Source organism: Lactuca virosa, chromosome 2 (assembly GCF_052849685.1).
Source record: "Lactuca virosa cultivar CGN04683 chromosome 2, Lactuca_virosa_CGN04683_v6, whole genome shotgun sequence".
NCBI classification, from domain to species: Eukaryota; Viridiplantae; Streptophyta; class Magnoliopsida; order Asterales; family Asteraceae; genus Lactuca; species Lactuca virosa.
Window position 1 is genome coordinate 83680682 of NC_136427.1, and position 72089 is coordinate 83752770.

Here is a 72089-nt window from a genome sequence, read left to right on the forward strand (position 1 = left end):
CCCTTTTCATAGTTCTAAAAATTGTTTAGACACACATGTGAGCTATCTAAGGAAAGGTGTATGATTTTTTATAAAGTCTTATCAAAGCATCTCGTATCAAAAATCTGAACTTTGGTAAGAAAGTCAATAAAGTATTGATTTCTAGAAGTCCAGCTGATTTATGAGTACATGTCAAAGCTAGTGGGAGCATAAGTGTTATGCTAGTAATTATTATGCTAGTGGGAGCATAATCAATTATGATAAGTGTTGCAAGTTAGCAATGTTATTTATAGAAAACATAAGTTTCAATTGGGAAAAGTTGTTTTTCTATAATTAAAGGAGAGGAAATTATACTTCATTCCAATTCTAAAAGATTAGATTGTGAGTTTTCAATCAAATTTAGTCATAATTACATTATTTGCATTCTAAAATTCGATTATGATTACGACATCCCTTTTCATAATTTGAATTATGAAAACATGGCAAATAAAATATATTGTAGCAAAAGATTGGTCTAGGATCACGTATTTATGTGAGACATCATGAATCATTTCCCATATGCTTCGGGTATAGGATCGATTACATGTGGTATAATATTTATCCTTTCTAAATGCCTTGGTCATTAAGAGGGGAAAATGTCTAGAATTGGATATGACTAAAATGATTAAGCAATTGTCGAGGACAATCTGAGGTTTACCAAAGATTGGTTGCTCATGGACAGTTGGAAGTATGGTGTAAATTTTTGGAAAGGACCATATTGACATATTCTGAAAAGAGGCAACTCTTTTTAGAAGTGATAGTCAGAATGGAAATATGAAAATGTTTCATAGGTGCAAGTTATTCATTAAATATGTGTAAGATTAGAAAACTTAATGCAAGAAGGATGTTCAAAGGAATGTACTTTGAATTTGAGACTTCGTTTCCATGGAATTGATCTCCATTGGAATACTCTGTAATGTCTGTTGACAAGTGTTTGTGACTTTGTGCATAGTCATTACAAGAGGATCAATGCATATAAGTTTAGAATCTAATAGATTTTAGTAAATGGCAAAGAATATTGTATTCTTACATTTGCGGTAAGGATTTGGGATTGTAAAATGAGCAACGTTGGAATCATGTTCAATTGGTCTATTTCAAAAAGTAAGGATCATAGACAAACATAGTGTGCATACTTGGTGTATGGCATAACTATTGTTTGGACAAACATAGTGTGCATGCATGGAGCATGTCATGACTATTGTTTTAATTCAAGTATTAAGTTGATTATTTGAAACATTATGCAATGAATAATTTGTAATCAATATGTTGATAAACATAGTGTGCATGCTTGGAGCATTGCATGACTATTGTTTTAATTCAAGTATTAGGTTGATAAATTTGAAACATTATCCAATGAATAATGTGTAATCAATATGGTGATAAATAAAAGGTATTTTATTTATATTCATAAGTTATGAGACCATATAGGATTCAATTATTCTTGTGTTTCACTTTGCATGTTTTGACTTCCCGAATAACCAAGTTATTCAAACTCTCCACAGTCAATCATACTTTGGAAGTAGGTATGAATCAAGACTGACATGAATTGGGCTTGTAGATGTCTAAAGTGTTTAGACATAGCAAAAGTTGGTGCAACATTCATGAGTGCTCCTGGAATGAGATTCGAGCATTGGATTAGACCCACGCTCATTTGAGTCAGTTCATGGATTTTATCACGAGTGATCATGAGACGATAATATCTTATATTCTTCAAACCTAGAGATATGATTTGTTGACTATGAATTGGTTATACATTGATTGTACGAAAACCCATCAGTAACTTGATGTTATAAAACGTGCCTTTGTGTGTGATTCAACAAGTAGTTAGTACAAACATATGAGTTGAACTTTATCCATTCCTTTTACCCTTGGAGGGATAAAAGCGATATCTATGGGCCCCTCGATGATTTAGTGATGACAAACATAAGTGCTCGGCCGGGCCTGGACTGATTTAAAATTTTTCAATTAGTCGGTTGTCATAAATCGGAAATCGGGAAACAACAAATGGACAGAGAGAATGGTTATATTCCATGTCTCAGTCCATATGATATCTAGAATGGAGGAATATATGATCCCTTATCTAATGGACAAGTCACTGACTAGGTCAGAGTTCGACAGTGGCTTTTAAGAGCTACGATTATTAGTCGGGTTCCGGAGTCATACTTGCAATAATAGTTTTAGACTTATCCAAGTGGGCGACTGTTGGATTAGATGTCTAAGCCCATAACTATTATTGGTATGTACTTGACCCGAGAGTAGCATGGTCCATTTGGGTTGCATATCATTAGGACAATTTGTTAGGATAGACTCTTGAGAGAAGGTTATGTATGATTTATTAATATATTATAAGTTCTAGTATATTAATATGAAATAATATGTTTTAATTAGTATTGATCAAGAATTAATTTGTAATTAGTTTAGTGATCAAAAGACACTAATTAAATCTATGCGGACTAATTATGGTAATTAGTTATATTTATATGTGTTGGGCTTATGATCCATGTTGGACCAAGTTTATGTATGGATACATAAAGTTGGGCCACATGAACCATGGATCATAAACCCATGGGTATGGGTTTGGGTTAACTCATGACTTTTGGAATTCCACATATAAATATGTTACTTCATAGCCAAAATCACGACTAATGTATTCTTAGAGTATATGGACGGTTTTGGTGTGTATGAATTCTCTCTCAAGTTTCATCCTTTGTCCATGATGTGTTGTGACATCATTTGAGGCTTCCACACTATTGGGGCTAAGCTCTTAAATCCAAATACATCAAGACTTCAAGCTACATAAAAGGTATGTTACTCTAACTAGTATCTTATTTGGTTAATGACAATTTCTTGCTAGTTATAGGATTAATGCCTTGGAAACCATTTGCATGTATAATTTGTGCCAACATAGATCCAAGGTATTTAGGGTTGTATGTGCACCATAGGATGTTGTAGTATATAAAACCCATCACGTATATGCTTGTGCTTAGAAGTTCTCGGCCCAAATAACCCTAGGCCGAAAACCTTTTTTTCTTGGGACCTTATTGAAACCGAAAACCTTCCTTATTGGGCCATATAAAAACCTGAGAACCCACATCCTCAAAACCGAAAACCATGAATGTGTGGAGGGTGTTTTCGGCCACCCTAGAACCGAGAACCCCACCCTTTGAGCTAGAGGGTTCGATTTTTGGATAAGACAAAAGGCTTGACTTTATAAGTACCACCTGAGTGCTTTACTCCTCTTGGACCATCAAACAACCAAGCAAGACATATAACAACGTACCTTGCCTCCATGCACACCATAAAACGGACCAACATGCAAAGGTAAAAGGTGGTACCCCTCCCCCCTTAAATACTTGCAGCCGCAAGTGAGTTTAAGCCACTCTTGCCACTTCTTGCTCCACACAAATTCTAATTCTCTATCAAAATTGATCCAAGTTCTCCAAGTTAGACACCAACATGCCAAATTCTAGGACCCTTGGTAAGCAATACACGACTTTTCTTAGTAGTTTGCCACATTTAGTTGTTAAGTTCTTGAAGTTTACACACCCTTTTTGTGTGTTGGATCCTTCGAACACTAGCATTTTCGAAAAGCTCTTAAAGCTTGTTCACAAGGCTAGGCTCGAATCCACTCACCTCTTCCTCCCTACAACCCATGAAAATCATCAAGGTGAGCTTCATACCCCCCCAAGTTTTCATGTTTTTCATGCTTTTAGGGGGGGGGGGGGGTTACCCTATGGATATTTGCATGCATCAACTTGTTTATGGAATAATTTGCGCATATGATGTTGAAAACCTCATACATACACACATGAAAATCGTGATTTATAAGCTTGTTATAAGTTAAAATGAGTTTGTCCATTGGAAATTTGCATGCACTATGATTACTTGTTGAATATGGAACAATTTCTTGTATAAAAGGTTGATATCATTTGGTAACTACATAGAAACGTGACATATGTGATTGTTAACACTTTTATTACAAAATCGGGTCTAAAGGTCGATATACTCAAATATAACAAGAATATATGTTTATTGAAGCCCAAATATGATTTGATCTTTGGATGTTTACATGACTTACTTTTACAAATTAAAAATTGTATAAGTATAAAAGTGTTGAGGTCATCATATGGTTTTTATAAAAATCGTGACCTACTAAAGTTGACCCAAATAAACTATTTGGTGTTGCAAAATTTCAACCAGAAAAATATGAGATGCAAAAACTACAAATTCTTGTAAATTTTTACTAAAAATAACCTTTCTAGTAAAAATTGTCGAATTTTTAGTCGTACCATTTGGTCGGGTTAAAACCCAAGAATATTATGTTATTTTTACAACATATATTATTCCTAGACACAATTACTATTGACTATTTATATAAAGTTTTATGAACAGTTTACACAAAAGAGTATACAAAACAAACGGTTCACAGAATAGTTTGCATGTCATAAAACACATGTGATAAAGTGTATGTCAGGAATCTTATAAAACGCATGTCATAAACCGCATGTCATGAAACTCGTAAAACGCGTGTCATAAAACACATGTCACAACTTATCATGTGTAACATCATTTCGTTATACAATAACAAGGGAGTACTAGTTCACGTAAATCCGTTAATGCTCTAGGGAGACATTCACTTCACCGAGCTACCTAGCGTACATTTTAAGTCCTGCATTATAACAAGAGTCTCCTGGAGGGAGAGTGAGATAGTTGTGTGATATGTGCATATTTATACACATATTTATACAACATACATTAATATTTTTATTACTTTTATGCCCTTATATGAACAAAAGATACTTAATTTGCTATGAATTATGTTGTAGGGACTAAAAGAAATGCTTGGAGCAAACATCAAGTTGGAAGTCGGATTAAAGAAGTTGGAAGATGGAAGTTTGAACCAAAGCTAAAAAAAATGAAGAAAAATATACCTACCACGTCGTGGTAATCCCACCACGACGTAGCGACTTGAAGAATCCCGATCAGCTTCGAAGACTTGGAGAATATGGGATAAATATGACCACCACGACGTGGTGCCCTGATTTCGGGAAAAGTATAAATAGAACACATAAACCTCTGAATGGGGACTTTTGGCTACGGAGAATTCGATACTTTTTGAGGCAAAACACTAGAATTTAAGCTTGGAAGCAAGGATTTCAATCACAACCATTGGAAGGAAGAGCATTAAGGCAATTGAACTTACACTTTGATTTTTCTTTGATTTAGCCATGTCTAACACTTTGAATTTAGTATTTGTGATTTTATTTGCTGAAATCATGAGCTAAACACTCATGACTTGCGTTTAGTTTAGGATGTGTTGAATATTGTTAGTTGATTTTATGGTTTGGATTTAGATATTTTGTTATTTTTTGATATAGCTTATTAAAAAACCTCAAGTACTTTTGATAACTGCTTTCCTCCACTTATTGCTGAATTTTATTAAGTTAGTATGACTACCTCTCTTAATTAGATTTGAATCTTATGATAATATATGACGAAAAATCATATATGAAATTGAATCAACAAACTAAATTGGTAAATTAATTATAAGTCTAATCAATTCGAACTGAACACTAGTAAACTAGTAAGTTTGTTTGCCTGATCACCGAATAAATAAGCTAGTTTGCTAAAGGATTAAATTAGTGAATACTATTTTGGTCATCTTAGGAATCGGTAACTAAAGAAACTAAATCCATTCCACTTCCATAAATCAACTACAATAACAATGAATCTGAAGCTAAACGAAACTCTCTTTCTCACCTTGGTACATGCATACTTTTCTACTTTCTTAGTTTTATTGTTAGTTTAATTAAGTGAATTTTGAGTTAGTTGGTAATTAAGTACCTAGTCTTGCAAAACTAGGAAAACATATACCTTTTCTTATTTGATTAATAGTTAGTTAGATAGTAAAATAAAGCAATTTAAACACCGTTCCTTGTGTTCGACACTCATTCTTACCATTGCTATACTATTGCACGATTAGGTACATTGCCTAGTGTGTTTAATAGTCTAGCGAAGGGAATAACTTTTATAAATTAACTTGGATAAAATATAAGCACATTAAACTCACGTCAAGTTTTTGGCGCCGTTGTCGGGGATCGGTTCAGTTTTAGTTACTTTATATTGCTATTTTTAGGAATATTTTATGTTAGACTTTAGTTTTTAATTTTGATTTTTAGGATTTTCGTATTTTAGATTCACCACGTCGTGGTATTTTCTACCATGCCATGGTATCGCTACAGTAGGAATTTAATTTTTCGTTTTTATTCTTTTACGTGTTTCCTTTGTTTATTTGCAGATCGTTTATGACCCGTGAATCGAGGTCATCTTTGATTCCACCACTTGAAGACCCGGAATCCGCGTTTCGCAAAAATAAGGACAAAGTCATAGGAGGATCTGCAACACCAAAGAATTCGCCGTTGAAGAACCTCAAATCTGTTTTCAACAAGGAAAAGGGCAAGAAAGAAGGAGAATCCAGCATCTCTTCATTGACGGACGAAGACCCAAAGAAGGAGGAGACCGAGTACAAAACCGAAAAGGAAGAAAGCGAATTTGAAGAAGGAATCGACATAGAAACTGAACACGATAATGTCATGGCTAACATCGATGATATACATGGGAGAATGGAAGAAACGGATGCGTGACGATACCGGCCCAGGACTCGTGTAACCCGCGATTCCGGCAACTGCAAAGTTTGAACTGGAAGGTCATATACTTTCACAACTCTGGGACATCACTTTGATGGGAAAGATAACGAAGATGCATACAAGCATCTTGACGAGGTCAACGACATAGCAGACTACTTCAACACACCTAATGTGCCTCGCGAGACTGTTCTACTTCGCATTCTACCTGTCACGTTCAAAGGAGCTGCGAAACAATGGCTAAAGTCACTCCCTCCAGGATCTATCACCACATGGGCTAAATACGTGAGGAATTCATTGATCAATTTTTCCCTCCCTCAAAAATATCAAAATTGAAGAAGGCCATCACAAACTTTGAGCAACAACCAGACGAGTCCCTTTATGAGGCATGGGAGAGATACAAAAGTTTATTGAGGAATTGCCCTCATAATGATCTAAACAGTCAACAAGAAGTCTCCATCTTCTATGATGGAGTGAATGTGACAACCAGGCAGCTCCTTGACTCTCAAGGACCACTCATAAAGAAGGCACCCACAGCAGTAAAAGAGCTCATTGAAGAATTCTCGAAGCACTCTAGAGAATACCATAACCCAAGGAATAATGTGACTAGGGGATTGGCTAATGCAGCTTCAGAGGACATGTGTGCAGTACTAGCAATGTTGCACAACATGGATACGAGAATGACTAAGATGGATCAAACAATCCATGCTATCCGAGTTGGGTGTGAAAACTGTAATGGGCCTCATTTGACTAAAGATTGTGACCTTGATGATAATGGAAACCGGAAGGTTCAAGCTTTTTACTCGAGTGGTGATCGTTTTGATGAAGATTGGAGAAAGCCCAAGAAAAAGTGGTTGCCTTATGATGAGTATAAAAAGGCAAAAGAAGAGAAGTATGAACAAAAAGGAAGAGGCCTCTACCAAAGAGAAGAACACCTGGAGGAAAAGAAATCTGATTTGGAGACTATGCTTACCCGATTTGTAGCCGCTTCCGAAAAAAGGCATAAAGGAACTGAAGCAACAATTAAAGAGAAACAAGAGTTAATGAAAGGCCAACAACTGATGATGAAAGAACAACAAGAGATGATGAGAAACACTCAAGCTCTCGTAAGGAATCAATAAGCATCAATCCTTACAGTAGAAAAACAACTCGGGCAACTAGCAAGCAAATTGAATGAAAGATCGCCGGGAGGACTTCCAGGAAATACCAAACAAAACCCGAGCGGAGCTCACATTCAAGCCATCACCACAAGAAGCGGAAAAATAATTAGTCATTTAACTCCTATTGACAGAAACAAACCAGAAGCGGAGTAGGAAATTCAAGAGGAAAGTAAAGAAAACGAGTCTGGGCAATCACCACGACGTAGTGATAATACCACGGCGTGTCAAGAAGCTGAAAAGAAAATTGTTGAACCTGTAAGCCATATCGTCCACCGCTGCCTTTTCCCAGTAGGGTTATTCAAGAGAAGCAGGTTGAAGATTACCAGAGGTTTCTAGAACACATAAAATCTCTTGAAATCAACATTCCTTTCCTTGAAGCTTTAGTTGGAATGCCAAAATATGCCAAGTTTCTCAAGGACTTGTTAACAAACTTCAAGAAGATGGAGGGGTTATCAAATTTAGTATTTAATGAAACTTGTTCTGCTGCAATGCTAAACATGCTACCAAAGAAGATGGGAGATCCAGGAAGCATAACCTTGACATGCCAATTCGAGAATCTAGCAATAAGTCATGCTCTAGCTAACTCGGGAGCAAGTGTCAACTTAATGCCTTATTCGTTCTTCAAGAAGCTCGACCTTTCCGAACCAAGACCGGTCCGCATGGTTATCCATTTAGCCAATAAAATTATGACGTTTCCAAGGGGTATTTGTAAAGATATGGAGGAAGACGAGCAAGTCCCAATCATACTTGGAAGGCCATTCTTGAGTACCGCCCAAGCTTTAGTTGATATAAGAGAGTACAAGCTTACTCTACGAGTTAGACAAGAAGCGGTTACTTTTGGAGTTAATCGGGCAATCAAACATTCAAGGATGAGTGATGATATGACATTTTCAGTTGATGTGTTGGATGAAGTACTTGAAAAAGAGCTAGCGGGTTGGAAAGAAAAAGAAGCTGAGGGATTTATGGTGCTTGAGGAAGGAAATTTTGATCCCGAACTCGACCTACAAGAATTGGAGAAACTGTTGGAAGAAGGTGAGTATAATGAAGCAATGAAAGAGATAGAAGAGGCAACACGACGTGGTGAGGATACCACGGCGTGGCAAAGTTTTTTTTCGCGATCCGGAATTAAAAGTTGCGACACCACGACGTGGCAAAATGCCCACGTCATGGTAACTGATGAACAGCCAAAAATTAAGCTCAAAGCCCTCCCCGAACACCTGGAGTATGCATTCTTGGAAGAAGAAGAACAAAAGCCAGTAATCATTGTTCCGATCTAGCAAAACACGAGAAAGAAAACCTAGTCAAAGTTCTAAAGAAAAGACAAAGTGCCATAGCATGGAAGATCACTGACATCAAGGGAATTGGTCCAACCTATTGTTCTCATAAGATCAATCTAGAAGAAGGAGCTAAACCCATAGTGCAACGACAAAGAAGACTCAACCAAAATATGCAAGAAGTAGTTAAAAAAGAGGTGATTAAACTATTAGATGATGGTATCATTTATTCAATATCTGATAGCACATGGGTGAATCCAGTACATGTTGTGCCAAAGAAAGGAGGAATGACAGTAGTGACCAATGAAGCTAACGAGTTGATCCCAACAAGAACAGTGACCGGGTGGCGCTTTTGTATTGACTATCGAAAACATAATGATGCTACATGCAAGGATCATTTCCCGCTACCATTCATCGATCAAATGCTCGAGAGGTTATCCGGTCATCTATATTATTGTTTCCTTGATGGCTTCTCGAGGTACTTTCAAATCCCAATTGACCCACAAGATCAAGAGAAAACCACTTTTACATGCCCAAGTGGAACATTCGCATATAGACACATGCCTTTTTGGGTTATGCAATGCACCAACTACTTTTCAAAGGTGCATGATGGCTATCTTTCAAGACATGATCGAGAAATTTATGGAGGTTTTAATGAATGACTTCTCAGTTTTTGGGTCATCTTTTGAAGATTGTTTGTATAACTTGGATCTAATGCTAGCAAGATGTGAGAAGACTAACCTTGTTCTTAATTAGGAGAAGTGTCATTTCATGGTGAAGGAAGGAATTGTGCTAGGACACAAGGTCTCAAGGATGGGGATTGAGGTAGATAGAGCAAAAGTTGACACTATAGCAAAATTACCACCTCCAACTAATGTAAAAGGAGTGAGAAACTTTCAAGGCCATGCGGGATTTTACCGGCATTTTATTAAAGACTTTTTGAAGATCACAAGGCCCTTGACTCAACTACTTGTGAAAGATGCCCCATTCAACTTTTCTAAAGAATGTCTTGATGCATTTCACTTGTTGAAGGAAAAGTTGACTACTACACTTATTATGATAGCCCCAAATTGGAGTCTTCCTTTTGAGCTTATGTGTGATGCTAGTGACTATGCGGTGGGAGCTGTTTTGGGACAAAGAGTTGACAAGCATTTTCAGCCGATCTACTATGCAAGCAAGACCTTGAACCCAACACAAGAGAACTACACTACTACCGAGAAGGAGCTACTAGCGGTGGTTTATGCATTCGATAAATTCCGTCCATATTTGGTTTTGTCAAAGTCAATAGTTTTTACCGACCATTCTGCCCTTAACTATATTTTTTCTAAACAAGATGCTAAACCAAGGTTGATACGTTGGGTGTTGCTGCTACAAGAATTTGACATTAAATAAGAGATAAAAAGGGGATGGAAAACGTGGCTGTCGATCATTTATCAAGGTTGGAAAACCCGCACTTGGAAGAGTTAGAAGAAAACAAGATTGGAGATGAATTTCCCAAAGAATATCTATTGGTTATAGCATGAGAGGTTCCATGGTATGCAGATATAGCTAACTATTTAGCAAGTGAGTATATTCCAAAAGACTTGACCCGCCAACAAAAGAAGAAATTCTTTTCAGAAATTAAGTATTACTTTTGGGATGAGCCATACCTTTTTCAGAGCTGTACTGATGGTATGATAAGAAGATGTGTGTTCGGGAAGGAAAGTCGGGAAATCATGAAGCATTGTCATAGTGGGCCCATCAGAGGACATCATGGAACGCAATATACGGCTAAGAAGGTTTTTGATACGGGTTTTTAGTGGCCTACTATTTTTAAAGACGCTACTCAATTTGTCAAGGAATGCGATTCATGTCAAAGATCTGGAAACATTTCATCACGAAACGAGATGCCCTAAAATAGCATTCAAGTTTGTGAAATATTTGAAGTTTGGGGGATTGACTTCATGGGACCTTTTCCAATGTCAAAGGGTAATAAATACATATTGGTCGCAGTCGATTATGTATCCAAGTGGGCAGAAGCACAAGCATTGCCTACTAATGATGCTCGAGTGGTGGTACATTTCCTTAAGAAGTTATATTCAAGGTTTGGAGTTCCTAAGGCTCTAATTAGTGAGCGAGGCACCCACTTCGCAAATGAGCAATTAGCTAAGGTGTTGAAAAAATATGGTGTCCACCATATATTCTCAACATCCTATCATCCTTAAACGAGTGGCCAAACTGAAGTTACAAATCGGGCATTGAAGAGAATATTAGAAAGATCGGTTGGAAGCAATAGAAAGGAGTGGTCGGATAAGTTTGATGATGCACTTTGGGTATTTCGAACAGCTTTCAAGACACCTGTTGGTACTACACCGTATAGGTTGGTTTATGGGAAGAGTTGTCACTTACCAGTTGAAATAGAGCATAAAGCATTTTGGGCTTTGAAGATATGTAATTTTGAGCTAGCTGAACTTCGTGCTAACCGGTTGATGCAAATGAATGCCCTTGAAGAACTTAGAAACGAAGCATACATAAGTTCCTTGATTTATAAAGACAAGACTAAGAAATGGCATGATATGAGGCTTAAAGGTAATAAAGACTTTCATGAAGGACAAAAGGTGTTGCTTTTCAATTCAAGGTTGAAACTTTTTCTGGGTAAATTGCAAACAAGATGGGACGGGCCATTTGTTGTTAAACAAGTTTTCCCACATGGAGCTATTGAGCTTATATCGAGAGATGGAACCCCTTTCAAAGTTAATGGTCATCGAGTGAAGCATTATGAGGAAGGAATGTCTAGTGAAGAAAAAGAGGGTGAAATCGTCAAATTCACACGAGCTGAAACAACGTAAAGCGGGAAGGAGTCCGGCTCATGACTCCTCAAAAAGAAGCGCTTGCAGGAGGCAACCTGTGGTTTGGAGTTTGCATTTTCTTTCCTTTTCTTTTATTTTCCTTTTATTTCTTGTAGTTTTATTTAGGTGGTTATTCTCTCATTCTTCTGATTTGTCTATGAATTCGACATGGGGTATGACATAAAACGAGTGTGGGGTGAGTTTTTTTTAAGAATTTTCAAAATAAGGAAAAATTTTAACCCACCACGAGGTGGTAATTTTGAAAAAACGAATTCATAGCGTGAAAAACCTCGACACCACGAGGTGGTGGGTTTGCCACCTCATGGCAATGAAAATAATTGTTGTCAATTATAGGGTTTTTAAACTTAAGCCAAATTATTTTCACTTTTCCATGCATTTCTTCTCCAAAAGGTATGTTTTTCTATTGATTTTTGTACTCTTATCATCTATTAGGGTAGTATAGAGCATCTATTTCTTGATTTAAACACTATTAGGGCCGATTATAGAACCTAGGGTTCCAATTTTTGCAAAAAAAGTCGGACCAATTTATGGATGTTTTAAGACCCGATTTTGTTACCATTCTACTCCATTTCATACATAGAACAAACCCTGAACTTGGATTGAGTTAATTTTGTGTTGAACTTGGAACGATTTGGACCAGTTACCGCAATATTGCGTCGCCACGACGACCTCGTCGTGGTGGTCTTTTTTGCAGCTTAACTGATGTATTCTAATTGTAATAATGAACATGGGTTCTTTGGTTGTTATTTTGTGGTTGTTTTGCAGAAATGGCTAGCAGCTCAAGGAGAAACTAACTTGGAACTCATCCCGAGTTTCCATGGTACTCTTTCCCACGAGATGTTGCACCCGCGATACACGCACGTTGGACTGCAAAGCTAGAGTTACTGAGGAAACGACGAGTGTATATTCCATCCGTAGTTGATTGGTTTTGGATTGGTCAAACGGGTTTGATGGAAGCCGTGGAACCTTATTTTGACAAGTTGTTTAATGGAGTTGATGGCCAATTCATGTGCTTAGGGTGGAGACAGATCTTTGAAATCCAAGAGGTGGTTTATACAGAATTGGTCCATGAGTTTCTAGCCACGGTTTCTTTTGCAAGAAAGGATGGGATATATGCCGATGATAACCTTACTTTTTGCCTTGGTGGTGAAAGGCGATCTCTTAGCCTTGCCGACTTTGCACTCTGGACCGACATTTACCTTCCATCTGAGGTCCATACACAATTATATCAGCAGTTCATAGCAGCTTCAATAAGAAACATTGATGGGCTCAAGGAGGAAGAACATTGGCATGCTATAGCTAATGGAGTTTATCACAAAGGGACTGCGCAAGAAAGCGAAATCCGGTCGCCAATTCACCGCTTGTTACACCGCTTGATCACAAATACCATCAATGAGCGTCAGGAGGGGGATAAATGCCCCACTGTTGATGTTTTCTTTTGGTGGGTCCTTACTCCCAATGACGTTTATGCTGAAGTACCCTTTCATTTGGCCGAGTTCCTTGCATTCCGGTCAGCCAAGGATAGGTGCGGGTCCCCGCTCTATGGTGGAATGTTGATTACCATACTTGCACGTTCTTTCGGTGTTTTTGAGAAGCGGGAAGCTTCCATGCTAACCATGGAGCCCCAGAAGCCCTTTACCACTCTTCTCTATAAGAGGGCTCGTATTGTAGTTGATCATGGCGCAGGAGGTTTTAGCATTCCAGAGGACACTCCACGGCAACGGGTTCCAAGCCATGGACGGCAAATGGGTAATGAAGCTGGAGCGGATGAGCCACCGGTGGTACCAGAAGTGGATGTGATGCCAATGGACCCATATAATGTTGCAAGGATGCAATATGAGGATTACATGTGAAGAGCTGCAAACTATACCAATTTGAGCCTTGATCATTTGATGAGCCAGATGTGTGTGACTCGCCCGGAGTATTTCCCTTCGTCGTACCCGCCTGTTCCAACTTGGGAGGAGCTGTGGAGAGAGCAATTGGGTGGTTCTGGAGGCAGTGGTGTTGGAGATGATGATGATGAGGAATGAGTTTTATCCTTTTGTTTGGTGTTTTTAGAATAAGTTTTTTTATGGTTTTCTTTGGTTTGTTTTGTGGTTTTTGAACAATTTGGTGGATGTTAGGTTGTTTACAATGTGTTTCCTACTTTTATTACCTTTTTCTTTGTCTTAGTTCAAGGTTATATTATCGAGTGCGAGTAAGGGTAAATTTGGCAAAAGAGTGTTCGTTTTAGTGAAGGCTTAGAGTATGTCAAGAGGAGCACGATTTGAGAACGTTTTCACGGGTGTTGAATTGAGTCATAGAGTGAAGGGTCATGTCCTATAGCTTTATGAACGAGTTGGTGTCACATTTAGTTCGCGTATCAGTTCAAATCGACAGCAGAATATCAGTTTTTGGCACCACCACGACGTGGTAATCTCCACCACGACGTGTTGTCGCAGTATTAAATCCAAAAAAAAGTGTTATGTTACCTTTACCACGTCGTGGTGATATCTACCACGACGTGGTGCCTTTCGAGTCAGTTTTCGATCCCGATCACATACTTCCAGTAGTCTTCGTGTTACGAGTAGCGTTATATTCATTCTCATGGTATGGATGAGTTGTTCCCATGCCATAGAATTTTATTTTCACGCATTAATGAGGAACTATCCCGGCTGCCACGACATGGTTCACACTTTCCCTTGACGTGGGGGAGTTTTTCAAAGCATAAGGAGGCTGCCATGTTTTTTTTCCACTTTCGTGTCCACACATTCGAGCAAGCTACAAGTCCTTTCCATCAGTCGAGTTTCATCTTCTATCCCAGGGGAGTTTGTTCCTTTTTCTCCCTCTTTTTAATTTTATGTTTTTCATACCATGCAATGAGGGCATTGCATGAAATAAGTGTGGGCTAGGGGGTTGGTTATATTAGTTGAATTAGTATCTTAATTTCAGGCATATTTTTTTAAAAAAATTTTGCTTGGATTTAATGTAGACAATATGGGTAAAGTAATTAGGATCCATGCTAGTATTTTATTTGATGATTTTATGAGGACCCAAATGTTTAGTTGAGCTTATATATGTTCTAGTGCATTTGTGGCCCCCTTTATTCTAGTGAAATCATGGGACAAAAACACAACCTCGCTTAGATTGAGGGATGCAATATGTTTAGCAGCCTAAACCTGAAATGTATTCAGGAAAACTAATAACTTTAACCAATAAAGGTTGAAGTTGAGCGCCCCTGCTTAAGCATGTAGGATTTGAGTGAAAAAAAAGTGAGTTACATGTAAAAAAAGAGAGAGAATTACAAGAAAAGTTTTAAGAATTTTTGGAGCAGCTAAAGTGGAGATCAAAAGATCAAAATCAAAAAGTGAAGATACCAAAAATTATAAAGGTGGTGAATTCAAAGAAATCGAAGTTCCAATATCAAAAAAGTGGAGAATTCCAAATAAGCTCTATAGTGGTATCAAAAAGTTGTAATTGTCTAGATTATGTATGCTTGGGTTGCTCAACCAAAAATACCTTGAGGTTAGGAAGTTTTCTGCGGATAGATTCGGAGGGATGCATAAAATGAGCATTGTTCAATAGAAGTGGGCGAGTGTTTATGAGGATTGTGAGTATTTAGGATTAGGGGGGTCCTTAGGAAAAATTTTAGACACAAATGCATGCGTTGCGGTCTTGGCATAATGGTTGGGTTTGATTAGGATTGTCTTATATAATATTGGTGCTAAAATTCATTTTTGCTTGAGGGCAAGCAAAAGTCAAGTGTGGGGTATTTTGATATGTGCATATTTATGCACATATTTATACAACATTCATTAATATTTTTATTACTTTTATCCCCTTATATGAACAAAAGATACTTAATTTGCTATGAATTATGTTGTATGGGACTAAAAGACATGCTTGGAGCAAAAAGGAAGCTGGAAGTCGGATTAAAGAAGTTGGAAGATGGAAGTTTGAACCAAAGTTAAAAAAATGAAGAAAAATATACCTACCACGTCGTGGTAATCCCACCACGACATGGCGACTTGAAGAATCCCGATCAGCTTCGAAGACTTGGAGAATACAGGATAAATATGGCCACCACGACGTGGTGCCCTGATTTCGGGAAAAGTATAAATAGAACACATAAACCTCTGAATGGGGACTTTTGGCTCTGGAGAGTTCGATACTTTTTGAGGCAAAACACTAGAATTTAGGCTTGGAAGCAAAGATTTCAATCACAACCATTGGAAGGAAGAGCATTAAGGCAATTGAACTTACACTTCGATTTTCTTTGATTTAGCCATGTCTAACACTTTGAATTTAGTATTTGTGATTTTATTTGCTGAAATCATGAGCTAAACACTCATTACTTTCGTTTAGTTTAGGATGAGTTGAATATTATTAGTTGATTTTATGGTTTGGATTTAGATCTTTTGTTATTTATTGATTTAGCTTATTAAAGAACCTCAAGTACTTTTGATAACTTGTTTCCTCTACTTATTGTTGAATTTGATTAAGTTAGTATGACTATCTCTCTTAATTAGATTTGAATCTTATGATCTTGTGATTTGCAAAATTATAGGACTAGAGTTTTGAATAAAACCTAGGGTTAAGTAGAAAAGTGGGTAAAATAGTATATGAGCTAATATATGACGAAAAATCATATATGAAATTGAATCAACAAACTAAATTGGTCAATTAATTATAAGTCTAATCAATTCAAACTGAACACTAGTAAACTGGTAAGTTTGTCCGCCTGATCACCGAATAAATAAGCTAGTTTGCTAAAGGATTAAATTAGTGAATACCATTTTGGTCATCTTAGGAATCGGTAACTAAAGAAACTAAATCCATTGCACTTCCATAAATCAACTTCAATAACAATGAATCCGAAGCTAAACGAAAGTCTCTTTCTCACCTTGGTACATTCATACTTGTCTACTTGCTTAGTTTTAGTGTTAGTTTAAATAATTGAATTTTGAGTTAGTTGGTAATTAAGTACCTAGTCTTGCAAAACTAGGAAAACATATTCCTTTTCTTATTTGATTAATAGTTAGTTAAATAGTAAAATAAAGTAATTTAAACACCATTCCTTGTGTTCGACACTTATTCTTACCATTGCTATACTATTGCACGATTAGGTACACTGCCTAGTGTGTTTAGTATTCTAGCGAAGGGAATAACTTTTATAAATTAACTTGGATAAAATATAAGCACATTAAACAAACATCATTGTGTATAGATCTATACGGGGATTGACAACCCCACACCTGAGCTGTTCGCTATAGCTACACGGTCCAGTCTAGGGTGACATATATCTTACCTATTCTGACGCCTGAAGAACGTCGTACAAGCATAACAGTCACACTAAGCATGGATATAATAACTTACTTAGGGATTAACAACACTATCTTGGTTTACGGGAAACTTACACTTCACCGGTTTTATTAAAATATAAAACTGCATACTACTTTTTGGTACACTACTGCTTACATTTCTGGTCTTAGGATTTAAGACTACAGTTTACATACATCAGAAAATATTGGATTTTCTGAGAACATACATTTACAAGATACAAAGAACCATGCATACATACAATTTTAGTCTTTGGCATAAAACATACAACTCGTTTTTATAGAAAATATCGGATTTTCTGGAAACGTACAAAACTTTTTAAACAAAGCAGATGCAAATCGTTTTCATACAAAAATGCTTATGAACTCACCAACATTCTATGTTGACGCTTTTCAAAATGACTTGTATTCTTGTGGAACCAGTAGGCAGGTACCTAAGTCCTTGAGAACTGGATTGCTGGATTTTGGAAACTTTTACTTTTCAGTCACTTTTGTGTAACTTTTTAACAGAATCAATATGTAAATTATGTAAGTTTGTATTCTCAATGTATGTCGTTTGGGTGCTATGTTTCATTATTACTCAATTGTTATCATATTATACAAGGACGTCATCCACCCCCGGATGTTTCCGCCATCCTGGTTCGGGGTATGACACTGTCTAATGCTGCTAAAGTTTCCACGGCTCAGAGCTGGTATTCTTTGTGACTATATTAGGTTAAAAACTTTTCTACTTACTCTCTAAATGAAAAAATAACTATGTTTAAATATTTGTGTCTTGAGCTTCTTAGATCTAATGAAGAGAAACTTCAACTGAAAAATAAAATTGAATCTCTTAATGTTGACCTTTTATTCATTGGAAATTCCATCCCACTAATGAGTTCAAAGTTTAGATGTGTATCTTTCACAAATCATGAACTTACCAGTGAAAAGAACATTGCTCAAAGGATTTCTGAAAAATGTCAAAAATAATCAACAATTAGGGTCATTCTTATGTTAGGACAAATAAAACATTAAATGACTATAATCCTCATCAATGTGAAAATATTATTTGTGGAAAAATTCAAGATGCCATTGAAATTTTTAAACAAATTTAAACTGAACTCTATTTTCCAACCACTAATGAGCATTTTCATGAATATAAAACTAAGTTTGTAAGCAGTGGCTTTATAAATTGTCAAAAACAAATTTTCAAATATTATGTTACTAATCCTAATGGTCTCACTTCTTGTATCACACCCTCAAATACTATCCATCCTTCTGTTCAATCTCCTGATCATGAGTTTGTTAGACCAAGTATTGTGATAACGTCTATTTTATGCATATATTTATGATGTTTTCTTACTATTTTATACTATGGTTTTACGTTATTCTGAACTAAAAGATACTTAATATGCTTTGAAATGTTCAATTACCGTTAAAATGGGAGCCGGAATGCAAAAAGAGGAGAAATGAGCTAAAAAGACGCAAAAAGGATATTGCTGGCAGATTGACCCCTCCTCAGTTTTTCTGGTATGTCTGATGACTCGTAAGCCCGATTGACGAGATTCAAAATATTCTGAAAACTAGATGAAATTTCCTACGACTTATTGGATAGGACCTTTTTCATAACTCAACATTTATCTTATCCAAACTCGGCCTTGAAGATGAAGCATAAAAGCTAGACGGAAATTCCCTCCAAGTTACTTATTCCCCAAGCACCACTTATCTTATTTTATTTTCTTAATCCCTAAGCTGCCATTAGTTTCCTTATTCCAGTCCAACTCTAATATTCCATATTAATTCAATCTCCATTCAACTATAAATACCCCATATCATTCCACCATTTTCATCATCTATAATATTCCACTTCGACTTGTGCAACAAGAAAACTTCATAGCTGCTGTTTTGAGGGTCTAGAAGGCGGCCGGAGGGCCGTTAAGATGATATGGAGCGAAGATCTGAAGGATTGGAGAGTTGATTCATGTTGGTAATCATGTAGTTTTATAAACGTGAACATTTTTAGCATTCCATTATGATTCTATATGTAATTACTTTCTGATTTGGGTGTTAAAACCCTTTGCTTTGCGTTTATGATTAGATAAACTTTGATCTATGGATTAATTTACCTTGTTGAGCTTGTTAAAGACCCTTATGTGTTAATGATAATTATTTTCTATTAATTATCAAGTTTATTGAGTTGTATGAAGATCATCTTAATTGCTTGAATCATATAGTTTTGTGAAAACGAAATTGTATGCCTAGTATTACTGAACATGAACCTAGGGTTAACTAGAAAATAAGTAAGTTAATGTGTGAGCATGTGTGATGACCAATCACATATGACTTAATAAAATTAACAAATTTGATTAACTATTATTACAAGTATTGCTTGATACGAACTGAACACTAGGAAACATGTTAGTTTAATCAACTGATCACTGGTTGAATTGACTTGTTTGCTAAAGGATTATTAATAATGAATATGAACCTAATATTTTTAGAAATCGGTGAACATGAATAAACAAATCCGTGTGTGCAATTCTCTATGATTTTAAGATGTAATCTGTCTAAACCAAGGTACCTAAAGAGATTTGTCTTTTGTCAGTTTATCGAGATTTGCTATCTAGTTGTTTGTTTGAGATTTAATTTAATAAAACTCTTTCTTTACTACTTCTGTGTGTTTTGTGTAACCTATAATCAAACATTTTAAATTAATTCACTACGGGTACCCTTGTGTTCGACGCCCTTTCTTATCAAAGCTATAATATACCCGATCAGGTTAACTGCTTGTAAGGTGCGGTTTAGATGCGATAAATTAGGAATTATAAATAAATAACTGGTGCATTAGATATACACATCAAGTTTTTGGCGTCGTTGCCGGGGAACGGTTTTCATTTAATTTAGTTTGTTTGATTATTCGTTATATGTTTTTATTTTTATTTTCGTTGATATCATGTCACTTGTCCGGAAGGTTTTTGTTGTTATTTGCAGGAATTTGTGATCATACGCATTGTTTGGTTTTACTTTTTGCATGGGTTTCGATATTGCAAGCGATTAGGGAATTCTTGACTTGTTTAGTATACTCCTTTGGTGATTTGTCCAACTCAATCGACGAGGCGTAGTATAGCGAGGCGTATCGTGGTGGTTAAGTGGAAGACCGAACTCTTGCTACTCTTGACTAATTGGGTCAACTCCTGTTCTACTTATTAGTTAATGGTGCAAAGAAAACAAAAGAAATAGTCTGACAGGTCCCGAAAGTTTTTTTTTCACAAACCACCTCTTGCATGCAAGGGATTTAATCAACAATTGTTGCCTGATTTCGAAGAAGACAAGTGATCATGATATCCTTTTTAGTTATTTTGATCTTTGCAGAATTTTCGCCCTTCGGATGCTTTTAGAAATTTCAACAAATGGGGTCAAATGTCGATTTGTCACGAGAGTGAAAGTCGTGTGAGAGTTTGAAGTTTATAGTAAAGACCCACTACTTCTAATAAGTGTGGGGTGCGTGTCGATATTGTGAGAGTTTATTATTTAGAAGAGTGGCATTTCTACCATACATTAATTCCTATGGTATGGATGAGTTGTTCCCACACCATGTAGTTTTATTTTTACGCGAAGCAGAAGTATTATCCTGGCTGCCACGACATGGTTGACACTTTCCTATGTCGTGGGGGAGCTTTCCGTCGCGAGAGGAGGCTGCCATTCTCGATACCATGACGAGGCCACCAATTACCACGTCGTGGATATGTTATTATTCGTTATATAGATTTTTCCTCACTTGATGACACGACGTGGTCGACACTTTCCTACGTCGTAGACACTACACATTGCATTAGTTTGCAATCTTTTGCACCACATTTTAGAAGTCAGTGTTCTTGATTTTATTTTCTGGCACATTCAGAGCAGTAGTTCCCATTTCCTATCTTCCAACAAATTTATGGAGCAACTTTTAGCAGCCCCATTCGATCTGGCCACTACTACCCCACGGGAGTCTGTTCCTTTTTCTCCTTTTTTTTACTGTTTTTATGTGGTTAATTAGTTGTATACATACAATGAGGGCATTGTATGAAATAAGTGTGGGGTAGGGGCGGAAAAAGGAATTTAAATTGGAAAATTTAAAATTTTGTAAACTTAAAATAATAGTATAATTTAGGAAAATCTAGTCGATTAAATTTGTTTGCTAATATTTTATGGGATGATCCGATGAGAACCCAAATGTTTACCTGAGACAACACATGTTATAGTGTATTTGTGGCTTCCCATTCTTAGTGAATAGTCATGAGATATGAAAGGTAATCTGGTAGTTTATATGGCATAATACGTTTTGCAGCCTAAACCTAAAATCTATCTAGGAGAGCTTATGTAGTCATTGCACTTAGACTAATACCTTAACCAATAAAGGATTAAGTTAAGCTCCTTGCTTAAGCATGTAGGTTATGAGCGAAAAAGTGAGATATATATAAAAAAGAAGAGAGAAAATTAATGTTAGGCGTGTCAAAGCCAACAAATAAAGGGGGTAAAATAACTCCTTAAACACTATTACTTTGTACTAAAAATGTAATATAAGGTAAGTAGGGTCGATCCACAGAGACATGAGATAAGCGCTTATACCCTTTTTGCGTAAGGTACAAATGAGATCACATAAGAGGGGGGGGGGTTAATTCAAATAAAGACTGAAGCTATGAGTAAACAATTTTTCAAATAAAATAAACTCAAGATTTGTAAAATACTCCAACTGTATGCAAGACGAATTAGCAATGTGATTCAAAATATGAAATGATATTTGTTAAATTCTATCTAAGTTGGTATTAGGAATGCTAACAAGCTCTAGCAATTCACATTCACCATTTTAATTAATTAAAATAAGCTCTTTAATTAATTATAATCTAATCAATCTAATCTAAACAAGTTCTTAGAGTTAGGTGGAAAAATTGCATTATGCTTTATGTGAATCTACCAACAACATTCAATACTCCTCATAAGCTTGGGAGTGTAAGAATGTGTGAATTTGATTTACACCATAATTATTCTAAGAAAATTCAATCTAGTGTTTGTTAATGGTTCTATATGACAAAACAATTATGGATTTTGCATATTAGATAACTTGAATGAATCAAACCTAACTCAATTGGCCAAAAAGAATTAGAATTGAAATCAAACCTTCAATTAAAACCTAATCAAATTCACTAGATAGCATTTAAAACAAACACCAAGTCAAATGATTGAATTCACACACATAATTGTCAATACATGAAGTTGGAGAATTAGGTTTCTAGCCACTCATGACTAGAACAAAGCACAAACCTAGAAATTGAAATTAAAGTCATACAAATTGAAATCCAAGTGTTTTCAAGCAACAAATGTCTTCAAAATGCTCCCCAAAATCGCCTCTAGAACTCACAAAATCGACCCCCTTTCTTCTGGAACCGGTTGCATAATTTTAGAAAGGAGAAAAACTGATTTAAACTGACGACCTCGTTTAAACGGCCCGTGTAAGCTAACACTACCTATTTACACGGCCTTGTAAACACAAAAAGTATACTGCTCAATTTGGCCAGGTCTTCGAAGTACACTGCTCATGAGTATGCGTTTACACGGCCCGTGTAAACAAAAGTCTTTCATTTACACGCCCGTGTAAATCTCTTTAAAGCTAAAATCTTCATTTTCCTGATATCTTCCTCCTCGATGCTCCACAAGTCCTGAAACTTCATCCATATCTCTTATTCAGCACCTCAACTAAGATCCTACCTCCAAAAGTCCCTGAAATATCAGAAAAGCGTGTGAATGGAATTGCATCATGAAAAATCCCAAAAAATATGCAACATGCATGAGTTTAAACCTAAATGCAATGCACTTTTATGGAGTAAAACTACAAAATAGATGCATGAGATGCATCTAACAAATCTCCCCAAGCTTGAACCTTTCTTGTCCTCAAGAAAGAACAAGAAAAATTTAAACTAGAGAAAATAAAATAAAGGAGAAGAAAAAAAAATCAAAGTCAAAACTTTTTGAAACTTAATGCAAGAAATCAAAACAAACATGAAAAAGAATCTGACCCAATTAACCTTGTTTTTGTACCATAGTTGAAAATCTACCTGTCGTGCCTTGAGTCAACTTGGCTTTAGTCTCAAATTATATAACAATAGAAATAAGACTTTAGCCACTCCCTAATGCAACTCAACAGAATCAAAGATCACAACACTTGTTCCTTCGTAATATCATCAAGTCAATTTATGGAGCAAATTATGGTCTTACTCTCGTGAAATTGTATGTGACAAAACATGCTCAATCATCTTTATTTCACAAAATATAACAATGACCGACTCCAGCTATTTGTTGATTAACAACAATCTTTTTCTAAAAAAATATCTTCTAAAAATTCCCTAATATTTACCCTGATTGGTTACAAATTTCAAACCACTTACACCAGTCAAAGTAATTAACATTCAGTCCCAATGTCATAAGTTCAAATCCAAGTCCAAAGGAATCTTTTGGCAGCCAAGCATTTTTCCTAAACATATTATTCAATTAAACTACAAACATAAATATATACAAACTTTCTAATTACATTTCTCTACACATAAAGCTCATGGCTTTCTTTGAAATCCGTGTAATAGGCTTCCAACCAGCACATCCAAATCAAATGACCTTAGTGTGCTAGATTTAAAGAGATCCCTCGGGTTTACTTTCCCGAACCTCAAAGGCCACATATTAGCTTTATTTGTTATTATTAAGTTCATAACTTTCTATGGAACCCGTGTAGAGAACTTTCAACCCAATCAGTCCCAAAAAATTTAGCTTTAAGCGATTAGGTGTAGAACACCCCTCAGAGTTTACTTGTTCGAGTCCCAAAGGTCACAAATTAACTTAATAATTTATTTATTTATTTATTTATTTTTTTACATATATATATATACAAAACAAAATAAAGATAACATATGACACTCTTATAAATTTATTTGCTAGGCCTATTTCTTTATATTTTCATCCTTGACTTTTCTATTACGGGACATCTCACGGTCTATTACCGTGAGGGCTTCTAGACATTTTTTGTGGGACTGAAGTTAACATGCAAAGACCCGTAGGTATAGTTGGAAATATGTCCCCACGCAGGGTATATAAAATGGAATGAGTAGAAAAGACTTTTTATAGCGCTGGAAGGCTCGACACATTGAAATTTTGTATACTTTTTATGAATTTTTGAATTTTGCATTTTGTGTTCAATTGAGCATTTACTACTCATAAGACCAGTCATGCGTCCCAAAGAATTGACTCATACCTGCTGTTATGCTCCAATGTTGACAATCTTCTCACTTTCTGTTTTGCACAAGTAGCTTCGAGAGGTGTGTTCATGTGCGAATAACTTGCTTTTAGATTTTCAATAAAAAGAGCAAGCCTAAACTCAAGGCATATGACTCACTTACCAGCTCAACTGTTTTGAGAAGATTCGGTTGCTTGGGATTGGATCAATTTTTTTTAACAAATGAATGCAATGCAAAAATTTAGATGCAAAATGCAAAGAATAATAAAAATTAGAAAGAAAATCTTTTTGGCTTTTGAAAAATATTCTATGTAGAAAAATGAAAAAGAAAATGAAAATTAATGCAATATGTACAAAATTACATGCAACGGGATTTATACATGGATGGATGCCCCTCCCCAAGCTTAAAATAAGCATCGTCCTCGATGCTTAGAGAGAGGCATAGCCGGCCTATTGAGGGCCGGGTGGTGGTAGATTTCGAGGGAACTGTGAAGGATAATCAGTAGGATAATATGGAGGCCACTGGGGTTGGGGTAATGATGGTTGCTGCTGCGTGGGAAGGACAAGCACTCGGTGAAGGTCACTTATCAAATAGTGGACATTACGGTTGTGTTGCTCTTGAGCTGCCCATCGCTGATCGAACTCAGCCCACCGCAACTCCTGCTAGGCCCAAAGTTCTTGCTGAAGATTACGATAGTCCTGAAATTCCAAAGTGTTGTCAGCAGCGCCCGTGTAAATCTCTCCTACCTCCTACTGTAAGCTCGTGTAATGGTGGTCTATGTGACAACCCGATATTTCGAATCAATATGATGACCTAAAAGTCAAGAATTGTAATCTCTTTGGATATAATGAAATTAGCGTAAAATTAGAATGTTCAAAAGTCTCTTTTGGGTTGCATAAAATGATAGATATCATATCATGGGTTTCAGAAATATAAAGAACACTAAAATCCGAGTTATAATGAAGAAGTTATGCCCAATCTAAGATTTCGCATCAAAACCGGCAATACTGTTAAACGTAAAACGCGAAGTTTCAATACAATAATTTGTAGCCTTAGGTATCTAAATGAGAGTTGTAGATATCATTAAACCATAAACGTACGTAAAAAGAATGTCGAAAACTGACTTCGTATGAGGAAGTTATGATTTTTCCAAGCTCCGGATATAGAAGTAGACAACTAAAAACTCGAAATAGAGATCGAGAGATTTTTGGCCGAAACAACCTAAATGAGAATCGAAGATCTCAACAATAGTAGCGCAACGATAAAAAGTCTGATGAAAACAGACGTCGGATGAAGAAGTTATGGATTTTACAAGTTGGAGGCACACAAACCACGACGATTTACGCCCAGCGTACTCGGGTGCTAGGCCTCGGTTCGTCCACGTCGCCCCTACGCCTCTATGGTCCTGTCCAATCTGAAGTACGCATGCAGTGACGTCCGGAACACCCAGCGTAACTCCGAAGTACGCCCAACGTACGAGCTGCGAAAGCACGACGCCTCGCGTAACTCTGAAGTACGCCCAGCATACGAAGCCACTCACACGCCTATAAATAGGATGCGAGGGTGCCGGCCATTTTTGCTAATTTCTTCCCTTTCTCGTGTCGAAACTCTGCGTTTAAACCCCCGAAGCCATCCCAAAGGGTCTTCACGTCCAAGTTCCGAAGGAAAGTTTTACACTCCCGAGATTCCCGAGAAATCAACTTTCTCAAGTCGAAGTTCTGCTCGATTTTCGTCTCACCATCTTCAATCTATCAAGTGAGTTCATACCCCTACAAACACACCTTAAATACGTTTTAAATGCTTTTTAAATACTTTTAGAGGGGGGTGGGGGGGAGGGGGGAATACAAGTAAACACCCAGTTATTATCGTGTGAAAATATCTATCCTTTGCTTTGCATTTCATACTGTTATTTTAACTATCATTTAAAGTCGTTATCATGAGAAACACTTAACAAACATTTATTTACCCTCTTGGGTTACAATTCATTTTATAAATAGGAAAATATGTTTTATTTATAAGTATGCATTCTTCATATCAAGGATCATCTTTTCATACAAAAGGTATTTCATTATATTACTCGTGAACTTGTTGTTAGCAATTATGTGAGACATATGGCTTTGTTTGTACCAAACGAAGGTCACCATCTTTAACCAGAGTCTCCTGGAGGGAGAGCGCGGCTTTGTGTATAGATCTCTACGGGGTAGACGACCCGCACCCTGGCTGTTAGCTACAGTTCATCATTTGGGGTGACAAATGTCGACATTAGTACTACGTCTAGTATGGTTATGAGAAACTCACAAACCGCGGAAACAACGACTCGTGTACGTAGTAATATATTTAGGGGGTAATAATTATACAATGGGGTATTATTAGCATGTTCATAAATCAGGATAAACACCTTCTTAAACAGTTTTACTTAAACATACAACTATACATTCTTCATTCTAAGCATGACATATTTGCTTACAGTTTACAGTCTTGGTTATTTAAGACTGCTTCTCACATATAGGAAAATATAGGATTTTCTGGTTTGAATACATCCATTTTATACAACTACGGTTTTACAACATCATTCTTAAGAAAATATCAGATTTATTGAAATCAAACGCGGACTTTTCAAATGGCATACAATCATTCAAATGAACTTCTTGTGAACTCACCAACTTAAATGTTGACACTTTTTCTTTGAAATAACTTGTATTCTTAGGGAATCATTAAACAGGATTAGCAACTGCTTTTGAAAACTAGGCATTAGTTAAATCTGTTAAACACCATAATGTAATTGATTTCTTTTGCAAACATGTAATACTACAATCATGTAAACTTTTCAATTATGTATATGATGGTTGTGCGTACTTTCTTTACTATTCATTTGTTATGATACTTGACATGACGTCCTCCGCCCCCGAATGTTTCCGCCGTTCTGGTTTGGGATGTGACAGATTGGTATCAGAGCATTGTTTATAGTGAATCAGGTATATCAACCAATAAAAGATTTACAAACTATAAACACAATGGGATTAAAATACTCTGACCAAGAGTTTATACTTTTAAATAATAAAATATTTAATCAAGTATACATACCTGCATTCATACTAAAAACAGTGTCACTAGGGCAGAAAAAAAGTATTACGATTGTTGGATATTACAAGTAGGCTTGGGGGTGTATGGTCAGTTCTGGTAGTGTCATAGCTTGATCAACTATGTTGGTCCGCGAAGTGATTAGCATATGCCCGTGAATGGTTGTGATATGACAAAAAGTCTAAAAACTTACCAACACCACTACAATGATAACATTAGAACAAAACATAAACCTAAAATACTATAAGAGTATTTTGTGTTACTATAATTACTTATTTGAGAACTAAAAAGGGTCCTTATTAGCATATCAATAGTTGCTGAGTGGATACGCTAAGGTTATATGAGATTAAGGTGTCATAGACTTAGAATCTGTGACCTTTGCTTTACCTCCTGTTCCTTGTTTGGTTGTGGATTTGAAGTTAGGGTCACTTATTCGAAGGTCTATCCTGTTTTGATTTCATATAACTGGTATGCACTATGCAAGTATTGAAGTAACTGGTAAGGATCATATTATAATTATCTTAAGTAGTTCATCTATCTATATAAGATTCTTATACCCCTTTTCTCGCATAGATATCAAGGCTAGATTTCATCCTCCTGGCGACCCCCACTACCCGAACCAAGACGATGGAGGATGGATTGGGAATGATCCAGAGGAGGATCCAGAGGAGATTGTAGACAAAGAAGAATTCAGAGAAGGAATGCAAGAAGGCCCCGACACCGACCCCGGAGCCAATAACCTACCCTTAATAACTCTGATCTGAAATCCTAATCCTCGACCAGGATTCCAAGGCCCAACACCTCTGTGGGCAATGAATCTGAATAGGTGGAGCCTCGAACAAGGGCAACCCTCTCCGTACAATGGGGACCGAAGCTTCTACAACCTAAGCGAGGGAGACTCAGCAGACAGAGTTCTTCCTATACTGGTTCGTCGGGTTGCTCGCAATGATCAGCAAGGAAGGGCAGTTATCCAACGAATCGTGGAGAATCATGCAAACACCGGAGTCAATACAGTTCGCATCCGACAGTTAGAATTAGCTCATAGAAGAACCATGAATCACAATGAAGCTCTCCAGAGAGAGCTAACTACAACTCAAACTGCAGTCAGAAAACTTCGAGCACACCAGGGAATGTATGAAAGTTGTATGCACGGGATGGAGCGTCAGTTGGCCAAACCCAAGGATCATCCAAGCAGTTCCCATTGTGAGTAGAGGACACTCTACTCACCCTTTCTTTTGGTTTATGGAATAACCTTCGTATGTACTCCAAATAGTACACTTTTCCTTTATGTATGTAAACCCGGCGGATTGTGAGTACACAATTCGGGGGTCTGAATGTTGTCAAAATTTTCTCAATTCTGGTGTTATGTAAGACTTGCTCCAAAGTCAATTTTCCTGAACTTATCACATCTTTGCTACCAATGACATCGGCGAACGTCTAATCTCCCAGGAATATCTTTTTCCAAATACTTTCATCCTTCTATTGTTAGAACTCTATCAAAAATCACACTCTTACTTAATGGTTGAGCTATGATGATTGAGTTCATGAATCACTTTCATTATTCTTACTCTTGAATTCTTATCATCATCTCCATCTCTGCAAACTTAGTTGATAGATGCTGCCTCTGAAAGTAACACCGTTTGTATTCGCAGCCAAGAGGAAACTATAGAAACCACAACATGTCGTTACGTTGTTAAAGACATCAAGGAAAAGTTCGCGTGAACTTCCAGAATTCGAACTCTCCGTTATGAAGTAATGCGGATCAGTGTTAGAATCGGAAGTAAGACGGCACAAAAATTCCATGTACCTATAGAGGAGAAGGACACCATGTAGACACCAAGGGAGAATGAACCATTACCGCCCGGATTAAATTATAGAACCAATGGGAAAACCATGTGTGTTCCATGCGAAGTGCTTGAATACCCTCGTCATAGTAATAACTACTAATGCCACCTAGTGATTTACATTTCTCGCGCTAGGTTTTTAAGCTTATCTTCTTTCCGTTATGGTTGATAGCAATATATCAGATTACGGAATTCCAGTCGAGAGTGAATAATTCTCAAACTCATAAGTCCACCTTGTGTAGACTCCATCATGCATCACTTTCAAATCATTTTGAAAGTGGGAAGCATTATACCTCCAACCAAAGATGATTTAGTTGGATAACACTTGTCTCGTAACCATTTTAGAAACTTACTTCTTCTCTTTACCAGGACTGCATCATAAGGATGTAGGTCGAATCATTGAGAATAGTATAACAAAACGAAAAACTTACATTCGTGTGAATGGTTAGAATGCATCTAGGACCAACCATCATCGCTCACGAACTCATCTTCTTATTGTGTAATAGAATCATGCCTTCGAAGAAAACACCAACCCTTCAGATAGATGCAGCTGCGGTCACAGCTGCCGTAGCAGCTGTCATGACTCACCTTAACACTAACAACGCAAATGTTAGCGAAATTGTTATCAGAAATTCCAATCAAAGTAACAACCAAGTACAACAACGAGTTTCAAACTACAATGGCACTCCAAATCTCAAACCCAAGAGAAATAAATGAAAGTTCTAGGATAGAAAGAAGTGCAAATCATCCCAAAGAACGACCAAAAGACATCAACCTGTGGCAGCCCCTGCGGCCACGACATTTGTTGCTCCTATCACCGTTCCTACTAGTATTCCAGTTACCCATGCACCAGCAAAGCAGTATGCTGGAAATCTACCGAAGTGCAAAAAGTGCAGTTTCCATCATCTAGGTGTTTGCCGACAGTTGCACTGCAAGGACTGCAACAAGAACGGGCACACTACCCGTTTCTGCAAAACTCGGATCCAACGCATCACATCAACCAAAAATGTTGGGACCAGTCTATTATGCCACCTTTGTGGTGAAATAGGACATTTAAAAAGGAACTGTCCAATAGAGGAGAATAACGGGGGAACCGGAGGAGTTTGACCCCAGAATATCAAAAGACATCAAAGGATTCTGCTACAATTATGGTATGCTTCCAAACCCCAATAATTAGTTATAATTATAATTACCCTCTCGTTCGAATCAAATCTAAGCACTTGTATGAAACTAGGAACTCTATCAGGTAGACTATAATGGTTTAATGTATACATTAGGACCATTCATACTTAAGAGTTGTAGACTGAGAGTGAGCGATTCCGCCTCATCTTCTCTCCCTTGTCTGGATGTGGTTTTAGGGCAGAGTCACTCAGTCAACCGTCCTTCCAATCTTAATTATACCTGACTTGTATACAACAAATGGTTATGGAGAGACCTTGTAGGGATCACATCATGAAAGTTCATTATTTCAAATTATCAAAACCCTCATACAGTTGGTACTCGTCTAAGTTGAGTCAAAATACTCGTGATAAAAATACCAAAGTTAGTTATTCGTCCTAGTAATCATTCTTCCTTTTAGATCATCACTACATCTAATTCATCAAAAAGTTCCGACATTGTCCCAGAGGAACTGCCAAGATTACCACCGTAACGCCAAGTCGAGTTCCGAATCGACTTAGTTCCAAGGGCTACCCCAGCAGCCAAATCGCCTTATCGTCTAGCACCAACCGAGATGCAGGGACTTTCCAGTCGGCTTAACGAACTTCTCAGAAAGGGATTCATCAGACCAAGCTTCTCACGATGGGGAGCACTGGTCTGGTCCGTGAAGAAGAAAGACGGACTGTTTCGTATGTGCATTGACTACCGAGAATAAAAAAACTTACCGTTAAGAATTGTTACCCTCTGCCTCGCATCGACGACATATTTGATCAACTACAAGGAGCGAACTATCTTTCGAAGATTGGTCTACGATCCGGGTATCACCAGTCACGAGTGTTAGAGGAGGATGTCCCCAAGACAGCCTTCCAAACTCGTTATTGACACTACGAGTCTGTAGTGATGCCCTTTCGGACTAACCAACGCAACAACTGTAATAGGGTGTGTCTTCCTGACTTGGATCAGGTTGTCATTGTCTTCATCGATGACATACTTATCTACCCCCGAAATAAGAAAGAGCCTAGTCAACATCTACGAAGAGTCTTAGAAACATTACGATCGGAGAAGCTCTACAAAAAGTTCACTAAGTGCGAGTTTTGGATCCGAAGAGTCGAATTCTTGGGTCACGTTGTTAGCAAAAGGGGAATTCACGTGTACCTTCCAAAAATCAAGGCCATTGAGAATTGGTCAGCACCGAAGACACCTACAGAAATTCGTCAGATTCTTAGGCCTCGCTGAATATTATCGTAGGTTTATTCAGAACATCTCAAGGATCGCGGAGCCACTTACAACATTGACCTAGAAAGGTGTTACATTTGACTGGGAAGAGAAACAAGAAAAGACGTTCTAAACATAGAAACAAGCCTTGTGCACCGCACCGATGTTATCCCTCCAAGAAGGGATAGAATAATTCATCGTGTATTACGATGCATCCGACCAAGGGCTCGGCGGTGTTCTTACGCAAAGAGGAATGGTCATTGCCTATGCCTCAAGACAGTTAAAGATACACGAAGTCAGCTATACTACACACGAGCTAGAATAAGGAGCAGTCGTATCTGCTCTGAAGATCTGGAGACACTACTTGTGTGGGCAAAGAGTACTATATTCACAGACCACAAAAACATTCAACACACATTCGACCATGAGTTATCATACCAGCGAGTTCAACGAACGAAGCAAAGTCGTATCTCGATAGTGAATGGTTCGCTGGAATGCCATGCGAGGACCCATATTCACTTGGGAATGCGAGGATCAAGTGAAACTTCTATCCGTAAGCATAATTATCAATCCTACTTAAACTCTAATTTCGGGAGGAAATTCCCTCTAACGGGGGAATGATGTGACAACCGGATATTTCGAATCAATGTAATGACCTAAAAAGTCAAGAATTGTAATCTCTTTGGATATAATGAAATTAGCGTAAAAATTAGAATGTTCAAAAGTCCCTTTTGGGTTGCATAAAATGATAGATATCGAATCGAGGGTTTCAGAAATATAAAGAACACTAAAATCCGAGTTATAACGAAGAAGTTATGACCAATCTAAGATTTCGCAGCAAAACTGGCAATACTGTTAAACGTAAAACGTGAAGTTTCAATACAATAATTTTTAGCCTTAGGTATCTAAATCATAGTTGTAGATATCATTAAGCCATAAACGTACGTAAAAAGAATGTCCAAATTTGAATTCGTATGAGGAAGTTATGATTTTTCCAAGTTCTGGATATAGCAGTGGACAGCTAAAAACTCGAAATAGAGATCGAGAGATTTTTGGCCGAAACAACCTAAATGAGAATCAAAGATCTTAAAAATAGTAGCGCAATGATAAAAAGTCTGACGAAAACGGACGTCGAATGAAGAAGTTATGGATTTTACAAGTTGGAGGCACACAAACCAAGATAATTTACGCCCAGCGTACTCGGGTGCTAGGCCTCGTTTCGTCCACGTCGCCCCTATGCTTCTATGCTCCTGTCCAATCCGAAGTACGCATGCAGTGACGTCCGGAACGCCCAGTGTAACTCTGAAGTACGCCCAACGTACGAGATGCGAAGGCACTACGCCCCGCGTAACTCCGAAGTACGCCCAGCGTACGAAGCCACTCACACCCCTATAAATACGATGCGAGGGTGCCGCCCATTTTTGCTAATTTCTTCCTTTTCTCGTGTCGAAACTCTTCATTTAAAACCCCGAAGCCCCGGTCTTCACGTCCAAGTTCTGAAGGAAAGTTTTACACTCCCGAGATTCCCGAGATTCCCGAGAAATCAACTTTCTCAAGTCGAAGTTCTGCTCGATTTTCGTCTCACCATCTTCAATCTATCAAGTGAGTTCATATCCCTACAAACACACTTTAAATACATTTTAAATGCTTTTTAAATACCTTTAAGGGGGGGGGGGAATACAAGTAAACACCCGATTATTATCATGTGAAAATATCTATCCTTTGCTTTGCATTTCATACTGTTATTTTAACTATCATTTAAAGTCGTTATCATGAGAAACACTTCACAAACATTTATTTACCCTCTTGGGTTACAATGCATTTTATAAATAGGAAAATATGTTTTATTTATAAGTATGCATTCTTCATATCAAGGATCATCTTTTCATACAAAAAGTATTTCATTATATTACTCATGAACTTGTTGTTAGCAATCATGTGAGACATATGGCTTTGTTTGTACCAAACGAAGGTCCCCATCTTTAACCAGAGTCTCCTAGAGGGAGAGCGCGGCTTTGTGTATAGATCTCTATGGGGTAGACGACCCCGCACCCTGGCTATTAGCTACATTTCATCATTTGGGGTGACAAATGTCGACATTAGTACTACGTCTAGTATGGTTATGAGAAACTCACAAACCGCGGAAAAAACGACTCTTGTACGTAGTAATATATTTAACTCAACCATGCTCAGGGGGAAAACAATTATACAATGGGGTATTATTAGTATGTTCATAAATCAGGATAAATACCTTCTTAACCAGTTTTACTTAAACATACAACTATACATTCTTCATTCTAAGCATGGCATATTTGCTTATAGGTTACAGTCTTGGTTATTTAAGACTGCTTCTCACATATAGGAAAATATAGGATTTTCTTGTTCGAATACATCCATTTTATAAAACTACGGTTTATAACATCATTCTTAAGAAAATATCAGATTTACTGAAATCAAACGCGGACTTTTCAAATGGCATACAATCATTCAAATGAACTTATTGTGAACTCACCAACTTAAATGTTGACACTTTTTCTTTGAAATAACTTGTATTCTCAGGGAATCATTAAACAGGATTAGCAACTGCTTTTGAAGACTTACGGCCAGGCATTAGTTAAATCTTTTGAACACCATAATGTAATTGATTTCTTTTGCAAACATGTAATACTATAATCATGTAAACTTTTCAATTATGTATATGATGGTTGTGCATACTTTCTTTACTATTCATTTGTTATGATACTTGACATCACGTCCTCCGCCCCCGAATGTTTCCGCCGTTCTGGTTTGGGGATGTGATAGTCTAAGCGTGCAAATTCGCCCATGTAAAGGTTGTGTTCAGGAAAAGGAATAGGGCGAGACGAGTTGGAAGCACCTGCAGTTGCAGTTGGAGCAGGAGGATTAGGAATGGTGGTCGGAGGTCTACGAGTTGTAGTAACACCCAAGTTGGACTGGAGGTGACATTTGGTAGATGGGATGTCATTGGCCAAGGCTAATATCTTGTTATTTCGGTTGTCGATACGTAGGTATTCTTTACCATCGACATTCCAATGAACATTCCCATTGGGATTGCGGTGAAAGAGGTGCATGATCTCCATAACATCAAGTGATAAACGAGTACGGCCCGGAATTATATTGGTTGGATTGTTGGGTAAATGGAGGCCAAGATGTTCAGCTATAATAGAAACCATGCCTCCACAATGAAGCTGGCCATGATTACTCATGGAGTTTCTGAGCATTTTCTGAATTACCCAACACCCAAAGTGAGGAACTTCATCGGGCTTGTTAATCATGCACCATAAGACTTCCAACTCTTTCTTGTTTCCTTTGCTAATCTCTTCTTGAAGAAACAGGAGAGAAGCAATGATCCGGTGGGTGACCTAAAGAACTGGAGGAATGATATTGGAAGCCTTTGCCGTGCCCGACTGAAACTCATTTTTACAAGAGATGCTTCTCCAAAAAATTTCGCAGTTTTGCTCAAATATAACATTTTTTCTGCCCTTTGTTGTATACACATCCCTTTTCGCATTTGGAGCACTAATAATATCACAAAGGATGTCAGCATGAATCTTATGGGATTGATTGAGAAAACGGAAAGTAAGTATATGTATTTAGTAATCAAAGGTGATGGATGACAAGAGTTCCAACATGGGTGTTTGATAGCTTAAAGCATGGAGATTCAATAGACCTTCCGAACCAATGTTCCTCAAGAGCTTGTGGACACCTTTATATATATGAAGGTCCTTAAGGGCTTGGATGTCCACAAATTTTTGTGCCCCTTTTACCCTTTGAATAAAGCTTGCATACAAAATCTCTTGTTGATTGAACTCAAAAATAAGACCAAATTCATAGGGGTTTTCCATGGAATGTTGGTCTTGTTCATCATTGGTCTCTTGACCACCCGTATGTGAAGTCCCAATTCTAGCCCTTTTTCCACGGGGAGCCATTGCCCAAATGAATTCAACAAAGTTTTGCACACAATGTTGGACAATTTTCAACTCTAAAGTATGCACAAGAACTAGCAATATCACCAAAAATCACCCCAAAAAGAATGTGGTTCTAACTATACGCACAAAGTAAAGAGTTTTGAACAATTATACCAATTTGTGCTTGAAAATGGTGGTAGGGTGATGTTCAATGCTTCCCCAAACTTATCCTACAAGATATTACAAACATTAGCACAAAATTGGGAGACTCGGAAAATATATGGTTTGCTCAAAAGCCCCAAATCGGCTATTATTGGGTGAAATTAAAATGTATGATAAAGAAGATGTAGAAAAGAGAAGAATTTCATACCTTGGAGCTTATTTTTGAAGCAAAACTGAGGAACATGGAGTGTTTTTGAGGGTTTTTTCGAAGGGGCCAGTAGGGAAGAGAAGAACCGCAGGCTATGTGAAAAGAATGTGTTAAAAAATCGAGTTTTAGGCTTTAAAATCGTCCAGCTCTGTTTTTACGTTTACACGGCCCGTGTAAACAAAAGGGTAACATTTACACGGCCGTGTAAATGTCGCGTTTTAACTGTACTGACTGAACGTTTACACGGCTCGTGTAAACCATAAGCATAAGTTTACACGGCCGTGTAAACCTCTGTAAAGGCCAAAAATTTTGATTTTTTCACTTTTTGAAATTGTAACCCGCTAATCCACTACTGCCCAAAAAATGATTTTTTACCCTCTTTAAACATGAGAAACAACTTGGAGACTTGAAAACGAAGAAAATATAATGGAAAAATAAGAAATGACAAAAATACCCCCGGGTTGCCTCCCGGTTAGCCGCCCATTTTTAATGTCGTTGGCTCGACTTGGACCCCAACTATTTCTCAATTTTGGTACTTTGGATCTGTTACTTCCTCCACTTCTTCATTTTTCACTTGAAATCCTTCATAATAAGGCTTCAAACGATGATTGTTTACCTTAAAGATCTTCCCGGTTTTTTCACTTGTGATTTCTATTGCACCATGCTCAAAAACATTAGTGACAACAATTGGTCCCACCCAACGGGACCTTAATTTACCAGGAATCAATTTGGAACGAGAATTGTAGAGTAATATCTTTTGACCTTATTCAAATACCTTGCGTGCAATCATCTTGTCATGGTAGGCTTTGGTCCTTTCTTTGTAAAGGACTTCATTCTCATATGCTCATTACGGATCTCCTCAAGTTCGTGTATGTCAAGCTTCCTCTTCTTTCCCGATTCACTTAGATCCATGTTGAACTGCTTGATTGCCCAATAGGCTCTATGCTCCAACTCAACGAGTAATCGACATGGCTTTCCAAAAACAATGTGGTATGGAGACATCCCAATTGGAGTTTTGTATGCAGTGTGGTACACCTACAAAGCATCATCAAGACGTGTGCTCCAGTCTTTGCAGTTTGGATTGACTGTTTTCTCCAAAATGCTTTTGATTTGCCTGTTGGGGACCTGTACTTGCCCATTGGTTTGGGGGTGATAGGATGTTGAGACTTTATGATTTACCCCATACTTCTTCAGAACGGCTTCAAGCATCCGGTTGCAAAAATGAGTCAATGGTCACTTATGAGAGCTTTTGGAGTGCCAAACTGGGAGAAAATATGTGCCTTAAGAAAATCCACCACAACTTTGGAATCATTAGTATGGGTGGCTTTGGCCTCCACCCATTTAGGCACATACTCCACCGCCAACAAGATATACGAACAACCAAAAGAGGGCGGATATGGTCCCATAAAGTCAATATCCCATACATCAAAGATCTCACATACTAAAATGGGGGTAAGGGGCATTTGATTCCTAGAGCTTAAGGACCCGGATCTTTGGCATTTATCACAATGTGCACATAACACATAAGAATCGTGAAAAATAGTAGGCCAAAAGAATCCATTATCTAAGACTTTTCTAGCTGTCCTTTGGGGTCCAAAATGACCTCCACAAGCATAGGAATGACAAAAGTTAAGGATGGATTGTACCTCTTTTTGCTTAACACACCTTCGGATCATTTGGTCTGCAAAATACTTCCAAAGGTAAGGCTCATCCCATACGTATCGCTTAGCCTCCTTCTTGATTTTTTCCTTTTGCCAACGGGTGGAATCCGGGAGAAATTGATTTGTGACCAAGTAATTGATGATATCTGCATACCATGGTGCTTCTTTGGCTACAAATAAGTGCTCGTCTGGAAATGTGTCACAGATTGGTATACTATCTTCGAGTGATACAATGCGGCTTAGATGATCTGCAACTAAATTCTCCTTCACACTTTTTTCTTTGATTTCTATATCGAACTCTTGCAAAAGCAACATCCACCGTATTAGCCTCGGATTTGAATCTTTCTTGAGTAGTAAATGCTTTATAGCTGCATGGTCCAAATAGATAATCACTTTGGTTCCGAGGAGGTATTGTCGGAATTCCTCCAATGCAAAGACAATAGTTAACAACTCTTTCTCAGTTGTGGTATAGTTGTTCTGTGCGCTATCAAGAGTCTTTGATGCATAGTAGATGACATGATGTGCTCTGTCCACCTTTTGACCCAATACCGCCCCTACGGCTGTGTTGCTCCATCACACATGATCTCAAACGGGAGATCCCAATTAGGTGGTTAGATGATTGGAGCGGAGGTGAGTAAATCTTTCAAACGATCAAAAGCCTCCTTGCATGGTCATGTAAACTCAAATTAAGCATCTTTTTGGAGTAGTTGACACATCGGCACCGTAATCTTTGAAAAATCTTTGATGAACCGCCGATAGAAACCTGCATGACTAAGAAACAAACGAACTTCCCGAACATTTTTCGGGTAAGGAAGACTCTTGATAACATCTATCTTGGCTTTGTCAACTTCCAAGCCTTTTGGGACACAATATGACCTAAAATCAATCCCTTGTCCACCATGAAATGGCATTCTTCATAATTAAGCACAAGATTTGTGTTAATGCACCTTTGCAGAATTTTTGTTAGATTGCTCAAGCATTCATCAAAGGAGTTTCCATAGACTGTGAAATCATCCATGAAGACTTCAATGATGTTTTCAACATATTCAGAAAAAATGCTCACCATGCATCTCTGAAATGTTGTGGGTGCATTGCATAGACCGAAAAGCATACGCCTATAAGCAAATGTGCCAAAGGGACAAGTGAAGGTGGTTTTCTCTTGATCTTCCGGGGCTACCGGAATTTGATGAAAGCCCGAGAAACCATCTAAACAGTAATAGTGGGATTTGCCTGCCAATCCCTCTAACATTTGGTCAATAAATGGTAGGGGAAATGGTCCTTTCTTGTTGAAGCATTCAACTTCCTATAGTCAATACAAACTCGCCACCCCTTTTTCACACGAGTTCGCACCAATTCTCCTTCATCATTTTTGACAACTGTTCCCCCAGCCTTTTTCGGGACTACCTGAACGGGGCTCACCCATTTACTATCTGAGATAGGGTAAATCATACCTGCATCCAAAAGCTTCATGATTTCTTTCTTGACCACCTCCATCATGGGTGGATTCAATCTTCTTTGTGCCTCTCGGGTTGGTTTGAAATCTTCCTCCATGAGAATTTTATGCATGCATAAAGAGGGACTCAACCCCTTTATGTCAGCAATCGTCCACCCAATAGCCTTTTTATACTCTTTCAGCAATTTCACCAACTTTTTTTCTTCTTCTTTCGACAACTTATTGGAGATAATGGCAGGCAATGTCTCCTCTTCTCCAAGATATGCATACTTCAAATGCTCAGGAAGAGTCTTTAATTCCAGCTTTAGTGCCTGGACAACAGAAGGAAGAAGTTTTGTGTTAGAAATGGGCAGTTTCAGCTTGGTATTATCATACCTCATTTTCTTCCTTTCTTCCACGAACTCCACAATTTCTAGTAATTCCTCATCAAGCTTGAAATTTGCTGCAATTTCCTTGACCAAATTGTTATTAAAATTCCTGCTTAAAACTAACTCCAAAGAATCATGGTTAGTCAACTCAAAACACTTTTCAGTCAAAGGTTGGATCACATCAACGAAATTTATACAATGAACACCGCTGGGATACCTCATTGCTTCATATATATTGAAGTTAATGATTCCCCATCAAAATCCATAGACAATGTACCATTATAGACATTAATTTTTGTTCTTGCTGTTTTTAAAAATGGTATACCTAAAAGTATGGAACTTGAGGTTTGGTCATCATCTCCCATATCAAGCACATAAAAATCAGCGGGAAACACAAGTTCATTGACTTGCACTAATATGTCCTCTATTACACCTTTTGGATGTACCAAAGATTGATCGACAAGTTGAATTATGACTCCGGTTTCGGCTAGAGGTCCAATTCCCATTGTTTTATAGCTTGAGTAGGGTAAAACATTAATTGATGCTCCAAGATCAAGCATTGCACGTGGCACAAAACGGTTACCCATTTTACAAGGAACCGTGAATACACCCGGATCCTTGCATTATTTTGGTAGCCGTTTTTGTAACACGGCTGAAACATTTTCCCCAACTTTCACAATGTGATATCCTTTAAGCTTTTTCTTAGATGTGCAAAGTTCCTTAAGAAACTTAGCATATCTAGGAATCTATGTAATAGCATCTAAAAGAGGGATATTGATTTCAACCTTTCGGAACATTGACATGATTTCGTCATCTTCCCGTTCTCTCTTTGTGTTTGTTAGCCTTGAAGGAAATGGAGCTGGTGTGACTTTCATTTCGGTCTCTATTGGCTTCTTTGACTTTGAAGTATTTTTCCTTTCCTCTTCTTTGACAGCTTCTTCTACCTCAATCTCTTTCTCTTCCTCTTCTTCATCCGGCATCCTTGGACCTTCATAGCTTTTCCCACCTCTTAAGGTAATGGCACATGCATTGTGTTTCGGGTTCTTCTCGGTTTGAGATGGTAGCTTGCCTTATGATTCTATCTTACTCACGGATTGAGCCAGTTGTGACACTTGTTTCTCCAAGCTTTTTATGCTTGCCTTGGTTTCTTGTTGGAAGCTTTGAGTGCTAGTGGCAAGGCTTTTGACAATGTCTTCTAGTGACATGCTTGATGAACCCGCTTGTGGAGGTGGTTGTGGTGGATGCCTTGGCTGAAAATTTTGAGGTTGAAAAGGTGGTCTTTGTTGATTTTGAGGAAATGGTGGTCTTTGTTGGTATTGATGTGGTTGATTTGGTTGATAATTTCCTTCTTGAGTTCCTCCCCAACTTTGATTGTTGTTCCATCTTTGGTCAACTCGTGGCTGCTCAAATCCCCTTTGGTTTGACCCAAAATATCCTCCTAAAGCATTTGCTTCCACATAATCCTCATCTTGAAGTTGTGGGCACATATCGGTTGGATGCCCCACTTGAGTGCAAATACCACAAGGGCGGGGTGTGGGCTGCACACCTTTGTCTTTGGCTAGCACCATTACAACTTTTGTAAACTCGGACAATTAAGCTTCAATTTAAGGAGTTTTCACTTCCTTTACACCTCGGGGTGCATCCGTATACCATTCTTCATCATGGCTTGAATGTTTAGAATCTTTAGCCATGTTCTTGATTGGGTTGCAGATTTTGGTTGGAGTCTTGTCGGGTAAAGATCAGCCACTTGAAGCATTAAGAAGCCTTCTTTCCATTGGAGTCATTCCTTCAATGAAATATTGGAGAAGTTGGTATTCGGTGATTCCATGCTTTGGACAACGGGAGAAAAGTTTCTTGAATCTCTCCCAATATGTGTGAAAAGCTTCTCTTTTATGTTGCTTGATTCCAATGATTTCCCTCCATAGGGCTGAAGCTTTCATCTCAGGAAAGTATTTATCCAAAAAGAGGGACGCAAGATCTACCCAAGTAGTAACCATCCCCGGTGGGAGGTCATAGAGCCAGTCTTTTGCTGCATCTTGCACAGCGAAGGGGAATGCCCTAAGCTTGATTTGATCCTCCGTGACATTATATTGGTTTCATGCCCACACATACAACATGGAACTCAGTGAGGAACTTGTGAGGATCTTCATTTTCCATGCCTCTAAATCTGGGGAGTAAGTGGATGAGCCCGGATTTAGTTCCAAGTTGGTGGAAGCTGGATATGTGATGTAAAGAGGTTGTTGTGTAACCTCCTGCCTCGAACATTGACGGGGAGTTTGTTCGGGTGGTGGGTTTGGAGGTGGATTCCCTCCATGGTTATCTCCCATGGTGTCAGTAGTAGTTGAAGTTTCTGTAGGTGTAGTGTTTGGGATATTATAAGTAGGTGAAGATGGTGGAGTGGTATTTTTGGGTGAGGATGGTTGAGATGAGAGTGATAGGCTTTCTGTGTCGGATGCGGACACACTTGAGAGAGGTATGTCCTCCCAAATGTTGATTACTGGAGGGTTAGAAGATGAAGAAGTCTCGGAGCCCGGTTGCTTCTTACGAAGCATGGCTTGCTTCCTTAACTTCTTTGTAGGTTTCTCTATCTCCGAATCAATTGGCAGTGGTGTACCTATAGGAAAAGATCTAGGCATAAACAATTAGTAACACCGTGTCCCTAGCAACGACGCCAATTTGTTAGGCGTGTCAAAGCCAACAAATAAAGGAGGTAAAATAACTCCTTAAATACTGTTACTTTGTACTAAAAATGTAATACAAGGTAAGTAGGGTCGATCCACAGAGACACTAGATAAGCACTTATACCCTTTTTGCGTAAGGTACAAATGAGATCACATAAGAGGGGGGGTTAATTCTAATAAAGACTGAAGCTATGAGTAAACAATTTTTCAAATAAAATAAACTCAAGATTTGTAAAATACTCCAACTGTATGCAAGACGAATTAGCAATGTGATTCAAAATATGAAATGATATTTGTTAAATTCTATCTAAGTTGGTATTAGGAATGCTAACAAGCTCTAGCAATTCACATTCACCATTTTAATTAATTAAAATAAGCTCTTTAATTAATTATAATCTAACCAATCTAATCTAAACAAGTTCTTAGAGTTAGGTGGAAAGATTGCATTATGCTTTATGTGAATCTACCAACAACATTCAATACTCCTCATAAGCTTGGGAGTGTAAGAATGTGTGAATTTGATTTACACCATAATTATTCTAAGAAAATTCAATCTAGTGTTTGTTACTTGTTCTATATGACAAAACAATTACGGATTTTGCATATTAGATAACTTGAATGAATCAACCCTAACTCAATTGGCCAAAAATAACTAGAATTGAAATCAAACCTTCAATTAAAACCAAATCAAATTCACGAGATAGCATTTAAAACAAACACCAAGTCAAATGATTGAATTCACACACATAATTGTCAATACATGAAGTTGGAGAATTAGGTTTCTAGGCACTGATGACTAGAACAAAGCACAAACCAAGAAATTGAAATTAAAGTCTTATAAATTGAAATCCAAATGAAATCCAAGTGTTTTCAAGCAAAAAATGTCTTCAAAATGCTCCCCAAAATCGCCTCTAGAACTCACAAAATCGACCCCCTTTCTTCTGGAACCGGTTGCATAATTTTAGAAAGGAGAAAAACTGATTTAAACTGACGACCTCGTTTACATGACCCGTGTAAACTAACACTACCTATTTACATGGCCGTGTAATCCCAAAACGTATATTGCTCAATTTGGCCAGGTCTTCGAAGTACACTGCTCATGAGTATGCATTTACACGGCCCGTGTAAACACAAGGCTTGCATTTACACGCTCGTGTAAATATCTTTAAAGCTAAAATCTTCATTTTCTTGATATCTCCCTCCTCGATGCTCCACAAGTCCCGAAACTTCATCCATATCTCTTATTCATCACCTGAACTAAGATCCTACCTCCAAAAGTCCCTGAAATATCAGAAAAGCATGTGAATGGAATTGCATCATGAAAAATCCCGAAAAATATGCAACATGCATGAGTTTAAACCTAAATGCAATGCACTTTTATGGAGTAAAACTACAAAATGGATGCATGAAATGAATCTAACAATTACAAAAAAAAGTTGTAAGAATTTTGGAGCTATTAAAGTATGAAATTTAAAAATCAAAATTCTGACGAATCCAAAAAGTTGAAGATACGAAGAATCAAACAAAAAGGTGGTGAATTCAAAGAAATAAAAGATCGATTATTCAAAGAAGTGAAGAATTCTAAAGAGCTCCATTGTGGTATCAAAGTGTAATTCTTTCTAGAGTTTATCTATGTTTGGTAGTTTAACAAAAATACCTTGAGGTTAAGAAAGATTTCTGAGGACTGATTCAAAGGGTTGCAAAAATGAATGTCGTATAAGCTAAGGGGTGAAGGTTCATAAAGGTTGTGAGTATTTAGGAGTGGGAAGTTCTTAGGAATTATAGACACAAATACATGCATTGCGGTCTTGGGATAATGGCTGGGTTTGAAATGGATTATTCTATGCGATATTGGTGAGATAATAAAATCAGTTTTGCTTGAGGGCAAGCAAAAGGCTAGTGTGGGGTAGTTTGATAACGTCTATTTTATGCATATATGTATGATGTTTTCTAATTATTTTATACTATGTTTTTATGTTATTCTGAAATAAAAGATACTTAATACACTTTCAAATGTTCAATAACAGTTAAAATGGGAGCCGGAATGCAAAAGGAGGAGAAACGAGCTAAAAAGACGCAAAAAGGATAGTGTTGGCAGATTGAACCCTCTTCAGTGTTTCTGGTATATCTAATGACTCGTAAGCCCGATTGAAGAGATTCAAAATATTCTAAAATCTAGACGAAATTTCCTACGACTTATGCGAGAGGGCCTTTTTGCTAATTCGACATTTATCTTATCCAAAATCGGCCTTTAAGATGAAGCATAAAAGCTGGACGGAAATTCTCTCCAAGTTACTTATTCCCCAAGCACCACTTATCTTATTTTATTTGCTTAATCCCTAAGCCGCCATTAGTTTCCTTATTCCAATCCAACTCTAATATACCATATTAATTCAATCTCCATTCAACTATAAATACCCCATATCATTCCACCATTTTCATCATCTATGATATTCCACTTCGACTTGTGCAATAGGAAAACTTCATAGCTGCCGTTTTGAGGGTCTAGAAGGCGGCCGGAGGGCCATTAAGATGATATGGAGCGAAGATCTAAACGATTGGAGAGCTTATTCATGTTGGAAATCATGTAGTTTGTTAACGTGAACATGTTTAGCATTCCATTATGATTCTATATGCAATTACTTTCTGATTTGGGTGTTAAAACCCTTTGCTTTGTATTTATGATTAGGTAAACCTTGATTTAGGGATTAATTGCTATTTGGATTGTTTTATTCATGTTTAATTTATCTTGTTGAGCTTGTTAAAGCCCCTTATGTGTTAATGATAATTGTTTTCTGTTAAAAATCAATTTTATTGAGTTGTATGAACATCATCTTAATTGCTTGAATCATATAGTTTTCTGAAAACGAAATTGTTTGCCTAGTATTAGTGAACATGGACCTAGGGTTAACTAGAAAATAAGTATGTTAATGTGTGAGCATGTGGGATGACCAATCACATAAGAGTTAATTAAATTAACAAATTTGATTAACTATTATTACAAGTCTTTCTTGATACGAACTGAACACTAGGAAACATGTTAGTTTAATCAACTGATCACTGCTTGAATTGACATGTTTGCTAAAGGATTATTAATAATGAATATGAACCTAATCATTTTAGAAATCGGTGAACATGAATAAACAAATATGTGTGTGCAATTATCTATGATTTTAAGATGTAATCTGTCTAAACCAAGGTACCTAAAGAGATTTGTCTTCTTTCAGTTTATCGAGATTTGCTATTTAGTTGTTTGTTTGAGATTTAATTTAATAAAACTCTTTCTTTACTGCTTCCGTGTGTTTTGTGTAGCCTATAATCAATCAATTTAAATTAATTCACTACCGTTCCCCTTGTGTTCAACACTCTTGCTTATCAAAGCTATACTACACTCGATCAGGTTCACTACTTGTAAGGTGTGGTATAGATACGATAAATTAGGAATTATAAATAAATAAGTGGTGCATTAAATATACACATCATATTGTCATTTTAATCAAGTTTCCTATCTCTAATGGTGAAATTTACACTTTTTTTAACACTCTTCTCAAATTTCCCTGAATACACAACTGGTGACTATGATTCTGAATCTAATTCATCCCTCTTACACTGATGACCCAATATTTATTTATTAGGATATCATGTCACTGATTCTTCATCCTATAGCAATGATTCAAATCACATGATTCTAGGACAAAACAATGTATTTTTCAAGAAAAAGAATGTGTTTCAAAACTTTAGAAAAACAAATTTAAATTTTGTAAGACCATTGTAACAAAAATATGGAATTACAAAGTGATATATATGTGGTGATCCTACCCATGAGGTGATCAAGTGTACTTTTGAGAAAAATTCAAAAAGAGTTGACAATATCCTCATTCGAAATGAAAAACGGATTAACAGAAAAAACTAATTAAATTGTCTCTAGGCTAAGTGATGTGAAATATTTGACACCGCAAAATCATCCATTCTCAACCCATTGCAAAATGGTTTATAAAGTTACATAATTGTTTGAAAGTACTGAAGGATCAAGAGATTAGTTATTTCCTTGACAACAAATTTTTTAAGAACATGACAGATTCAGGTCTCTCATAAGGAAAATTTGCTAAAAATGATATTCCTACATTTAATAAAGGAGATTAAGAAAAATCTAGTGTCGATGGAAATTTGTTTAAACTTTTTGTCTTAAACTAATTGGTTTCTTTCTTTAATAGAATCTGATTCTTTACCAATCTCGACATTTGCTAAATGTTGTGACAACCCGAACCTTTTTCAATCAACGAAAGTCAAACCCGTTAAACAAAAAAATAAGAATTTTATTTATTTTGTCAACTTTGTCAAGCTCGAAAGGGGTCGAAAACAATTTAGAGTATATGAATTATATGTATATATAAGTGTCGGGACTAAAAGCGTGCGAAAACTCAATTTTTTCATCGAAAATCAGCCAAGTCTCATGCATTCCCGTGTTTACGGCCGCAAACATGTTCACGACCGTAAACCGATCATTGGGTGGACCCCACCACCAACCATAAACCCAGCCTATATATACGTGTTCCTACCCACATTTATACTTTTTCTGGCCGAAAACACACTTTCTCTCTCTCTAAAACCATCAACCGAAAACCCAAGTTTTCTCTTCATCTATCACCCAATCCTCCTTGGGACTCGTTTTGGAGCATCAAACATTTGTCTTTTCATCAAATCAAGCATTGATGTTCTTGAGTTCACGGCCGTAAACCCTTCAAATCTTCAAATCTTCAAGGGCGGAAATCAGTTCACGGCCGTAAACCCTTCAAGGAAGAAAGTTGTTCACGGCCGAGAACAATTTACGGCCGAGAACAGTTCACGGCCGAAAAGCCTTCACGACCGCAATCAGCCGCAATCGGAATCTTGATTGAAAATCCACTTTTCCACTTCGATCAAGTCTCAGTAACATTCCTTAACCAAAATCAAGTGTTTTATAACACTTTAACTAATGGATTTGAGAATTTAAATATGATTATGTGTTTAATTATTATTAGGATTCCGATAACTTCGCATACTTCAACACAAGGGTCCTCATTTCCAGTCTCGTTGTCCGGCACTTACACGTAACCAAAAGTGAGTTCATACCCTATGCTTTTACAATTTCAACGTTTTCAAGGGGGGGATACAAGCTAAACACAAATAGTTTTTGTGAACTTTATACACATAATTTCAATAGGATTCAAAACTTATGCAACTGATACAACAAAAAGATCACCACATTTTATAAAATGTTTAGATACCTTTTCCCTTTTGTAACATGTTGATCATAAGGGAAGTTTTCCACTCAAAACTATAATTGCATAGTTTTTAGAACAATACACGAACCGAGTACTTAACATACATGCAAACTATAATAGGTATAGTTTGGGATTTCAATACATAGTTCTATTATCTAAGGATTATACATTAACAATCATATAAACTCTGACAGATATAGTTTATGGTATACAGTACTATTTTCTGAATACAAGATTATCATACTAAATATTTATTTAAGTATAATTATTTTTACTCTACAAGACAAACGTATAGATTCAAGTACAAGTGAACATTACATTACACGTAAACTAGTTAATACAGGGTTGTGAGACATCACTTCAATCGTACCCTTCGGGGTGCGAGCTAAATCCTATCATAGTATAACCAGAGTCTCCGGGAGGGAGAGCATGAGATTTATGAATAGATCTATTCGGGATTGACTATCCCACACCTAAACTGCTTGCTACATTTAGGAAGACATTCCTGGGGTGACAAATGTCATAACGTCCGACGACTAAAGAACGTCGTAGAGGTCACCTTTTGTTTACGGGATTTCATTCTTCAATAGTTTTATTTTCATTAATGGAACTACTATACATTATATTGGTGGATTTCCAATGGATAAAATACATGGTTTTATTTTCATTAATAAAACTACTATACATACTGGTGCTATCCAGTGTTTTTATACAAAACATGCTATACATTACTGGTGGTAGCCAGGGTTTTCATACAATACATTACTTACATTACTGGTGGTAACCACGGATTACATACAAGTACTTTCATACACAAAAACAGAATTCAATAACAAACCTAAAATTGGTCTTAGGGTCTAAGACTACCTTTTTATTTAAGAAAATATTGGATTTTCTTGGAAACGTACAAACATTTCACAGATTTACCAATAGGGTTTCTTTACAAAAACATGCTTATGAACTCACCAACTTAATGCTGATACTATTTCAAAATCGCTTGTATTCTCAGGAAAGCAGTAGACAGGTACTTCCGCAGCTTTTGAGAAGACGAAGCGTATAGAGTCACGTCTTTTATATTTTGCTATATTTTGATGTATACAAAAATGAATCAAACTGATGTAAACACCTTATATATATTCAATGTAATGGTTGTGTTTACTTTGATTACTATGATGCAATTGTTGTAATACTATACATGACGTCCTCCACCCCCGAATGTTTCCGCCGTTTCGGTTTGGGGGTGTGACAGATTCGTATCAGAGCTATTGTTTATAGTGAACTAAGTGTACTGAACCTTACATGGTATACAACTATAAACACAAAAGGGGGCGAAGTGCTCTGAAACTAAAAGTATACTTTTAAAATATAAGTATTTTACAAGAAGTATACAAGTATACATACATACTAGAAGCTGTATCATAGTAAGAACTACATAAAAGTATTTAGGGCGATTTGGGCACTATGGTTAAACCCTAATAGTTATGTAGTCATATGTGCGGTCAATATAACCTGATAAACTATATTTGTCCGAGATATGACCAACATGTGTTTGGGAGTGACTGTGGTGTTGCGACAAGTCTAAAACTCACCAAACTTTATACAAATGAAACACATAGTTAAAATACTATAGGACTATTTTATAATTCTATAACACTGCACATAAATATTACAAGTAGTAACTAATCCCAACAAGTGAAAGAGCTGCAATTCCTTGTTTATGTTAGTAAACCTTCATTGTAGATCTTTGTTATCGCTATAGGGTTAAGATATATCTTGTTCGAAAATATCCGACTCGTGATCACTATAGAAGCCTTATCATCATTTTCCCCTTGTATCTTTTAGAGAAAGATGCCTCCCAGTAAGAGACCCAACAGAAAGAACAACAAACCTTTGACGGATCCACCGCCACCATCTCCTCAGTTCGATCATGTTATGTTCCAAGCAGCAGTTACAGTCGTTGTGGTTGCCGCAATGTCGCAGATCAATTCTGGCGGCTCTAGCGGATCGGGAAGTGGTACCCATCCCTTTAATCTTGATGGTGGTCAGGGAGACCCAAAGGAGTGTTCCTACAAAGACTTTATGAACGCGAAACCCAAATCCTTTGACGGCAATGGAGGTGTCATTGCCCTAACTCGTTGGTACGAGAAGATCGAATCAATTTTCAAGATCTGTGCGTGCCCCGAGGTAAGCAAGGTGAAGTTTGCCGCCTGCACCTTCACCGATAGAGCACTGATTTGGTGGAATAGCCGAGTCAAATCCCTAACTCCACCGGTAGCCAATGCCATGGGTTGGGAGAATTTGAAAGAACTAATGCTTGCGGATTATTGCCTAAGAAGCGATATCTAAAAGCTGAAGCACAAGCTCTGGAACTTGAAGATGAAGGGTTCTAACATTTCTGTGTACACTGCTAGGTTCAGGGACCTGGATCTTCTGTGTCCTGGGATGGTCACCCCAGAAAGCAAGAAAACTGAGAGATACATATGGGGATCGACACCCCCAACTCAAGGGAACGTCCTGGCTGCTAAACCTCTCACATTTGACATCGCCAAGTGCCTGGCGCACACTCTGATAGATCATGGATTTGATCATGAACCCGTAGCAGCCGTTCCCGAACCACCAAAGGCGAGTGGTGCGAAGAAAAAGTTATGGAACAAGTGCAACGGCAAGTCTTCGCAGGAGCCCTCCAAGAAACAACAAATAGTGGCAGTCCATGCCGGTACCACTCCTGATGCTGCCCCTACAGCTCAACCACCTCCAGTAGATATGATGGTACCCTTCCAAGGTGTGATAAGTGTAACTTCCATCATCACGGACCCTCACGTGACATGCAATGCAACAACTGTGGCAAAAAGGAGGCATACAGCCCGTTTCTGCAAGACACTAGTCCAACCAACCAATCAGACTCCTGGAGCTGGAGTTGGTCAAGTCTGTTATGGATGTAGGAAGACCAGGCACTTCAAGAGAAATTGCCCAAAAGCAACAGCTGGCAACACATGAAGAGTGCTAGCCATGGGACAGGAGGAAGCAGTCACTGATCCCACCCTAGTTACGGGTACGTTCCTCCTCGACAACTCTTATGCATTCATTTTTTTTATACTGGTGCGGAGAGGAGTTTTGTTAGTCATGCATTCAAACATTTACTCAAGCATAAATCCCAACCTTTAACCGAAACATTCACTGTAGAGATGGCTAACGGAAAGAAAGAGAGCACTAACGACATATTCATAGGTTGTACCCTTACCCTAAACGACCATTACTTTCCAATCGACCTCATGCCAGTTTCCATAAAATGTTTCGATGTCATCATCGACATGTATTGGTTGAGATCCAATCATGCTGATATCCTTTTTTATGAAAAATCCATTTGACTCAATCTGCCATCTGGCTAAGCCCTCATTATCTATGGTGATAAACTCAGCTCAATCCTTCGTTTCATTTCGTGCATCTAAGCTTAAAAATATATGTGAAAGGAGTGTCATGCATTACTATCCCATGTCGTTAACGAAAAGCAGGAAGTTAAGGACCTCGAGAGCATCCCTGAAGTCTGCAACTTTCTTGATGCCTTTCCTGAAGATCTTCCCGGAATTCCTCCCAAGCACCAAGTCGAGTTCCGAATCGACTTAATCCCCGGAGCTACCCCCTAGCCAAATCCCCTTACCATCTAGCACAGGCAGAAATGCAAGAGTTATCCAGCCAGCTCAATGAACTACTCAACAATGGATTAATCAGACCAAGTTACTCACCTTGGGGAGCCCCGGTCTTATTTGTGAAAAAGAAGGATGGGTCCTTTCAGATGTGCATAGATTATCGCGAACTGAACAAGCTTACTATCAAAAACCATTACCCTCTTCCCCGAATCGACAACCTCTTCTATCAACTTCAAAGAACCAGCTACTTCTCTAAGATAGACCTGAGATCAGGGTACTATCAGTTACGAGTCCATGAGAGTCATGTTCCTAAGACAACATTTCGGACTCGGTATGGTCACTATGAGTTTATAGTGATGCCCTTTGGTCTAACCAACGCACCTGCGGTATTCATGGATCTGGTGAATCGGTTGTGCTGCCCATTCCTAGACAAGTTCGTGATAGTATTCATAGATGATATACTTGTCTATTCTCGGAGTGAGGAAGATCACATACAACATTTGAGGCAAGTGCTGGGAACTCTAAAGGCGGAGAAACTATATGCAAAATTCTCAAAGTGCGAATTCTGGATCAGAAAAGTAACTTTCCTCGGTCATGTGGTTAGCGAAGAAGGCATACACGTGGACCCTTCCAAAATTAAACCGATCGAGAATTGGTCAGCACCGAAGACACCCACAGAAATCCGTCAATTCTTGGGTCTTGCTGGCTACTATTGTAGGTTTATCCAGAATTTCTCCAGTATTGCTAATCCTCTAACCGCTCTGACTCAGAAAGGTGTAACGTTTAGTTGGGGAGAAAGTCAAGACACTACGTTCCAGACATTGAAGCAGGCCCTATGCAGCGCACCTATCTTGTCTCTTCCAGAAGGGACGGAGGACTTCGTGGTCTACTGCAATGCATCCAATCAGGGGCTAGGTTGTGTGCTCATGCAGCGAGGAAAAGTCATTGCATATGCCTCGAGACAGCTGAAAGCACACGAAGTCAATTATACAACTCACGACCTAGAGTTGGGAGCAGTGGTATTCGCCCTAAAAATTTGGAGACATTATCTCTAGAGAACCAGGTGCCCTGTATTCACCGACCATAAGAGCCAACAACACATTTTCAATCAGAAAGAGTTAAACATGATGCAACGACGGTGGGTAGAGCTGCTCAACGATTATGAGTGTGAAATACGCTATCATCCCGACAAGGCCAATGTGATAGCAGATGCCCTCAGCCGGAAAGAGTATTCAGGTCGCAGAGTGAAGGCACTTACAGTGACCATCCATTCCCATCTGTTCGCACAAATCAGAGAGGCTTAGCTGGAAGCCTTGAAACCAAGAAACCTGTTAAAAAGAACTTAGAGATCAATGGAGGCGGAGTCTAATATTAAATGAACCGGATCTGGACCCCAAATTTTGGCGGTTACAGGGACGTTGTCATGAACGAATCACATCGGACTAGATACTCCGTTCACCCAGGTTCAGATAAGATGTATCCGGATCTCAAAAAGCTATATTGGTGGCCAAACATGAAAGCAGAAATTGCTACCTTCGTGGACAAGTGCCTGACTTGCGCCAAGGTGAAGGTGGAATATCAAAAGCCCTCTGGTCTACTTCAACAGCCAGAGATACCTAGGTGGAAGTGGGAACGAATCACAATGGACTTCATTACCAAATTGCCCAAGACTCGAAGTGGTTATGACACTATCTGGGTAATCGTCGACATATTGACTAAATCCGCCCACTTCCTGCCAATCAAATAAACATTCAAGATGGAGAGACTGACATGAATCTACATCTAAGAGATAGTCCGTCTGCATGGTGTGCCTGTGTCCATTATCTCCGACCGGGATAGCAGATTCACCTCGAGATTTTGGCAGTTTTTGCAGAAGGCTCTTGGAACTAAGCTGGATATGAGCATAGCTTACCATCCGCAAACCGACGGGCAGAGTGAGAGAACCATTCAAACATTAGAAGACATGGTGAGAGCATGTGTTATAGACTTTGGCAAGTCGTGGGACACCCATTTTCCCTTGGTCAAGTTCTCCTACAACAACAGTTATCACACTATCATCAAGGATGCGCCATTTGAAGCCCTCTACGGCCGTAAGTGCAGATCCCCTCTGTGCTGGGCTGAGGTGGGTGACACGCAGCTAGCTAGAGGACAAGTCCCTGATAGCACTCTCACTGGCCTAGAAATCATCCGAGAAACCACCGAAAAGATCGTACAAATCTGAGAACGACTAAAGGATTCAAGACATAGACAAGAGCTACGCCGACAAAAGACGAAAACCTTTGGAATTACAGGTTGGTGACCGCGTTCTGTTAAAGGTCTCACCCTGGAAAGGCATGATACGCTTCGGAAAGCGTGGAATGCTAAATCCGAGATACATTAGGCCATTCGAGATCCTCTCTAGGATCGGCCCCATAGCTTACAAAATCCGTTTACCCCAAGACCTTAACAACATGCATCCCGTCTTCCACGTTTCAAACCTCAAAAAGTGTCTATCCGACGAGACTCTTGTAATTCCACTCGATGAAATTGAGGTCAATAAGAGTCTTAACTTCGTGGAAGAGCCAATCGAAATCATGGATAGGGAAGTCAAACGAAAAAAACAAAGTCGCATCCCGATAGTGAAGGTTCGCTGGAATGCCAAGCGGGGACCTGAATTCACATGGGAGCGCGAAGACCAGATGAAACAGAAGTACCCGCAATCAGCCCCAATCGGAATCTTGACTGAAAATCTACTTTTCCACTTCGATCGAGTCTCGGTAACATTCCTTAACAAAAAGCAATTGTTTTATAACATTTTAACTAATGGATTTGCTAATTTAAATACGATTATGTGTTTAATTATTATTAGGATTCCGTTAACTTCGCGTACATCAACTCAAGGGTCCTCATTTCCAGTCTCGTTGTCCAACACTACACGCAACCAACAGTGAGTTCATACCCTTACGCTTTTAGTACTTTAACGTTTTCAGGGGAGAATACAAGCCAAACACAAATAGTTTTTGTGAACTTTATACACAAATTTTCAACAGGATTCAAAACTTATCCAACTGATACAACCAAAAGATCACCACATTTCATAAAATGTTTAGATACCTTATCCATTTTGTAACATGCTGAGCATAAGGGAAGTTCTCAGCTCACAACTATAATTGCATAGTTTTCAGAACAATACACGAACTGAGTACTTAACACACATGCAAACTATAATAGGTATAGTTTGGGATTTCAATACACAGTTATATCATCTAAGGATTAACCATTAACAATCATATAAACTATGACAGTTATAGTCTTGGATTTCAATACACAGTTCAAGCATGATTATACGAACTCACAACAATATAAATTAACCTTTTGTTTATGGGATTTCATTCTTTAATTGTTTTATTTTCATTAATAGAACTACTATACATTATACTGGTGGATTTCCAGTGGATAAAATACATGGTTTTATTTTCATTAATAAAACTACTATACATACTTGTGCTATCTAGTGTTTCTTTACAGAACATGCTATACATTACTGGTGGTAGCCAGGGTTTTCACACAATACATTACTTACATTACTGGTGGTAATCAGGGATTACATACAAGTACTTTCATACACAAAAACAGAATTCAATAACAAACCTACAATTGGTCTTAGGGTTTAAGACTACCTTTTTATTTAATAAAATATTGGATTTTCTTGGAAACATACAAACATTTCATAGATTTACCTACAGGGTTACATTACAAAAACATGCTTATGAACTCACCAGATTTAATGATGATACTCTTTCAAAATCGCTTGTATTCTTAAGAAATCAGTAGACAGGTACTTTTGCAGCTTTTGAGAAGACGAAGCGTATAGAGTCACGTCTTTTATATTTTGTTATATTTTGATGTATACAAAAATGAATCAAACTGATGTAAATACCTTATATATATTCAATGTAATGGTTGTGTTTACTTTGATTACAATGATGCAATTGTTGTGATACTATACATGACGTCCTCCACCCCCGAACGTTTTCGTCGTTTCGGTTTAGGGGTGTGACACTATGGGCCTTCGTGTTGGCTTTTGTATACTACAACATCCTATGGTGCACATATAACCTTAAAGGCTTTGGATCTATGTTTTCTCTAATTATACATGCAATATTGTTTCCAAAGCTTTAAGCCTACAACTAGCATAAACATCATAGAAATAAGTAGTAGAATTACCTCTTTGTTGTAGCTTGTAGTTTTGTTGCATTTGGCCTTTAAGAACTTCGCACCAATAGTATGAATGCCTCAAATGGAATCAAAACACTCCTAGGACAAAGGTGGCTCTTTACAGAGAATCTTCTTGCACTAAAAACACCTCCATGAACTCCAAGAACTAGTAGTGGCGTTTTTAGGCTATGGAGCAACATATTTATATGTAGCATTCCAAGGGTCATGGGCTAACCCTAATCCATACCCATGGGTTTATGATCCATGTTTCATGTGGCCCAACTCTTTATGTATCCATACATAAACTTAGTCCAACATTAATCATAAGCCCAACACATATAAATATAACTAATTTACACAATTAGTCCCCATTGATTAAATTAGTCTCTTTTGATCACTAAATTACTTCCAAGCTAATTCTTGATCAATACTAATTAAATCATATGATTTTATATTAATAGATTAGAACTTATAATATATTAATAAATCATAAATAACCTCTTCTCAAAAGTCCATCGTAACAAATTTTCCTGATGATATGCAACCAAAATGGACCATGCTACTCTCGCGTCAAGTACATACCAATTATAGTTATGGGCTTAGACACCTAATCCAACAGTCTCTCACTTAGATAAGTCTAATAACTACTATTGCAAGTACGACAACAAAACACGACTAGCAATCATAGCTCTTAAAAGATGCTATCGAACTCTGACCTAGTCAATGACGCATCTATTAGATAAGGGATCATATATTCCTCCAATCTAGATATCATATGGACTAAGACATGGATTATAATCATTCTCTTTGTCCATCTATTGTTTGCCAATTTCTGATTTATGACGACCGACTAATTGAACAAATCAAATCAGTCCAGGCCCGGCCGAGCACTTAGGTTTGTCATCACAAAATCATCGAGGGGCCCATAGATATTGCTTTTATCCCTCTATGGGTAAAAGGAATGGATAAACTTCGACTCATATTCTTGCTCTATTTACTCATCAAATCACACACAATGATGCGTTTTATAACACCAAGTTACTGGTGCATTTTCACATCATCAATGTGCAACCGACTCATAAAGTGCAACTCATATCTCTCGGTTTCAAGAATATAATATATTATCGTCTCATGATCACTCGTGATAAAATTCATGAAGTGATACAAATGAGTGTGGGTTTAGTCCAATACTCGAATCTTATTCCAGGAGTACTCACGAACACAGCAACTATGTCTCAAACACCAAGATAAACTACATACTCATTCATGACAGTCTTGCCTCAATACCTACTTCCAAAGTATGATCGACTGAGGATGGTTTGAATAACCTAGTTATTCGGGAAGTCAAAACATGCAAAGTGAAACACAAGAATAATACTAATCCTATACGGCCCCAAAACTTTTAAGTGTAAATAAAACACCTTTTATTTAATCACTATATTGATTACACATTATTCATTGTATAATGTTTCGAATAATTAACTTAATACTTGAATTAAAACACTAGTTACGCCATGCTCCAAGCATGCATACTATGTTTGCCTATGGTCCTTTCTTTGTGAAATAGATCAATTGACAACATTTCAATGATGCTCATTTCACAATTCCAAATCCTTATTGTAAATGTAAGAATACCAAATTCTTGTCTTTTACTATAATCTATTAGATTTCAAACTTATATGCAATGATCCTCTTATAATGACTACGCACAAAAGTCAGAGAGACTTGACAACAGACATTACAAAGTATTCCAATGGAGAGCAATTCCATGGAAACGAAGTCTCAAATTCAAAGTACATTCCTTAGAACATCCTTCTTGCATTAAGTTTTCTAATCTTACACAGATTTAAAGAATAAATTCCACTTATGGAACATTTCCATATTCCCATTTGAGCATCAATTCTGAACAAGAGTTGCCTCTTTTCAGACTATGTCAATATGGTCCTTCCAAAATTTTACACTATAATTCGAACTCTCCATGAGCAACCAATCTTTGGTAAACTTCAGATTGTCCTCGACAATTGCTTAATCATTTTAGTCATATACAGTTCTAGTCCTTTTTCCCACTTAATGCCCTAGGTATTTGGAAAATTCAGAACGGGTGAATATTATAGCACATATAATCGATCCTATATCCGAAGCATATGGGACACGATTCATGATGTCTCACATAAATACATGATACTTGATCAGTCTTTTGCTATGATGTTTTTATTTGCCATGTTCTCACAATTTGAACTATGAAAAGGGATGTCTTAATCATAGTCGAATTTGAGAACGCAATTAACATTTCCATATATATAGAATTTACTTATGTTGAAACATTCCAACATAACATTCGTGTATATACTTGACTAAATTTGATTAAAATCTCAATCTAAGCTTTTAGAATTGGAATGAAGTATAATTTCCTCTCCCTTAATTATAGCAAAACAACTTTTCAAACCCTACAACTTTACAAATTGAAACTTTTGTTTTCTATAATGAACATTTCTATCTATCAACACTTAACATAATAATCATGCTCCCACTAACATGATAATTATATCCTTATTAGCATAACACTTATGCTCCCACTAGCTTTGACATGTATCCAGAAATCAGTTGGACTTCTAGAAATCAATACTTACTGACTTTCTTACCAAAGTTCAGATTTCTGATATGAGATGCTTCAATAAGACTTTATCTAAGCTTCCCAAAATCATATAACTTTTCTTAGATAGCTCACATGTGTGTCTAAACAACTTTAGAACTATGAAGAGGGATGTCGTAATCATAGTTTCAAATGTTTAGACCTTTACCATTGCTCACATTCGAACTATGAAGAGGGAAGCCGTAATCATAATCGAATTTGAGAAATGCAAATATCACAATTGCTAACTATTTAAAATCTACTTAGTGAAAGCGTTTCCTCACAATCATTTTCATGAAGCGGAGAGAAACCTTATGACACTTAGATTTTATGGTGTGTGTGTTCCTATCCATGTGAATTTGTCAAAACCATAATCACAAGACAAGGTTAGTGATAAATCCAAGCTCATATGGACTGAACTTGTTCAATCTTAATTTCTTGCCACTCGGCAGCACATGGCCTACCATTGCTTCCAGGTTATTATGCAAACAATTGAGAACTCATAGAACTCACAAGCATAGTCAACTATAAATGGAATAGGCACAGAAATAATAATATGTCAACACGATAGGTTACAAACCTCAATTCGTGTGCTAGTGATTAACAATACCCTTGATTAGTTCTTGAAACTTTTCAAGATCTTTAAGACTCCCACTGACCTCTTGACATATAAGTTTCACTTTGTCAAGGAACATTACTTGAAAAACAAATATTCAAGAGTTAGTGTGGATTCTTATCAAGATAAACACTTCACATAATCAGTCTTAGTTGGTCTTTGTTTTATCCAAAACATCACAACTTACCAAGTTCAAATGTACAAAAGTAAGAAACCTTTTACTCTACATTTGAAAAGTGTTATAAACCTTTCTTAAGATCATATCACTGAAGGCTCGATCTTGGAGTATGACTCTAAGACTCGATTTTGGAACGAAGTATGATTCATCTTTTGATTTAACAATTTCAACTATTCATGATTCCTCTTCTTAGCCATACAAATGCACTAAGATGTCCTTAGAGGATCAATTGTGATATGGTTTTATAATCACTAAAGTAATCATAAAACTAGATACTCAAGTACTCTCCCATCTTTTCAGATTAGAGATACTTTTATCTTTCTGCCTAATTTGATTCTTCTTATTTGTTCTGCCAAACATTGAAACTTTTTCAATGATTCAGAATTACACTTAATCTTGTAAGTATAACCATATTTACTAAATTTAGTAAATCGTAAAGAATAGTCTTATCATTCTTTGTCGTGGACCTGACCAGCGCACAACCAAGTGTACCCGATCCCCTAGTCCTTCACTTGACTCACATAAACATGTGAACAAGGAATTAGTCTTAATTTCCAAAAGATGAAGGTTCTTATTCATCATACAATACAAGTTGCATGATTCCAAGTTTCTATCCAACTGAAACTTGGTTGACGAGATTCTTTCCTTATTTGTTAAATTATGACACTACCACAAACAAAAGAATCAAATCTATTTTCCAATATTGCTATCAATGGAAACATATAAACAAAAATTTTCACAAATGCCATTGTAAGGAAACTTAAAATAAAATAAATTCAAAATTTTTCTTTTTATTTAAAAATTGAGGAAAAACTTATCCTTAAAATGCAAATACATATGAAAACTTTGTTGTTATCTATTCCTAAACAATATGTCATAACTCTTAAGTAGCAGCTCAAAATTCTGATCATCGGACCATGTGATCGAAATCCATCTCTTCACAATCAGAATCAACTTACTCTTCCTTTAAGCTTCCTTTGATTCTTCAAAACATCAAAATGTAATTTCATTACATCATGTACTAATAATCTCCACATAGGAACTTAATAGAATTAGATATTAGACTTACCTGAAGTAGAGTCAAACATTTTGACTTCACCATCCTTGCGATCTTTCAGGTAAATATGGCAGCTTCGCAACTAGTGTCCCTTTAAATGGCAATAAAAACAAATGGCTTCTTTCACATTGACACATGACACAATTCCAGAACTGGCCTTTCTCTTAAGATCAAACTTTTTGACTTTAGCCAATTTCTTCTCTCCTAGGAGAAGAAATCATTTCTGGAATGTCACTGTTGTCCATGGAAACTTGGGAAGTAGATCTTCCAATCATATTTTCTTTACCAGTGCTCCAAATCATTGCTGATTCAGCAGCAACAAGCAAATAGGTAAGATCGATAAGGGTCATGTCGTGATCTGTCATCAGGGAATGACTGAAGAACCAAGTCAACAACCATCTTCCATGAGACTTCGACACCCAACTCTCCCAGCTTGTCAATATGTAACTTGATCTCCAAGACGTGAGCACATATTAACTTTGCTTACCAATATGGATTGAGTGACCTTGAACTTTTCAAGTATTTGAACTTGTGGGTTACGGAGAATAATTGGAGGAGGTGGAGGAGGTGAAATATGATTTCTAGTCCCATTAATGAAAAACAAAGGGATTAATCTTTCACCTTCATCGCCATGTGGGATATCATATTCATTAAGAAAGCTTTTTCCAAAAGGATAAGGAAGACCATAGTTGTCTAAACTAGCCATCTATGAGGGAGAAATTCAAGCTAGTTGATTTAAGTCCTTAATATAACACCAAATATGAAATATTAAGGCTAGGACCCAGCACAATATTTTATAACTTGGAAGAGGGATGCCATAATCCAAGCTACAAAATATTTGAAGGTAGGTAAATGACGATTTACCAATTTCCACCATGAAAAACAAAAAAGAATTTTAGGTTTTAAATGGATTGAAATTCCTAGATCTTTGAGATTCATTGAACTTTTCAATTGCATGTTTAAATCTCGATTGTGCCCTTCAAGTTTGTGACTGGGATGCCGATGATCAGAAACAAGGTGTGAATAACCATGCAAATTAGCTTGGTACACCCAATGTTACAATCACCTAATCAATGTGCCGGTTAACCACACACGCTTCATTGATCTATGATTAACATCAAGCTACCCTTTTCCACGCATTGTCAGTCCCATATTATTGTGTCGGTTAACCACACACGCTCCACGAACGACTTAACAAGGTGCAAAGTGCAATTTCATGGGTTAGCACCAAATTCACATTTTTCCTAAAGTAACTAAGATTGGGAATTTAATAAAAGTTTAGTTACTTTATATTTATCATTATACTTTTAATGAAAGGAGAATTAGAGTCCTATCCTACCCGTTCGGCTAACGACCCTCCACCAGTCAAGGAAGCGGTGGGTGAGAGTGGACGCCCATTAAACTGCCATTTTATAAGCAGTAACCTTATACCACCCTTATAAACTAGCTTCGTGAATGAGGCCTACTAATGGTAAGACTGACTTTCTTTTTATACATATATATATAGATATTAAAACTATAATATCATAATAGTATAAGGATTGAATTTTAAATTTTTAAAATTCTAGGGTTTGGAACTAAGTGTTTCAAAGTAAGGCTTTGCATTTACAAATTCCAAAACTTGAGGGCAAGTTTTGAAACTTTTCAAAACTCTTGGATTTTCATAACTTATGAGTTTAATATGGTTTTTATGAAAAGACTTTTCAAGTTCCATAACTTGAGGACAAGTTATGGAAGACATTAAAACCATTAAAAATGAGACTTTTCCATTTTTCATAACCTATGAGATTTAATGACCCTTTAAAAGAAAAAACTCTTCATTTTCCACAACTTGAGGACAAGTTATGGAGTTCATAAAAACTATTAATATCAAATATTCCAATTAACACAATAATCAAATAATTTTTCAATGATCTTGATTAAACTCATAAGTAAAGATAATTAACATCAACAATTTTCAAGAAATTAGTTAATCATTTAAACTAATACAAATCTTGAAACTTTGACAACTATCCATTAATTGGAAGAGAATCATCATTACCATAACAACAAAATCAAAATTTATGAACAAAAACATTTTGTGGTAATGATTCTAATCCAAAACAGGCCAAAAAACTGAAAATTTTGCCCACTGAACAGTCACCACCTCGTGGTGATCAGGCAGATTTCAAAAAAACGATTTTTCTTGCTTTAAAAAAAACAGTAAGCATCAAGTATAATAGAAAACAACCCATGGCTCTGATACCACTATTGGGTTTTGTATACTACAATATCCTATGGTGCACATACAACCCTAAAAGCTTTGGATCTATGTTTTCTCTATTTATACATGCAATATTGTTTCCAAAGCTTTAAGCCTACAACTAGCATAAACATCATAGAAATGAGTAGTAGAATTACCTCTTTGTTGTAGCTTGTAATTTTGTTGCATTTGGCCTTTAAGAACTTAGCACCAATAGTATGAATGCCTCAAATGGAATCACAACACACCTAGGACAAAGGTGGCTCTTGAGAGAGAATCTTCTTGCACTAAAAACACCTCCATGAACTCCAAGAACTAGTAGTGACATTTTTAGGCTATGGAGAAACATTTTTATATGTAGGATTCCAAGGGTCATGGGCTAACCCTAATCTATACCCATGGGTTTATGATCCATGGTTCATGTGGCCCAACTCTTTATGTATCCATACATAAACTTAGTCCAACATGGATCATAAGCCCAACACATATAAATATAACTTATTTACACAATTAGTCCCCATGGATTTAATTAGTCTCTTTTGATGACTAAATTAGTTCCAAACTAATTCTTGATCAATACTAATTAAATCATATGATTTCATATTAATATATTAGAACTTATAATATATTAATAAATCTTAAATAACCTCTTCTCAAAAGTCCATCCTAACAAATTGTCCTAATGATATGCAACCCAGATGGACCATGCTACTCTCGGGTCAATTACATATTAATTATAGTTATGGGCTTAGACACCTAATCCAACACTTTGTGGGCCAATTGGGGACAGGGTTACGGACTAAGGAGAATAGTGGGCTTTAGGATAAGGCCTGTTAGAAAGGTGCGGGCCCAATTTGGAAAATTGGGCCATTGATGGTTTTATGGACATTATAGTGTTGGGATTTTGTTTTGGGTTTGGGCTTTAGTTTTGGATCATACTGGGCCTTAAGGATCATGAGAGGTTTGGACCGTTGGAAATGCCAAACGTATGGACTAGAATAAATGGTTGGGCCTAGGGTAAGACCATGTAAAGGTTTGGGCCCAATTTGGAAGATTGGGCCATATGTTGGGCTTTGACTCATAGTTGACTTTTGAGCCTTTGGATTGGGCCTTGGACTTGAATCAAGCTAATATAGGGGTAAAGAAGTCTTTTACCCTAAGTATGGACTTATGGTTATGTGTTGGAACCCAATTATTAATTGGGTATTATTTGATATTGACAGTTAGGGAAGTTGTCATCCAGTAGCAAGGGTTTTGTCTGCGGGACTTCAACAGTTTGAGGTGAGTTACCTTCCAGTAGAGGTGGGTCTAAGGCACCAATGTCGACCAACCAGTAGGTGATTATGTATGAGATGATTGTCTTTGTGATAATTGTCTGGTTTGTCACTATGTGATATACTTTATGTGCTAGGATGTTCTGTTATATGTGTTAGTATTAGTAGGGGTCAAATAGTCCCCGGATACTGGTTGACAGATATCGAAGGGGTAGTCAATACCTATGCATGCCTAGCAATATGTTTATGTTATGTTATTATGTGGTAGTGATAGGGGGTGAAATAGCTGATGGGTTTTAAGCATTCTAACACTCCTATGGTGTACATGCAACCCTATAAACCTTGGATCTATGTTTTCTCTATTACACATGCAAATATTAAATATTCCAAGGCTTCATCCTAACTAGCATATTATGAAGCACCTATACTACAAAGTTCTAGTTAGATGACATACCTTTTGATGTAGCTTGATGTCTTCAAGCTTTAAGAGCTTAGCCCCAATAGTTTGGAAGCCTCAAGTGGAATCACAAATCACCAAAACACCTTAGAAGAACTTGAGAGAATATGTATGCACACTAAAATCAACCCACCCTTATTTTCATACACTAGTGCCCATTTTGTTAGCCAAGGACCCCTTTATATATTATGGAGGATTAGGGTTACATCCATGTAAACCCTAATACCCATGACCTTTCATTTACATAGGATCCATGGGTTAAAAGCTCCATGGACTATCCATGATAGCTTAGCCCAACCTAAATGAACTTGGCCCATTCCATATATATAAGAGTCCATATTTAATTAGTTCCTTTTGATCACTTAATTAATTCTAAATTAATTTTTGATCAATACTAATTAAATAATATGCTTCCATATTAATGTATTAGGACTTATAATATATTAATATTAATCATAAATATACTATTCTCAAAAGACTATCCATATAAATTGTGCCGGTGAAGTGCAACCCAAATGGACCATGCCGGGTCGGGTCAAGTACATACCAAATATAGTTATGGACTTAGACATTAATCCAACAGTCTCCAACTTGGACAAGTCTAAAACTATTATTGAGTATAACTTCAAAACCTAAATGGCAATCATAGCTCTTAAAGTCGTTGTCGAACTCTGACCTTGTCAATGACTTGTCCATTAGATAACGGATCATATATTCCTCCATTCTAGATATCATATGGACTGAGACATGGATTATAATCATTTTCTCAGTCCATTTGTTTTTTCCCGATTTCCGATTTATGATGACTGACTGATTGAACAGATCAAATCAGTCCTGGCTTGGCCAAGCACTCCCATGTGTCATCGCTAAATCATCGAGGGGCCCACATATATCGCTTTTATCCCGAAGGTAAAAGGAATGGATAAACTTCGACTCATATGGCTTGTTCTACTACTTGTTGAATCATACACAAAGGCACGTTTTATAACACCGAGTTACCGAATGCATTTTCGTGCAATCAATGTACAACTAACTCATAGTAACAACTCATATCTCTAGGTTTGAAGAATATAAGATATTATCGTCTCATGATCACTCATGATAAAATCCATGAAGTGATTCAAATGAGCGTGGGTTGAATCCAATACTCAGAACTTATGAGCACTCATGAGTGTTGTAGCACAACTTTGTCCACCAACTTGGATCTCTACAAGCCAACCTATGACAGTCTTGATTCATATCTACTTCCAACATATGACTGACTGTGGATGATTTGAATAACTTAGTCATTCCGGAAGAATAACCTAGTTATTATGGAAGTCAAAACATGCAAAGTGAAACACACGAATAAATGAATCTAATATGGTATCAAAACCTATGAATATAAATAAAACACTTTCTATTTATCACCATACTGATTACTCATTTTTCATTGTTTCGGTTTTTATGAACTTTATACTTGAATTAAAACACTAGGTGTCCCATGCTCGAAGCATGTACACTATGTTTTCTAAACAATAGCTTTGCCATACACCAAGTATGAACTCTATGTTTGTCTATGATCCTTTTCTTTGTGAACTTAGATCAATTCAACATAATTTCAATGATTCTCTTTTCACACTCCCAAATCCATGTCTTAAATGTAAGAATTCCAAATTCCTATCATTTATCGAAATATGTTTAGATTTTAAACTTATATGCATTGTTCCTCTTGTAATGATTATGCACAAAGTCACAAAGACTTGGCAACAATCATTACAGAGTATCCCAATGGAAAGCAATTCCACGGAAACGATATCTCAAATTCAAAGCGCATTGCTTTGAACATGCTTCTTGCATTAAGTTTCTTTAACCTTACACATATTGTTTCCACCTATGAAGACAAATCTATATTCCCATTTTGACTATCACTTATGAACAAGAGTTGCCTCTTTTCAGACTATGTCAATATGGTCCTTCCAATATTAACAATATACTTCCAACTGCCCTTGAGTAACCAATCTTTGGTAAACCTTAGATTGCCTCGACAATTGCTTAATCACTTTAGTCATATCCAATTCTAGACATTTTTCCCCTTAATGCCCCAAGGCATTTGGAAAATTCAGAAAGGATAAATGTTATAGCACATGTAATCGATGTTGTACCCAAAGTAAATGGGACACGATTCATGATGTTTCATATAAAGACATGGTTCTAGACCGGTCTTTTGCCATAATAATGTTTGTTTGCCATATTCTCAAAATTTGACTATCAAAAGGGATGTCGTAATATAATCGAATTTTGAGAACGCAATATATAGAATTTTCTTAAGTTGAACCAATCCAACATGAAATTCATATATATATATATATATATATATATATATATATATATATATATATATATATATATATATATTCTTAACTAAAGGTGATTAAAACCTCAATATAAGCTCTTTAGAAAGATTATAAACTCAATCTAAGCCTTTTAGAATTGAAATGAAGTATAATTTCCTCTCAATTAATTATAGCAAAACAACTTTTTCAACCCCTACAACCTCACGACTTCAAACTTTTTTTTCCTATAATTAACATTGCTAACTTGCGACCTTTATCATAATTATCATGCTCCCACTAACATGATGATTATTAGCATAACAATTATGCTCCCACTAGCTTTGACATGTACTCAGAAATCAGCTGGACTTCTAGAAGTCAATACTTTACTGACTTTCTTACCAAAGTTCAGATTTCTGTGATGAGATTGCCTTGATAAGACTTTATCAAAATCATACACCTTATCTTAGATAGCTCACAGGTGTGTCTAAAAAATTTTAGAACTATGAAAAGGGATGCCATAATCATAGTCTCAATTGTTTAGATCTTTGCTATCTTCTTCAAATCTACTTGGTGGAAGTGTTTCCTCACCATCATTTTCATGAATCGGAGAGAACCCTTATGACCCTTAGATCTTGAAACCTTTTCAGGATCTTTTAGACTCCCACTGTCCTCTTGACATATAAGACTATCTTGCCAAATATTCAAGAGATAGTGCGGATTCTTTATCAAGACAAACGCTTCACATAATTGGCCTAAGGTGGTCTTTGTTTTATCCAAAATATCACAGCTTGCCAATTTCAAATGTACAAGAGTAGAAAACTTTTACTCTTACATTTTCCAAGTGTTTTAAACCTTCTTTAAGACATGTCACTTAAGTTACAATCTTAAAATATAACTCTAAGAATTGCTTTTAGAACGAAGTATGAATCATCTTCTTGATTTAACGACTTCAACAATTCATAACTCCTCTTCTTAACTATCAGAATGCACTTAGAGGATGAATTGTGATAAGGTCTCAAAATCATTAAGATGATCTTAAAACATGATACTAAAGTACTCTCCCATCTTTTTCAGATTTGAGAAACGTTTATCCTTCTGCCTAATTTGATTCTTCTTATTCGTTCTGTCATACATTGAAACTTTTCCAATGTCTCAGAATTATACTTAAGCTTGTAAGTATAATCATATTTACTAAACTTTAGTAAATCATGACGAATAGTCTTAACGATCATTTGTGCTGGGCTTAATCAGTGCACAAGAGTGTGTACTTGATCCCTTAGTCCTTTACTTGACTCACACATCCATGTGAACAAGTAATTAGTCTTAATTTTCCAATGCTTGAAACTTCTCATTCATCATACTATACAACTTGCATGATTCCAAGTTTCGGTCCAATTGAAACTTGGGTGATGAGAATCTTTCCTTATTTGGTAAATTTAGACACTACCACAAATGAAAGAATCAAATTCATATTTCCACTCTTGCTATTAATGGAATCTTATAAGCAACAAAAAATTTTCACAAATGCCATTGTAAGGATATTTTAAAATAAATAAAATCTAAATTTTTCCTTTTATTTTAAAAACTTTGCGGAAAAACTATCTTTACAGTGCAAAAGCACATGAAAACTTTGTTGTTATCTATTCCTAAGCAATATATCATAACTCCTAAGTAACAGCTCAAAATTCTGATCACCGAACCATGCGATCGAAATCCATCTTCGCGATCAAAATCAGCATATACTTCCTTCTTCACCTTTTCTTTGGTTCTTAAAACATCAATATGTGACCCAGTCACATCATGTAATAAGAATCTCAGAATAGAAACTTAATAGAGTTTGACAGTGGACTTTACCTGAAGTAGAGTGAAACTTATTGACTTTACCAGCCTTATGATCTTTCAGGTAAATTTGGCAGCCTCGCAACCAATGCCCTTTCCTTTTGGCACTTTAACATACGAACCCTTTGGTAATGGTATATGGGACTATCACAGACTTAGTCTTTCTCTTTACCATTTGGTCAACCGAGTTGACTATGGCCGATCCCTTTCCATTGGGAAGAGAATACTTTTTCTGGATTTCCAGTGTCACCATTGTCAATGTCCATAAAGTTTTGGGAAGTCGATCTTCTAATCAAATTTGCTTTACTAGCCTTCCAAATCATTGCTGATTCAGCAGCACCAAGCAAATAGATAAGATCATTAAGGGTCTTGGCATAGTCTGTTTCATAGGAGTCCCAAAGGAACTCACTATGTGACTTAGAAAGTGATTGAACCACCAACTTTCTCAAGACTTTGACACCCAACTCTCCCGGCTTGTCAATATGTGACTTCATCTCCTAGATGCGACCACACATAGACGTTTCTTACCAATAGGGCTTGAGTGAACTTGAACTTGTGGGTAAAGGAGAATAATTGGAGGAGGTGGAGGAGGTGAAGTTTCAAGAGTCTTGGGAAGATCATAGATGTCTGAACCAGACATCTTTTTGGGAGATATTCAAGATAGTTGATTTAAAGTCCTTAATATAACACCCAATATGAAATATTAAGGCTAGGACCCAACACAATATTTTATAACTTGGAAGAGGGATGTCGTAATCCAAGCTATAGAATATTTGAAGGTAGGTGAATGACGATTCACCAATTTCCACCATGAAAAACGAAATAAATTATTTGGTTTTTTTAATTGGATTTGAAACTCCTAGATCTTTTGAGATTCATTGAACTGTTCAATGGCATGTTTCAATCTAGAGTGTACCCTTCAGGTTTTGTGACTGGGATGCCGAGGATCACAAAACAAGGTGTGAAGAAACCATGTAAATTACTTGGTACCCTTAAGTGTTTACCCTTCAATCGATGTGTCGGTTAACCACACACGCTCCATCGATACTATGATAAACATTAAGTTACCCTTTGCCTACCTTGTTAAATACGAGTAAGTGTGTCGGTTAACCACACACGCTCCACTAACCGACTTAAACAAAGTGCAAAGTGTAATTTCATGGATTAGCACCTTATTCACATTTTCCTATGTAACTAAGATTGGGTATTTATAAAAGGTTTAGTTACTTAGTATTTATCATTAATACTTTTAATGAAGGGAGAATTTATAGTCTTTGTCCTACCCGTTCGGCTAACGACCCTCCACCAGTCAAGGAAGCGGTGGGTGAGAGTGGACACCCATTAAAGTGCCATTTTATAGGCAGTAACCTTATACCCCCCTTATAGACCGGCTTCGTGAATGAGGCCTACTAACGGTAAGACTGACTTGCTCTTATACATATATATATTATTAACTTATAATATTATAAAGTATAAGGGTTGAATTTTAACTCTTAAAATTCTAAGGGCTAAACTTGGAATTAAAGTATTCATAAGAGAAAACTTTTTCAAATTCCAAAACTTGAGGGCAAGTTTTGAAAATATTCAAAACTAATTAATTCCATAACTTATGTGTTTAAAGTAGTTTTAATTAAAAACTCTTCAAGTTCCATAACTTGAGGACAAGTTATGGAAGACTTTAAACTATTAAAGAATGTAACTCTTCTTCTTTGTAACTTATGGAACTAATTAAGGTTACACATTTTAATGATTTAATGAAGTGACTCTTGAACCTCCATAACTTGAGGACAAGTTATGGAGTCAAAAAACCATTTAATGAGGACAAGACTCTTCATTTTGTAACCATTGCCAACTTTTATGAGTTTTAAGAAACTTTAATGTGACTTTTCATGTAACTTGAGGACAAGTTACACAAACACATTTTAGAATCAATTCTTAGATTAAAATGGATCAAAGACACATAATCAATCAACCTTTTTCTATTAATCTAAGCAACTCATATGAACAAGATAATTGGAATCAAACTTTTTCATGTAATTAGCATAACACTTAAACTAATACAAAACATGAATCTATTGACAATTATCTTTGAAATTGGATTAGTATGAACATTACCACATCAAAAATAAGTTTATAAGTCCAAAAACAGCTTAGGGTAATGTTCCTAGTCCAATTCCAGCCAAAATAGTCGAATGTATGTTGTCTCGGGGTCCAACTCGTCGAGTGCATGAACAAACTCGACGAGTTGGATGCTTTTTGCCTTGGACTCGGCGAGTCCATCAGTGGACTCGGCGAGTCTGCTGTGCAGACAGCACCAAAATTCGATTTTTAAGCAGTTCAAGCAAGTATAACAAGAAAACAAGCCTAGTCTCTGATACCACTTATGGGTTTTGAGCATTCTAACACTCCTATGGTGTACATGCAACCCTATAAACCTTGGATCTATGTTTTCTCTATTACACATGCAAATATTAAATATTCCAAGGTTTCATCCTAACTAGCATATTATGAAGCACATATACTACAAAGTTCTAGTTAGATGACATACCTTTTGATGTAGCTTGATGTCTTCAAGCTTTAAGAGCTTAGCCCGAATAGTGTGGAAGCCTCAAGTGGAATCACAAATCACCAAAACACCTTGGAAGAACTTGAGAGAATATTTATGCACACTAAAATCGGCCCACTCTTATTTCCATACACTAGTGCCCATTTTGTTAACCAAGGACCCCTTTATATATTATGGAGGATTAGGGTTACATCCATGTAAACCCTAATACCCATGACCTTTCATTTACATAGGATCCATGGGTTAGAAGCTCCATGGACTATTCATGATAGCTTAGCCCAACCTAAATGAACTTGGCCCATTCCATATATATAAGAGTCCATATTTAATTAGTTCCTTTTGATCACTTAATTAATTTTAAATTAATTCTTGATCAATACTAATTAAATAATATGATTCCATATTAATATATTACGAATTATAATATATTAATATTAATCATAAATATACTATTCTCAAAAGACTATCCATATAAATTGTGCCGGTGAAGTGCAACCCAAATGGACCATGACGGGTCGGGTCAAGTACATACCAAATATAGTTACGGACTTAGACATTAATCCAACAATAGTCCCCAGTAGTCGGTTGAGATAAACCGACGGGTAAGTCAAGCACCCCAGAACGGCTTGACATGGGTAAGTCAAGCACCCCACAATGGCTTGACATGGGTAGGTCAGGGACCCCAGAATTGCCTGGCAGTATGTTATTGTATGGTGTGTGGTATGATGAGGGAACTCACTAAGCTTCATGCTTACGGTTTTCAATTTTGGTTTCAGGTACTTAGTTTTCAAAGGAAAGGAGTCAACTCAATTGCAGCGCATCACACCATGTTTTCCACACATGAGATCTTTGGGATTACACTCTGATATTGTTTTATGTTAATATGTTTTGGTTATTTACACTTTGGTTTTGACATGGGATGTTATTATGAATGTTTCTATACTAATTGGTTTAATAATAACTTGATTAAAAATGAAATTTTAGGTCTAAAATTTTGGGATGTTACATTACCCTAGCCAAAATTTTGGTGCAATTCCCTTCTCTCTCCTCTCATCCTCTTGTAAAGAGTGTTTGTAAGCCATTAGAGGTGTCACATTTGAGGCACTAGCTTTAAAGAGTCAAGATTTACAAGGTTTTCTTGTTATTACTGCATAATAAGTAAGGTAAACATCTAAACCCTATTTATATATAGATTTCAAATTATATACTAGTTCCTAGGGTTTTGCTTTAGTGTTCAAGTTTGCATGTTCAACTAGTGAAAAACCTAGATGCAAAGCATTAGGGTTGCATGATCACATAGGACTTGTAGTTATGCTCAAACCCATTAGTGGTATTAGAGCCTAGGATGTTTTTCAGTTGAATTTGATGCAATGGTGAATTGTCTAAAGGAGAAGGGAACATAATCATCACTCTATTTATAGAACTCAATGAGTTCATACTGGAACTCGACAAGTTGCCTCAACTCAACGAGTCACTGCCTAGACTCAACGAGTTGACTCGTCAGATCCCTGATTTTTCGATTTTGATATCTTGGTTTGATT

General features: G+C 37.0%; 3 protein-coding genes and 1 non-coding gene across 4 annotated transcripts; 1 reads left to right on the forward strand and 3 right to left on the reverse strand.

Annotated features, from left to right (window-relative positions):
• Positions 1-6991: 6991 nt before the first annotated feature.
• On the reverse strand, positions 6992-7098 carry LOC145161749 (small nucleolar RNA R71). Its single transcript, XR_013738625.1, has one exon. It is a non-coding gene; the product is annotated as a small nucleolar RNA R71 (small nucleolar RNA).
• A 1113-nt stretch (positions 7099-8211) lies between these two features.
• LOC145157562 (uncharacterized) lies at positions 8212-9099 on the forward strand. The gene has a single exon (XM_079076589.1). It carries the CDS (start codon positions 8212-8214, stop codon positions 9097-9099), a length of 888 nt encoding a protein of 295 aa, XP_078932715.1.
• A 27785-nt stretch (positions 9100-36884) lies between these two features.
• Positions 36885-38670, reverse strand: LOC145157564 (uncharacterized). Its single transcript, XM_079076590.1, has 3 exons — positions 38523-38670; positions 37745-38319; positions 36885-37133 (listed from the first exon to the last, which is right to left on the reverse strand). The coding sequence occupies exons 1-3, from the start codon at positions 38668-38670 to the stop codon at positions 36885-36887; spliced, it is 972 nt and encodes a 323-aa protein (XP_078932716.1).
• Positions 38671-39798: 1128 nt separating this feature from the next.
• Positions 39799-40167, reverse strand: LOC145157565 (uncharacterized). Its single transcript, XM_079076591.1, has one exon. It carries the CDS (start codon positions 40165-40167, stop codon positions 39799-39801), a length of 369 nt encoding a protein of 122 aa, XP_078932717.1.
• Between the last annotated feature and the right edge of the window lie 31922 nt (positions 40168-72089).

Coding starts and splice junctions, on each gene's coding strand:
- LOC145157562 (XM_079076589.1), top strand. CDS start 8,212: ATGCCAAAATATGCCAAGTTTCTCAAGGACTTGTTAACAAACTTCAAG.
- LOC145157564 (XM_079076590.1), bottom strand. CDS start 38,670: ATGCCATTTCATGGTGGACAAGGGATTGATTTTAGGTCATATTGTGTC. Junction 38,320..38,522: donor TTTGTTTCTTAGTCATGCAG/GTTTCTATCGGC, acceptor GGAGCAACACAG/CCGTAGGGGCGGTATTGGGT. Junction 37,134..37,744: donor GGTGTGTTAAGCAAAAAGAG/GTACAATCCATC, acceptor GATGCTTTGTAG/GTGTACCACACTGCATACAA.
- LOC145157565 (XM_079076591.1), bottom strand. CDS start 40,167: ATGGGTAACCGTTTTGTGCCACGTGCAATGCTTGATCTTGGAGCATCA.